The sequence below is a fragment of the Thunnus thynnus genome, chromosome 12 (genome assembly GCF_963924715.1).
Source record: "Thunnus thynnus chromosome 12, fThuThy2.1, whole genome shotgun sequence".
Classification (NCBI taxonomy): Eukaryota; Metazoa; Chordata; class Actinopteri; order Scombriformes; family Scombridae; genus Thunnus; species Thunnus thynnus.
Window position 1 is genome coordinate 17,019,134 of NC_089528.1, and position 57,370 is coordinate 17,076,503.

General features: G+C 40.9%; 2 protein-coding genes across 7 annotated transcripts; one reads left to right on the plus strand and one right to left on the minus strand.

Annotated features, from left to right (window-relative positions):
• Window positions 1-13,038: 13,038 nt before the first annotated feature.
• On the minus strand, window positions 13,039-24,112 carry ss18 (SS18 subunit of BAF chromatin remodeling complex). Of its 6 annotated transcripts, XM_067605955.1 has the most exons (11): window positions 23,926-24,111; window positions 23,388-23,464; window positions 23,207-23,291; window positions 21,932-22,088; window positions 20,732-20,962; window positions 19,514-19,684; window positions 19,113-19,190; window positions 17,657-17,779; window positions 15,895-16,025; window positions 15,411-15,473; window positions 13,039-14,650 (listed from the first exon to the last, which is right to left on the minus strand). In XM_067605955.1, exons 1-10 carry the CDS (start codon window positions 23,992-23,994, stop codon window positions 15,456-15,458), a joined length of 1,140 nt encoding a protein of 379 aa, XP_067462056.1. In that variant the 5' UTR covers window positions 23,995-24,111; the 3' UTR covers window positions 13,039-14,650; window positions 15,411-15,455. The 6 variants fall into 6 exon arrangements, 3 of the variants coding, with proteins under 3 accessions (XP_067462056.1, XP_067462055.1, XP_067462057.1); XR_010930941.1 differs by having other exon boundaries at window positions 15,411-16,025; window positions 23,926-24,112; XR_010930944.1 differs by lacking the exon at window positions 23,926-24,111 and adding an exon at window positions 23,788-23,888 and having other exon boundaries at window positions 15,411-16,025.
• A 611-nt stretch (window positions 24,113-24,723) lies between these two features.
• psma8 (proteasome 20S subunit alpha 8) lies at window positions 24,724-30,340 on the plus strand. Its single transcript, XM_067605957.1, has 7 exons — window positions 24,724-24,952; window positions 26,212-26,338; window positions 26,598-26,722; window positions 26,956-27,078; window positions 27,193-27,312; window positions 29,683-29,745; window positions 29,838-30,340. Exons 1-7 carry the CDS (start codon window positions 24,851-24,853, stop codon window positions 29,931-29,933), a joined length of 756 nt encoding a protein of 251 aa, XP_067462058.1. The 5' UTR covers window positions 24,724-24,850; the 3' UTR covers window positions 29,934-30,340.
• Window positions 30,341-57,370: the final 27,030 nt, after the last annotated feature.

Below are 57,370 nucleotides of genomic sequence, written 5' to 3' on the forward strand. Positions count from 1 at the left end.
AGCCAGTCAGCGCAGCATAGTAAGGGAGAATCCCAGGGGGAAGATGTGGCCCAGCGGGTTTGGTTTGTACACCCGTCACACACTTCTGAGGGGTGACGTGCATCACTGCTCCACTGAGGGAGAGCCTCTGCCATGTTTACTGTCATGTTCCAAGGTATGCTACGTGGCTTCAAACACATCAAACACATCTACAGGAATACTGATATTGGGAATGCCATGGGGAGCCACACAAAAGGTACAGACATACACCTGAAAATGCACATGCCCACGATTGTGCCATGAGCCTTCAGGAACCACAGAAAAATTAATCCATATTTTTTAAAATGCTGCTTTTTTGTGTTATCAAATTGTCAATAATTGTAATACATGCATTTAAAAAGACACATGGATGTAAAGTCAAGTCAAAATACTACACCTCTAAAATACAACAGAATATTGGATAGTGTCTCATTCATACTACTGTATCTAAATTTGCCAATATGCCATTTTCTCTGTACAGCTGTTTCCATAGTAACAATGCCAACAGTAAAAACTATGATGCAAAAGGAGACAGTATAGCCAGGGGATGCTTCGTTCAGATTGAGAGAGCTGATTGGAAGCAAAAATGATTAAATCATCGGCAGCTTCTTAATTGTTGTGCTACAAAAACACACATTTATGCCCACATTCCTGACAATAATTTCTTGTCAAATCAGCTCTAAAGCTGATATGTCATATGTGATGCAATAGATTCAAACACAACGTCAACATAATATCAATAACCTGTTGTCTTTCATACACAATCACCATGCTTTTGGGGTGTGCCGTCACATGGCTGTGCTTGATTTATGAAGAATGGTCAAGACTGATTTGACTAGCGAAGTGCTCCCCTCCCGGCCTGCTGTGTGTAGTGTTGACAAGAGCTGAGTTGTTTGCTGTGCCTCTAGGCGTGAGGATGAGGGGGAGCAGCCTGGAGTTCCTGCCTGGCTCAGGGGGAGGTTGGACTGGATTAGACGGCTGACAGCTGGGCCACATCTCTGGAGGCGCAGGGTGGAGAGGCCCCCTGTCTGCCTGCCTCTGCACCAAGTGTCAATTTGAGCATGAAGGAAGGATGGAGTGAGCCAAAGAGTAAGTAAGTGAGCGAAGTGGGGCCACTGGTAGTCCTGGGTGGATTGACATCAGCGGTGCATGGGCTGTGCACACCGTTAGGCATCAGGAAACACACTGTTTATTTAGCGGGTTTTGACTTGGAGGCACAAATGTGTGCACACTTGGACAGACTCACCGACACAAGACAAAGCACTCTTACAAGGTTGTAGCTCTTGACCTCTCTAGTTTGGGTTGTGGTGTTAATAGTCAGCACAACATGGTATCAGGGAAGCATATTAAACAGGCTTAGCGATTTGACTTCAAAATGTAAGCGTTCCTATTAATTGCATTTGTTTCATAATCAAAGCGCAATCTTTTCTTCACAAAATCAAAGCTTTTCAATAATGCAAAAATGGCAGTGAAACTAGCTCGCCTCAGGTGGTATCCTGTACAATTATGTGCAATCAAGATAACAAACTACTTCAAAATCAAACACACTCCTATTTTACTTCTATTTTCAGTGATAGGATATGTAATTAAATCTGACTTCTCTAAATGGTTGCATTATTTGATAGGCTGACTTTCAACATTTGCTCCAACTTCCAGATGAGATTCCTTGATAGATTATTTGATTGTGGCATGCACAACAACTGGCATAATTTACTTCAGCAGCACAGTGTTATGAAGAATGTTCCGCTGCCATATGAGAATTTTCTATAATAGGTTTTCTCTAATCCTGTGAGACTGCTTTGTGTATTTCCTGCACTGAGACTTGGCTATCACTGGGACGTGGGATGTGGGCCGGAGTCGACTTTATTAGCTAGTGATGTTCTAATGTGATTTATTTTTATAAATGAGAGTGGGGTGGGAATGCAAGTGGGGGTGGAGGCCAGTATGCAAATGCGGACCCTCATTAAACACCACCACCACACGACATTATCTGCTGCTCCTCGGATTGTTTGTGTGCATTAACGAGATGCAACCATGTCTGCTAACTAATGACAATGTAATGATCAGAGCATTCATGATAAAGTCATCAGAAGGCATGACATTTACACGCTCCATGTATTAGGTGCATCGCTACCACCCATACACTCAGGTGAACCCCAGGTTTGTTTTCATGAATTTATCAGTTTGAGACTCTCAGTAGTGATTAAAAAATGTGAATTTAGAGTTTATAATAGTGACCCCCAGTGACAACAAACAACTTACCATATCTTCACTTCTTAGGCAGAAACTTTGTGTCTTCAGTTTTTTTGTGATTTTTAAGTTTTCACTTCATTTGAAGTATTACAAGCTCCGCTAAAAATGATAAAAATTATCTGAATTCTTGCACTGAAGAAACCCCTTGAAAATGTACTAGAAAAACTAAAATATACATTAAATTTTATTAAAAATACAAAAGACTCTTCTCATAGCTCTACAGAGATATAATGTAAATTCTACTATGCAAACATCTAAAACACTTCAAGTGTTTTTTGTGGTTATTCTTTAATCTTTTTTAATAATACAAATATTATAACCACCACATATTTTTTTTACTGTGGTCAATAAATTTGATTTGTGGTTGCATACTATAAATATTTATCAATTCACATTTGTATTTTTTTGTGATTTACATATGTTATTTGGAATATTTATATGTATGATGGATGCTGTATCGCACGATTCAAAGCAAAGTATTTTTTTTTCTCACTAGCAATACTTAAACTGTTAGGCTTTGTTTCAAAAATGACCATGCAACTTTGCACGCCAGATTTATTTTTGGTCCTTCAAACTTTTCTTATGAAGTTGGGATGCTGTTCTCCAGGGATTTTCATGAGCCCATTTCTGTGTAAAGATGTTTATCTTCATGGCTTTTGCAAGAATGAGGAGATTAACCCCATAACTAGCAGACATCTTATAGTTGATCTGAGCATCATTAGTCCACATTAATAACCCATGGAAGTGCAAATGGGCTTTTTTTTATCATCTTAATTACATGACATCTGAGCTCTCTATCTAAAGATGACTCTCTTTATAGATGAGACAGGCTCTGTGACTTAGAGGTACTTGTTTTTGTGTGCACATCTGACAAAAAATCCTCGTGCTAAAGAATGTGCACACGTACTCGTACATAAAACACGCGCACACACACACACACACACACACACACACACACACACACACACACACACATGCACACACACATCAGCCATCTAAACTAAAAAGGATGCCATTGCCCATTAGAGAGATGGATTGACAGGAGTGCAGAATAAATCTTTGTGGCAGTGAGTCAGAAATATAAATAGAGCACCTAAGATAGATTTGTCTCTGGTGTTGATGAAGTTACCTTTGGGGGTAGAGCTCTACCTTTTTAGTAATGAGGACAACCACAAACAGTTTGGTCTCCTAATGAGAAATGATAGTTTTGGAGGTGCCATACAAAATACCATAGAATAACACCTCACTTAGGCATTTTCTACAGTGATTTTTTAACAAAAATGCCAAAAGTGGGATTCATTTGTGAAAGAATCAGCCCCACCTGGTGGCTTTGATGCATACTATAGGCGTCTATACAAGAGGAGGAAATATTGATCTACATCACTATCAGTTATCCATAAAACTTCTATATTATTGCAATTCCTTCAATGACAGATTTTTTTCAGCTTGACCTGGATGGTTAGAACATTTTAATTAAGCTCAGAAGGACCTTCATAAGATGCTTATTTTCAGCATAACATCTACACATTTAAGCACATTAATACAACAGATACAAGATCTACTTCAAATTAAGGTAGATTCCTGCTGTTAAAATCAGTAGACATGCTCATTCACAATCTCTTTAAGTATCTTTAATCAAAACTTCTTTTCCATAACAAAAACCACACCATTAACAGCTGAATTATTGTAATTAGATCAATAAACGCTGGTAAAATCAGGTAGGCAGGGGAGGGAAGGAATGCTCTATTACCCGTTTTATCATCAAAGTGAGTGCTGTGATAATTATGCTAGCAGCACCCAGTCAGAGCAGCCCACCAGAGACTGATAACAGAGGACTGCCCAGGGTTACAGTGATTGCACACACAGACTCCCTCTATGCCATCTCATTGGACAGGTTGAGTTGCTGATATTCATGCAAAAATAGGATGCAGAATGATATAGAACAGCACTAAGAGGGTGTAATACAATGTTTTTTATTTTTTTGCTTTTCAACCTGGGTTTGAGAGCTGGCATCCCATTAGAGCTCTATTGCTAATCAATGTGAGGCATTATAGGTTGTATAAATCACACTCTGACACCTGCTGTATGGGTCGTTAACAGAGAAACCACTAGGGAGGAATAGACAGAGCAAACATGCAGACTCACAGAACATAAATGTCTGAAGCTCAGGTTGAGGCACCAAAACACTATTATGGTGATCAAGGAGCTGATCAATTGAAAGATTTGGTACAACTTAGTGAGGTCATACACTAAACGACTATAGGCATTTCTCATTTAGTAAAACACATATTGGTTTGGCTTTTCTACAAAGATACACTCACAGTCTCACTGCTTTCTAATAATGCTATGTAATCTAGGCTCAAATGATTATTTGCAATTTGCGGTTACCAAACAACCACAGACCACCGGAGGTGTTTCTCAAATATTAGGAGGCAAGAAGAAAGAGGTTCCTGTGAAAATTTTTAATTGAGGATGTAGTTATTCTGCCCGAAAAGGCATGCTGGAAAGTGCACACGCAGGCATTTGTAACCTGAGTGTGGTACAGAGGGGGACCATCTGAAGACTCGCAGGCCCTTTGATGTCTTCTGAATACGGGCATAATGCATGTGTAATTAATAAGCCATTTGCATATGATGAACTAGGGCACTTAGTCAATGTTCTCGGGATACAAATACCTGAGGAAAACAATAACAACGGAGAACATTAAAAAAGGGAGTCTACGCAAAAAAGACAAATCTATGGCCCGCTTCGGATTAGAAATACATTAGCAGCTAATTATGTCCTAATTGCCAATATTTTAGCAGGTGTTTGTACTTAACCAGTGGTAATGCCCTCCTGGAACAAGCTCATCAGGGTTATTCTCAGGTGAATCTCTCCAGTCCTTGGTGATTATGATGCGACAAGATGGACTTATGGTCAAAAACATGGATAATAATGAGGCTGCTGAATAGGATAACAATAACAACAAAACAGAACAGCAAAAATGTATAATAATAACCAAAATAAGACCAATAATAATGGTAATCTAAGATGAAGAGAAAAAAACCCAGAAGACATAAAACAGGGAGAAGAATTCAGTGTCATCTATAACAGAATATGTAACCATGACAATTATAAACTGTTACTGGTGTTGAGATATTAGTGCTGAGAGCTCACAGTTCAAAGAGGAGTATTAATTTTTTGGCCAAATGTTTTCAAAGCAATCAAAGACTCTGGGAGGTGGAATTCTCTTACCTAATCAAACAGCGAATGTAACCCAGAGCCTGATTAAATATTGAGCTTAGGACTTTCAGATATCTTTTTTCATTGGCCTGCTGGCATTTTGGCAGCAAGGGAGCATCAAACTCCTATAAGTCCCTGGAGTTGGTCCACTCTGGAAAAGTGCTGAGCCAGCAGATCAAACTGCAAAAATGTCATGGAGAGAAAGGAAGTGAACCACAAGCATGCATCATTAGAGAATCTTCTGCACATCTGACATTAAAGTTGTTAATAACATCCAGATAGATAACACTGTGGAAAGTAAACTTGGATCATGCCTGTTGTATCACAGAATTATGATGTGTTTAGTGTTGCATAAGCGACACTGGTGAAGGACACGTGGGATTTGTTGTAACAGGATCTTTGTCACTGAAGACATTTTTGACATGTCACAGTAAGAAAACCACAGGTGTAAATAATAAAATTAATGATGGCTGAATTCCATTTAGCTGCTTCAGTTTCGGGGCCCTGGTGTTGTGCATGCTGGCTCATTGTCACACTTGAATAGAACAAAGTTATAATCCTAAATTGCTTGAAATCAAACCTTGTTTTGGTATTATGTACATTTGACATTTTTCTGCAATAGCCATCAATGTATTTATATTCTACAATTGCTTCTCCATACAGTACTTAGTGGTGGAGTCCACCATTCCCATGATGGATTCAAATTACTACATGAGGGATTCAAAGGAAACAATGCAGTGTTACTGCTTGTAATTTTATTTCATTAATATTAGCCTCACTGTTTACTGTTCATTCTCCTACAGCCATAATAGGACTGTCTTTAGGTCCTGCTAATGCAAACCGAACATTGCCTACTACCACTGCTTCACATTCAACTGACAAAACGTGGGATGGCTTTTGTTGTGAAACAGTCAGAGGAAACATAATGTATTAGTTACTGAGATTAGCACTAACCGCAATTGTTCATGAAAAATGTGCCTACAAAATAAGACCTGATCATTTTCGTCATTTTTTTTTGACAGCAGATCAGTTTTGAATATTGCAGGGAGTGATGGGACAAGAGGGAGCAGCCATAGTGAGCTGTTAGATGAAGAGGTGCCCACCTCCGACTCCTCAGAAAGGTAACCAACTCCTGTTACTGTGTGGAAAACTACTTGCGCTGTTATGCAGCATGAAATTAGATTATGTTTGCTCATGGCATGATGGAAAAAGGCCAATTATTGACTAACTTCTTTATTAAAGCAATGTGAGTTTGTTTGGTTGCACTGTAAACTGATGCACCAGTTGCTCCTCTGTTATATTTCTCAAAAAGTAACTTCTCAAGGAGTGTTTACTGTAGCACTTGTTGTTACCACCCATAACCACAGGTGTCGCCAAATCAACCAAGCCTGAAGTCTCAAGGATTAATACTTTAATGTTATTAATAACTAGGGATGTGCAGAGATCCCAGTATTTGTATTTGTATCTGTATTTGTTGAGGCAGCAAAATTATTTGTATCTGTATTTGTATTCGAATAAAAGTGGAAAGAGGCTTTAAAATCCTGTTTTTGTTTTTAAAGAGACACATTTTAGAACATTAAAGTGTTACAATAAGTGTTCATGAATAAACTACCTTACAAAGGAGGTCCCCACATTGGGTCTTGAGCTGGAGTCTCCTAGATCATAGACAACTGCGCTGATTACTGAGGTAAAACTTAACTCATCACCTCATGCAGACAGACCTCTTCCTATTTAAACACCCATAACACAGAGACAGCACACCGTTTAACGTGTAGGGAGGAACTTCAAAGGCAATTATTGCTTTGCACTTTTCATTTATGGCCTATTTTTTACAACCTAACTTTGTGGAAAGGAGAAGGGGAACAACAGGTTATGGAGAGTCCCTTGGGAGCATTTTGCTTGTGTCAGTAGCTCAGCTTTATCTCTGGGGAACACCCCCAACAAATAATTTTTAAAATATTTGTATGAAACAAATATTTGTATAAAAAACAACTATTTGTGCTTTGCCGAATAATGTATTTGTATTCGGGCACACACCTATTAGTAACACTTGTACATTCCCTACTATGACAAATCAAAATGTGAAAATGGCCTATGTTGTGTTTGATTGTACAGATTCTCCCTGTATATCACTAGTTCAGCTTGTTGTTCATAAAAATGCAGATTTGTGCGAGGTATTCTGAGAGTTGTAATTCCACGTATCCTTGTGTGTTATTGAAACTAACCCAAACAATCATACAGGTCCTTTGATATTTACCTCTTGGTTTCATGAATCTGAAACACCATTTTCCCAGTTCCTGACTCAATACCCAGTGTTACATCAAATATCTGTTCAACTTTTTCCTCAATCTTTTTTTGTTCTTCTCTGTACACATACCATTGTATTGTTCGACCTTGAGTGAGATGCTGTCAGGCGCTTTTTAGAACATAAGCGTTGCAGTTTCCCATAATCCACTGGGAGTGTTGAGGTGAGAGCTGTGGCCCAGTAGCACTCTGAGTGGCTGGCAGCGGATCAAAAGCAAACGAGGTTCCTGAGCTCATTCCAATTATAACAGCACACACTATCAACTACAAATACAAACAGCACGTAAGTGATAGCGCTGGTGGCCTGGAGGACTGCTGCCAGAGAGCAGGCAGCATGCTAATCAGGATACCTCTTGCCATGGGCTATTTAGGGAATAGCCTCTCATCCCACCAATTCCCCGTGCCTTAGCCAGGGAAACGAAAGAGAAAAAGGGGAGTGAATTCCCTGAGTGCACAATCCAAGGACAAAATATTAGAAAATGGGTCTTTATCTTTGCTCTCGGCCAGTATCCATATTAATTACAAAAAAAGGGGGAAAAACAATACATATGTACTGAATAAAATATAAAGAGATTTGTCAAACACATACAGCTACAAATTACTGTATGACCACCAACTTCTAATTGCCTTTTCTTCTGATGTTAATCTAATCACCAAAAAAGTACAATAACACTGAAAAAAGGAAGAATTTCTTCATAAAGAATTTAACTTTCTTCATATTTGATGCAAATCACACATAGGCCTTTGTTGACTTCACTAAGCTGGCATCACACACTATGGTTTAACCTTTGCAAAAGCAGAATGTGGGAAAACAAGATCCTCAGTCATTTGCACATCACTTCACACTGCTTATTGCAATTAGTCTGATTATTCATAACAACATCTTCCCAAGCATCCCATTGTAGTTGGCCAATCCAGGAAAGTGATTTATATCCGGTCGACTGTCTTGGGGGAAGGAAGTGAGATGTTTGGAGCAGTTCTGTGGTAACATGCACGCTCCCCCACTCGCATGGACAACCCCTCAGAGCTTGGCAACTCTCCAGAGCCATGCAGGGGCTGCGGAGTACAGCGGGAGCCTGAGTGAGAAGCACACATTGTGCACCGCGGGACCCCACCAGCCCCGGCCCGAAGGCACAACTCTCAAGGACATGGAGAACTGGGGCAGAGAACTTCCAAGCTTCCCACTGTTAGGGCAGGCTGAGAAAAAAGAGGGAAAGTTTCCAAAGTGTCTCTGTCTGTGTGAATGTGGCTGGTAAAATGTGTTGCAAAGACGGATACATGGATTCTCTTTATCAGTTAACATGAATCATGTGAATGTTTCTTAAGCATGGAACAGCTCTCAGGCATCCAGTGAGTGTATGACATTTAAATGTTGTCTACAGGTACCATAAAACTGGGAAATTCACACTTAATCACAATTTGTGTCAAGAAAAAAAAGGTGAAGGGGTCAGGAAGAGGGCTACTCTTTATCATACAGGTGGGCTGCAGACAGAGAGTTATGGTTAGTATAAAGGAGTAACAGTAGAAGGAGTCTTTCCTATGTTTGTGCACGCACGTAGGTGCACATAACTGTGTTTGTGTTTCTATCTCTGTGTATCCAGACTCTGATCTCCTAGTCAAATATAATTACTGACTTGTATGACAACCCAGCAAGTGATACATTTGAATCGATGGCTCACATAGCACCATGGTGTCCATGGAGGGAAGTGAAATTCTAGGTCTTGCAGACAAATAGAAATGTAATCTGAAAATGGAAATTGCAGCTTATGGCAATACAAAAACCCCCAGATTTGTGCTATATAATATTTCCAATAAGGTGATAAATCAATGAATACGTATTTGTTTGCAGTGTTCTTTGAATCTGCATCAAAATCAAAAATGGATTGTTCATCTGAATATTTCATTGAAATATAACAGAAAATGAAGTGTATGCTGACTTTTGATATAAAATTGCACAAAAGAGGCAAAGCCTTTGACACTGCTGGAACAAGCCCTGGCAGCAGCCCTTTTCCTCATTGTCCTTCCAGTCAGGAGCTCAGGTTTACTGTGGGTCAGCCCCCTCTCTCTCTACATCAGGGGGAAGGAACCACACTGATCTGAGATGGAGTACCCCCAACCAAACCTTACCACATCGACCCATGCCACCATCCTGGGCCTCTAATGGAAGTCCTGGGCATCCAGACGCCTCCCCCGCTCCGACACAGGCGTCAAGTAGCGCTCTACTCATCATTGGAAGCAGCAGGCCTCACAGCCCTCCTTTTCTCTCCCTGGGACTGGCTTTTTGGGAACATTGCAGGCAGATGTGTCCAGATGAGCACGTTCTAATTTGTAGGCCCAGGTTAATGCTCCGCCAGAGGCCCCGGAGGATCAATAGCTTTATTTCCCTAAAACGCTGGCGTGGTGAGAACCAACTCACGGGGTGCTTTTAATACCGCCACAGTTCCAGTGACGACTGGGCTGTATTGATTGTGCCCATGTGGAACTACGTGCGCCTTCTGGGGAAGGATCTATTTGTGTCACCCTGGGCTGGGATGGGGGCTCCACTGGAGGAGTAGAGAGCTCAGCCAATGGAGGATGCCAAAAACATCAAAACAGCCATGTTTACAGATTACCCAAAGGGAAAGCAAATTACAGCAATTATGCAGGCTGTGGGAATACTGATATCAGCATACCTGCTATTTCACCCAGAGACTACTTTTATGAGGCTAGAACACATACAAAACAGCACACTCAATTTGATTTGATGGCTAAACCCTCAACAAACGATGGGATTTAAACAAAGCACTGCACATCAGATGCATGCAAAACAATGTCTTTCTAGGGGATCGCCCTGTTTGTGTATGTCAGGTCCAAAAAATCTTTTCAGTTGTTTTGAAACTAGATATAATAGCTTACACAAATATCTGTGAGGCAAGTATGTATCTGGCAGGCATAATGATAAAAATGCAATATCGTACATTGTCTCTACCATATTTTTTTTTTTTCAAACAATGGCAATTAATCATTCTTTGTAAACACTGCAAATTGCTTTACAGAAAACTAATTTACCCTTGCAGCATTTATCTCATATATCAGCGCAGAGACAACATACAGAAGAGTCTTATCCAAATCACGGGCCTTTGTTTGCAGCTGTCATGACATATTCATAACTGGGGCCATAATAGTCAGATTCCTGTTATATCCCCCAGGGAGAGCAGAGAGAATGGTGTCACATCCAATTACTGCGGCACACTGTAGAGGTAAATCAAAACTCATGCCATGAACTCTGGAATCTAAGGTGCACACACACACACACACACACACACACACACACACACCACTGCATGAGCAAAGCGAGACAGCAGTCATATCAGCATTGATAGAATATTGGAAAACACATTCTCCTGGTAACTTGGAGGTCATGTATGGATTACACAGGGAAATGGGATTGGCTGGAGGCAGTTGTCTTCAGTCTTCTCAAAACATAAATTGACATACATAAGCTCTAGGAGCAAGTGAGGCTGACAGCGCTTGCTATACATTGAACAATTATGGATTTGTTTGCCAGCATGCAGGAATTGAAATTGCAGATGAGGGTGACGATATGCTCCTCATTGGACAAGGAACAAATGGGTCACCAAGTTCAACCATACCTTCTCCTCAGCACCAGTAAGATGCCTTTCTGCGCAGTGAAATGAATGCCTTTGTCTTTTCCTCCACAGAAGTCAGTAGGGAGGCCTGGTGGTTTGGTGGTTGGAGGGTATCTCAGCAGTGCATAGCCCCGTTTCACCCTGGAGCGGTGCAAAGCTCCTGCTCAATAAAACAGGCTGCATCCCCAGGGCCCCTCCCTCAAGCCTCCAGTCAGCGCTTGTTTTTGCACCATTTATTTAGTGTGACACATCTCCAATTAAACTGTGGAGGCTGCTGCATTCCCCCCATAACTACCTCTTATACCTCCCCATAGACTTTCTGTCACACTGAGAGTGTGGGTATGAGAGAGTGAAAAGGGGAGTTAGTGGGAGAGAGAGAAAGAGGGACAGAAAGAGAGAGAGAGAGATCACATCTTGCCTGCCAGCTATGATCACAATGTCATTTTCCCCTCAGTGGTTAGGAGCCTCCTCTGAAAGGTGCCCTGAATTATAATTATCAAAATATTGAACAAGATAATCATCCTCTTAAATGATGCTGCCACTTCACTATTTGCCATACTTTAACATAACACGCGTGGAGTAATACTGTCCTGTTAGCTTTCTTGAATTCATAACTGCACAGCCAATGTACGTTGGGCTACAAAGACATATTTTTACAAGATTACACACTTGAATTTAGTCATTAATAAACTACTACAGAAATACTCATGCTTAACCAGAATTCCTCCACTGCCTCACGTTAAGTTATGTACCCATCAATTTAAATTCATGAGCGTTTAAAGGAGATCTTTCATAGATGGTAAGAGTCTCCTTGCCACCTCTTCATCCTCCCCCAATGGCCCCAGACACAGTCACAGGAGGAGTGACTTTGTCCGACCCCAATACCGTCTGCGAGAGCGCAGCTGAGGGCAGCAGCTGCCAGGGAGGACTGGTGGGGGAGCGCCCAAAACGCCAGCTCTGCCAAGCAGAGGGGCCGGGGGGAGCCCCAGTGGCAGCTGGGAAGGGTGGGGCGGCCAGCTGTGGAGCAGCAGGATGGTGGGGTGACTAGGAGATGCCACTAAACCTGAGCAGGGAACATAGATACACACATACATACAAAAAAAGTTAACAAACCACTTTCTTTTCTTAAGGCAATTCTGCTGCACTCGCCCACATTTACACACACCAACACTCATCATCGGCAACAAGGCAACCCAAGCAGTCCGTGGCCCTCTTAACACCAACACCGCTCTCCCATCACGTGCTTCGGCCACACATCTGGTGTACCATCTGTATCACTCCCCCCAATGTGACAGGTAGTCCCTCTCCTTCTCTGGAGGGAGCAGAAGGGGAAAGAGGGACACGGAAGGTAATTTTGGGTGTAAATGTGCTCTGGACCTCTCTAAATGCATCTGGACAAAGCAGACATGCTGCTGAGCCAGGCAGGGTCATTATCAGTTGGAAACTGACTACCAGATAGCAGATGAAGACAAAACAATTATATCATACTGTCAGATTATGACGGCACCAATAGTGCACATCTTGTTTATGTTGTCTTGGGGATGAATGATCTCGCACTCCTATGTTACCACAAAAAGGTCAAATGCTGTAAATAACACAAGTCAAAAGTGTATTAAAGATTCTTCCAATTTATTATAATGTACAGTTATACATTGCCATGACACAAATGTGACCACCATGTGGATGGGGTGCAGAATGCAAAATATTAAAACAGCCATATAAACAATATCAGAGGATAATGAATTCCTCTTCTCTATGCCGCTGTACATATGGGATCAATAAAGTATGCACCATAAAACAGATACCAAGCCAGTGATATAAAACTGCACAACCAGTCTTTACTGTGAAATTAAGGAATCCATTTCAGAACATTATTTTCACATCTTATGTTACATATTTGACAGTAACAAACTTTATTATTCACACACAACACTATTTGAATGACATCAACTTAGACGTTTATTCAAAGGGAAAAAGGGATTCCAGCATCGTCAAGACTAACAAAACTAAGTACTTGTCAGAAATATTTGATACCACGTTAGATCTTTCCCATTCACCAGTTTGCAGTCAATGGACAAGACTGAGGTGCTTGTATAGAAGAAAAAAAAAACAACAAAAACAAAACACTCTAGAGAGCATCAACTTAGGAATACAATTTGCAGAGGTGTCTGCTACATATCATCCCTCTGGGCACATTTGTCAAATAAAGAACCAGGCCATTATTTCATCAGGTATTGTAAAAAAAAAAATTCTATTCATGATCCAAATTTGATATTTTTTCACTGACTTAAACCCCCCCCCCAAAAAACAGCCCAAAACAGAATACAGCAATTGTTACATGTGTTTTACAGCTTTGAACATTTTTTGCTGCTTGTTGTTCATATTTGTCCTTCAGGGAATCTCAATTAGATTTCCATTTTTACACAAAGAATTCATGCACTGTCCGTGTCATTGAAGTAGCAGATCTAATCGAATAGTTATACAATTCAATGTAACAGTAAAATAAAAAAAACAAAATGTGCTGGATGGGATCATCATTAATAAAAAAAAATAAAACAAAAAAACATTGACACATACACTTCATGAAATAAACAACACAGCTTCAGTACTACTTTCCAATGTCTTATACAAAGTTAGCTTGATCTAAAAAGCATAAAATATATTTTTACATCATCACATACATTAAGACATGTACCATGGCCTAGCGGGAAGTTCGTCTGGTGCATTATCTCTAAGCCCCCACACATTTCCCTACTGCTGGCATTATTGCTTCTTATGAACAGGGAGCTGAAGGATAGAGAAACAATGCACCACAGTAGAATGAAACTCTGTACATTTGAATCATCTCTGATATCCAAAATTTTTGTTAGCCTGTTTCACAATCTGCAATGCTAAAGGATAAGGCAGTTCCATTTTTTTTTTTAAGGCATTGCTGCTTTGAGACATACTGGACCAGATGGTGAGTTGTGGACTTTAACATTATCAAGTCAATGGACATGATAAACAGAATATATTTTATAGGCAATGATAAAATCCCAAAGAGAGGGGGAAACGAATCTTGTGTTTTTGAGTGTTGTATGTTCGTGTCTGAGAGAATCTCAGTGAGCTGCAACCATCATTTAAGTCTGCTTAGCAGTTGACCAGAGGTCAAAGCTCAGACAGAGATCAGAGCTGTGTGGGTTTGCTGTGACCATCTCTCATTGCTGGTAATTTCCATACTGGCCCTGTGGGGAGAAATGTGACAGACTCATGTTACTTGACCTTTTCAAAAACACACAGGGAAAAAAGCTTATATTCACAAATCTTAAAAGAGGGTGCAAACAAACATCTGTGGTTTCAACCATATACTGCAAACCATGATTTATAGCTGCATTTGCTGGTATTGACCAGCAGGTGGCAGCATGGCCTCACAACTTGTGAGCTCTAGATTCTAACTTGACACCTCAGGTTTGGGCAGCAGCATGGCTGAGGATGACATTCCTTATTGACTAGTGGATAGTACTTAAAGTGAGATAAATTCAGTGCAAGGACAGTAGTATTTGATGCATTTCTAAACAGGGGTCGAAGTATGTGTTTGGTATTAATGGAAAATACAATGGGAACAAATTTGGAAAATTTAACAGTTCAATATAAATAACATTTCATTTCAAATATGAGTTCAATAAGTTAAGCACAATACCAGTGTTATTTGCATGGATTAAAGACACACCAAAGCATGTAAGCTTTTGGCTGTTTCACTGTAGACTAAGCATGCTGTGTTTCTGGACCTCATGACTTACAATTCGACCCCTGGTTACCAACAAAATTAAAATATTAAAAAAAAAGAGAAAATTATCAATATTTTAACATAACAAAAGAAAGAAAAGAAGAAAAATGGGAGAGAGATAAAGAAAAAAAGAGACAGAAGAAACATAACAAATGCAAATTAAGGCTAGGTTGTCAAACGTCTAGATTGGACGTTGAGGTCTTCACAGCAACCATTACCTTTGCTTCTTACAGAGCTAGTCAGGGGTTCAAATCCCCGGGTCTTTATTTCCTCATGTGCCCCTGAATATTCAAAGATAAAGATATCAAAGTGTAGCTGTGGTCCTCACATAAGACCATAGGAAATACAGGGCAACAAATAGATCTTCCTTTAAACACTACAGCAGTCTGCATCAAGTTTAAGGAAGAATCCTATTAAAGCCCTCATATTTCCCTCAACTGGCATGCCATATTAGCCAGGATATATAACTAAGACTCAAGTTAACAAGTTAAAAACAATAGTAACACATACAATGTTTTGGGAAGAATAAATTTAACCCCGAATATGATGATAGCATGCATAAAATAATACCTTTCATGTCTACCTTCTAACTTCACTCACATTGATTCTAGTCTGACAGAATAACAGAAAATATACATCTAACTCTGACAATCAACATTATAACTTGAGTCCTCTGCTGTCCAGCATTGGGAGTATACTCACCTGGTCATAGCCATAAGGGCGTTGCTGCTGGCCCTGTGGGGGTCCAGGTTGAGGGGGGCGATAGGCTCCATACTGCTGTCCCTGGCCCTGAGGATAGTTGGGGTACTGTCCTGGGGCACTTTGGGAGGGGCCTATGACAAATATTGATATCTCACTTTAAAATTATGCATGCATGACACACTTGAGTAAACCTAAAAGTGTTTGAAAATGCCATTGAGTACAGTCAGAACAAACTTTGGGAGTTTTTTTTTTTGGCTAAAAAGATCAGTTCCAGTTTAACTGTGGAAGTGTTCGCTTGTAGTCACAATGCAATTCAATTCAATAATTGTAATCAATAATCAGTGTGGACAAAAAAACAACAACAAAAAAACCACTCACAACCTTATTGTTTAGGTGCTGAGTCCAAAACTGTACAGTGATTTCTGCCCAAATTTATGCTTGAAATATTGTACTTAGTAAAACATTTTAAAGTGAACACTCTTTAGTGTTGCAAGTCTTTGAGATGCTGTAATCTTTTGACTTGTTGCAAGTTTCAGTCTGAACACCTGCTTAGAAAGAGGTGGGACAATCTGGACTCAAACAAATGAACCCAGTGTGAAAACAGCCCAAGTTTTTCTCATTAATCGTTTCCATCTCCCACTTGTTACTTTGAGAACTCTAGGGAATCCCTGTTAGTTTACTATCGCTAATGGGCTGCAATAAAAAAAAAAAAAAAAAAAGAAAAGCTGATGGATGACAAAGAGAGGATGGTGGATATGTCAGACCAATTTGTTTGGGCTGCCTCCACAACACCTGACTCAGTAATGAATGAGAATGAGTGAGTCAGGTTGGAGCCAGGCAGTGGTTCCCTAATGCAAGGAGACATCAAGGAGATTCTGTTGGTCTTCATTAGAGGAGCAGGCTTCATTAAAAAAAAAAAAAAAAAAAAATTCCACTTTATCAACCCCCATATACTGCAGCTATCCATGCAGGCGCTGTGAAGGACCGAGCAAAGCTTGACTGGGGCTGAAGTCAAATGAGGCCCACGCAGCATCGTTAGGCGCTCATAATGTCTTATGCTGTTGAGCATAACCTTGTGGGGGCCTGCGAGAGAAAGCGTGTGTGTGCCAGATGGATCTCACCTCACAGCCTCTGCCTCTCCGCTAGCTCATTACTAACATGAGCTTTGGCTCAGACAGAGGGTGAGTGATGGAAAGTTCCAGTGAAAAATGGCAAGAGGAGGAAAAAGACGAAAGAGCTGCAGGACCTCCAATATTAAATACTGTATGACAAACATTGTTTAGACATCCCGTGGAACTTGGTTACACCCTATAGCCATGAGCACATTAAACATACCCACAAATTAGAAAATATAGGTAAGGAATAGGCACAAGTCAAATAACAAAAGGTTTGTCTCCCTGACTTTTTTGTACCATAGACCGCATATAAAGAGCCAAAGCTCCTCTTCCACTCCCACAGAACAGTGTGTCATTTCAAACTGAAGCACCAGGAGAAATGCTAATGTGGTGCCAGCCACCACTAGTGATTAAATTTCTCTTCCACCAAGCTTCAATCCCCTAACCATTCATTAAGGTGGTCCTTTAATTCCTTGCTCTTGATGATGTCTTGACACGTGTCTGGCACCGTTACATTTCCAAGGGGCAGTAACCACCAGCTCGCTCAGGAAGAATTATTATTCAACAGTTTAAAAAGGCAGCCAAAAAGGGCTGATAGCGTCTCCTAGAGGATGAAATGCGTCCCTTTCCCAGAGAAGGAAACTCACCGTAACCCTGCTGCTGTGGTGGGTAGCCCTGCTGACCTGGGTACTGCTGTTGAGGAGGGTAGCCCTGCTGCTGGGGAGGGCCTTGCTGATATGCTTCCTGCTGTTGGCCATACTGAGCATTACCTTCAGGGGGCAATAGCAGACAATGTGAGCAGCATGTTGACAAGTACAGCAAAGCAGATAGGTAGACACTGAATAAAGACTCCATATAACTGCAACTCAAGAGATCAGTTAGGATGTACCTGTATTTGCAACACAACATTATCTGACATATACAACCATAAAAAATAAACAAACAGCAGTATGTAATAAGATGCTATTAACAAAAAGGCAGAAATGACACACACTATAGTAGTGCAGAAAATTCAAGTAGGAAAAGGATTCTTGGCGTGCACAGCTCAACAAGCATTGACTGCTTTAACACTTCAGTGAGTATCCAGCAACACCTCATCTAATATACAAAGAGATGCATTTAACAGTGTTTTGAAAGGTGCAGTTTTGAGACAGCCATGTTACTGTATTGAATGTTTTCAGAACTCTTTATTCGTTGAAATTCTTTATACCAATAAAGGAATAACATTTGTGTTTGAAAGGTCAAAGGAAAACAGTGTAGGCAGCAGAGGAAAAAAAACAAAACAAACAACAAAAAAGTAAATGTTAATTGGACAAAGAAAGAGAAGGAGTCGTTTCTCATGAAACTGTAATCTATCACCGTGGCTGCTACTGTAATTTTACTACCCCTAAGCAAACCAGCATGGAGAAAAGTGGCAGTTTGTTTATTTACAACAAATTTTTATTGTGGACTTTAGCACTTTTCTCAAATATAGTTGGTGGCTCATTACTCTCGATATCACTGCTCCTTTGCAAATCACAAGCATTATTTTCTGCATGTGCAGAAAACATGCATATTTATCAAGAATGGCAGTCCCCTTGAAACTGGTACATTATGAAGCACTTACTGAATATGAATACACTAAATGGCTTCTACTCCAAAAATGCAAAAAAAAGTAGTATGCCAAGTCATAATAAAAGTATCAATTGTGGCATTTTTTTCTTGATAATTTGAAGAATTAACATTTACTAGAATAAACTTTGGTACAGCTTCGTCTTTCCAAGACATTGACTACCGAGTTTCCCACAAGACTCTGTCCCTGACTTGGCACCTGGCACGACTGGGGGTGGGGTGGGGGTGGCATTACAAGATTAGGTAAGTGCTAACTTATCCATGGACCGCAGCAGCTTTGGGAAGAGGGTACACTCTGGTGTGTGAATGATCGCTCCAAATCAGATATTTTTTCCTTTGTTAGAGCCCAAAGTCACTTTGGTTTCCCAGAAAATAATGAAGAAACTGAAATTTTGGTTTCGTCACAGTCTCTTTGCATCATTTGTGTTTTAACACAAGTCCTGGGTTGATTTTTTTGTTGATTTTCTACAAGTGACTGGAGGGTACTCCTACCTTCTGAGGCTCCCTGTCCTGCGTGACTGTACTGGTCCCCATAGTAGTCTTCCTGCCCTGGGTACTGCTGAGGGGGTCCTACATACACATACACACAACATACACACAAGTAGATTCAAGGTGTTGTCGGATCGGTTGTTTGAGGGGAAGAGTAAAGAGGATGGATTCCTGGCCGCTACTCCTCGTTAGAAAGCTTTCGTTTTGCTCCTTGACTAATTTTTAAGCTATTGGAGGCTTTAATTTACATCTTGAGTCAACAAGATGTCTGTGAGCAGCAGATGTGGAAATAGAGGAAATTGAGAGGAACAAGAGTAAGAAATGCAGGAAGGTGGGTTAGGGAGAAGAAACACTGACACTCACAACTTGCACACCTAACAGACACACACTCTGGGGTAGTATACCTTGCTGTGGGGGTCTGTAGGGGGGCATTGGCCTCTGCCCCATGACATGATTCCCTTGGTTGACCTGGCCCATCATGCCCATTGGGTTTTGTTGCCCTTGGTAGTGCTGGCCCCCACCACCAGGTGGCATGTTATACTGCTGGGAGGGAGGCTGCTGGTGCATCATGGGGCCTGAGGTACACCGACAGATTTCACTCTCAAATTATACTCAATGGAAAACCCAAACTATAACAGCACATGGTTTATCAAATTCAGGTGAAAAGTGTGCGGCAAGTAGGGCTGGGCGATAAAATGATCTCGATATGGGATTGAAATAAAATTCATGTCGATAACGATTAACATTGGACATTTTTTACTCGATATGAATAGATCTAACAGCCTATCACATAGCAGAAATAAACGCGACAACAGCCAGTCAGTCTGCAGTTTTTGGCTTCTACGTCAAAGTACATTTCCATTTCCTACTGCGAAGCAAAGCCAATGAGGCTACACTAGTGCTATCATTAGCAGGGCTATGATTATCTGGAGTGCCCGTCACATCTAAAGTAACGTTAGCTGAAAAAAGCTGCTCTAACTAACGGACACGTCTCTCTAGTAGAGACCTCTTGTCTGCAACTGTGGAACAGTCATCACGCACCATCGTTTTAACGAGGCTGCTTTGACTTCGAATGCACGAAGCTAACTGCTAAGCTAGGCTAAGCTCGGCGCTAAGTAAACAGGGTAGTAACGAAAGGCTAGCTACCCAAAAACACTAGTGTCTTTTCAGAAAGAAAACTAGCGAATCAAGTGATGTGTGAACTAAACACAAAATAACAGTCAGTAAGATAAATGAAGAGCTTAGAGCAGAAAATATACTGTCTTGATCGTACCTCTTAAAACATTTGAGATGTTTGCCGCCCTGCCAGAGGAATTTGATGTGATAGTAGTCACAGCTTGGCAGGTTATGTTAATAAACTATATTCTAAAGTTACTACGATACTAATGAATGCTCTGGTTTCTTCAAGCTTCAGTGATTATCAGGATACTCTTCAAACTGGCAGCATTATCAAATGATATATCTTGATAAATATCGATGTTGATCAATATAGAAAAAATTATCGTGATCATTTTCTTTTTGCTATATCGCCCAGCTCTAACAGCAAGCACCAGTAAGACAGATGATTAAGGTCCCAGAAATCCAGACAACAAAGCAGAAACTCACAAATGCTGTTGTTTTACCTTGATTGGGCTGCATGTTCATGTTTGGCCGTGGCCCATAGTTTCCCATGGGCTGGCCCTGGGTCATGTTCATTTGGCTCTGTGCTGGCATGCCCTGGGAGGAAGGGACAGCGTGATTGTAACCACCCATTGAGCCATGGCTGCTGGGGGGCATATTCATAGAGCCACTGGGCATGTTTGGGGGCTGGTTGGGGCCTGGACCGGGACCTTGCATGGGCATGTGATTAGGTCCTGGAAAACAACAGAGATTATTCATGATTCCTGTTGAAAAACCACATAAATATTTATATACATACATTGATACATTGAATTTCTGTCCCGCTGTGTTATGTGCTGCTGTGCTGTAGTCTGAGGCTGTGATGTGGGTACACAATATGTTTCCATACAAATGGAGTTGCATGTTAAGAGGACATCGCTTACATTGATGACATGTTAGAGATCTGAGGTTTACCCAAACTGTAATTAACATCTGTCACCTTCACCTGTCTATGTTAATTTGTGTTTTTCATCTTTTTTTCAGTCATTCCACCCTTGCAATATTTCAAACAGATCCATCCACAAAAATCTGCGACTAAACCTCTCAAATTTAAATGTAGACAGATTTTTATTAAACCTGAATTTAGAAGGTGTTTAAGGTTTTATCACTCAGCACTTGTGAGACAAGTTGAGTCATTCAGTTCTGAGCAGGGAACGTCATGGTGAGGCCCAGCTCCCAAGCAGTACCATAATACTGCAGATCACAGCGTAAGTATACACTACCATGCCAGTGGAAAAATTACACTTCAGTGGCTACATGTTTTGGTTTCTGATATGACGCTCTGGTCTTTTACTGTTTTAGAATTTACAGTCATTGTGTGTTACAGCAACCAATCCTTTTGTAAAACATCAAACAGCTATATCAATGCTTAACTGGAACATAATACAAGGATTTCTAAATAAAAAAACAAATAAAACAACAAATAATTTTCAACACTTAACGAGGACAGGATAGCTATAATGAAAAGGAGTAGAAGTCCAAGACCACCAGAGCTGGCAACTAGGTGACATCATCTTTCAGCACAGCGACCTCCCTCACAGTTCTGTGGTGTTGCTAGGCAACCCAAGTGAGACAGGGACTGAAGGAGAAGAAGGGTAAAGAAAAAAGAGAGAAAGATGAGGAGGGGATGTTAGAGGGGGGGTGGGGGGGGGAGGGTCAATTACCAGGCATCTGTCCATTCATCTGGTTCTGCATGTGTGGGGCTGGAGGGCCACCGCTGACCATACCCTCAGAGGGCATGTTGTGACCGTGAGGAGGCTGAGGGGGGGGTCCACTTTGGTTCATCCCACCAGGGCCCATGGGCATGTTTTGAGTGGGTGGCTGCAGGCGCACAATACAGATATAAAAACACACATCAGCAGCAGTGCTAGAAACACATCTGAGCCTGGGCCTCAAAAGAGAAAACTTGAGAATAAAAAGAGACAGACAAAAGCAGAGACCTTTGTACAAAAAATAATATAATATAGTATAGCTGTTATATAGCAAATTTTAAAAGATACTGCATGTTTGAAAGTGAAGATAAGTAATCATAAATAGTCATATAATCACTGCTCTAAATAAAGTCACAGCCAGCAACGATAAAGGACCTCATAAGGTGTAGGCCCACCAAAAGAGAACGCACTGAGAGCCCATAAACACAAAGATCTATATATTATTATACATATTATTACTGAATTAATAGTAACTCCAATCTGAGCGACTGCAACTTTACACATTATATGATATGATGAGGTGACACTTCTATAAGCAATAATTCCACAAACAATATCTACTGTAAATAAGACTTAATCTTTAAGGAGTTTAGTTTTGAATTTCCATTAAGTTAGTGGACTTTCAAGAGACAGACTTTTAATGGTCAAATTAGTGCAGCAAAACCCAAGATATTGGAATTTTTAACCACTGATGTAGCAGGTCAAGCTCCAAAAAAAAAAAAAGAAAAGCTGGCTCCTAGGCTATCCATAATGCTGATGATGACTTCAAATGGATAACTTTTTCAGACTACATGATATGGCAGAATAGTAGCCCTCCTGCCAAAAAAACTAAAAAAAACCTCAATGTGATCTTCATGTGTAAAACCAATAGGAGTCTCCCTTTAATGTAAGAGTGAACATAGAAGGGATTGGCACCAGAAATATACAATTTGACAATGGCAATGAACCCTTTCAGGCTGTATACACTGTTACGTGTTGGAAATTATACATTTGAATGAAACATGTCAGACTGTCTGACTGAAAATAACGTTTCTAAGCTAATGTACTGATTTATTTGTTCAGCAATTTCAGGAGGATTTCATCTACCTAAAAGTGACATGTGTTGACATGCAGTGGCTCAACACTGACTGGGAGCAACATCAACATCATCTCACCAGGTAGAGAAGCCACACTGTCAAATACAATTCACTCATTTGCTCAAAACAATGAACATGGACAAATACTTACAGCCGGGAGGAGAGACTGCATATTCTGATTGGAGTCTGCTATTGTGGCCAGGTACACTAAATTTCTGTGCAGCATCTGTTGATATCTGTGAAAGTAAAGGGGTCATCAATAAAACGTTAGGGCCCACATAAACTTAATATTGCAGAAATGTCTGGAGAAAAAAAGGATTTTAATAACTTACTGTGAACACTCTGCTGTTTTGCCTTTGCTCTGGAAGTCCATTATACACTGAATCAGCTGGTTGTTTTCGTCAAGTAACTGCAAAGGAAAAGCAGATTAATATCACATTGTTATCCGTGAAACCAATTTGAATAAAGCGACACTGAATAACTTGGTATGGTTCTTCTTTGCATGATGATGGTTATTCCGCCGTGATTTGAACATAATGGGGGGAGGGGGGGCGTTTTTGTGAAATCTCAGTGTGCGTTTCTAGCTAACAAAAGACGCTAGCTAGCTATCTTAAGCTAACAAAACCGCAGGCCTTCATTCATTTGGAATACAATTATACGTTAATCCTTTAAATCGACCCGAGACCCATCGTCTACACATGCCGTCCTCACTCCAGAGAGGTTCATATTCACCGCGCTTTGACCCTGCAACGTTGCTCCCGAGCTGTAGACCTGGATGGGCACTGCTACATTGATTAGCTCAACGGCTAGCAGCGTCTCATACCACAGCCTCCATTCTGCGACGCGCAAAAAAAAAAAAAGATGAATTACCTTTTGTATTCCAGCGGGTGTTATATCACCCTTCCCACGCTGCCTGTGAGGTGCAAATGCCACCGACATGGTGATACTCTATGAAATGAAAGTGAACAAGTGCATAAACGTCAAAATTAGCTCACACACTTAACAAATTGGTAGAACTCAGATCAACAGTTCAGAATAGGGTTCAATTTCGAAATGCAGTGGTCCGTTTTTTTGGGGGGGATACAACACATTTTAAAACATAGTTGATTATTATTGGTTATTATTGATACCCAGGGATACGTTGTGATTTAATTTATCTGTTATAGATTATAATGTTTCAATCTAACTATTAATAGAGTTGGAAACACATACATTTCAGTTTAATTGAATTACCCTTTCTACCTATTTTTCATATAGTGGAACAGTCTAGATCTAGTCCTAAAGGCCACGGGAAATGGACGACTCCACAAATAGGGGAAACACGGTCAGAGCTTTCACATATTTCTATTAAATATTGATAATATTACCGGCAGTTTTGGAGCAATAATGCCTGGTAACAACGTTTATTGGTCCTCGTTTTATGTGTTTAAATTCACCATCCACATCGTCAAACCATTACTAAATGTACAGAGTGAATGAAACGTAGTATTCAAATATTGAAAAGGAAAAGTTTTTGAATTATAACGTTCAGATTAAAAAGATTTGTTTCGCAGAGCATTTACGGTGATCAATTTATGAGCATTCTACTGTAGTTTTTATGTAATTTATGACAAATTTCCAGTGGCGGGCCCTAAACTTGGTATAACCCAAGTTCAGAGGTCATACGCATGCGCTGTTCTCAACACGGCAGATCCATGAGATCCACAGATTGAGCGTCTTGCTTGTTGCTAACTAGCTGAATCATTTGGTTGAAGTCTCCCCCTTATACTTGTGATTGTACGTGTCTTGCAGTGCAATGGCGGCAAGATATGACAGAGCTATTACTGTGTTTTCTCCCGATGGTCATCTCTTTCAAGTGGAGTATGCACAAGAAGCTGTAAAGAAAGGCTCCACTGCGGTAAGTCCTAAAATGAAACTAATGCTAAAGCTAACGTTAGCAAACGTTAGTTAGCCGACGAGCTAGCGGCTATCAGACACTGTTATTAGTCAAGTATTCCGATAGTTCTCTTGTTTAACCCAATTCGTTGTGATATTACGACCTTGATGGACTGCTAGCTAATGCGTACTCTCTACATGTAACGTTAGTTCAGAAAATAGAAGAAGTTAATGAAGATGGGAAAGAGAGTATCATTAGCAAGCATTTTGTCGCTGTGTCACTCTCACAATAGTTTCAGTTTCAGTGTGATAACGTTCACAAACGCAAGTTCATAGGAACAATATGTAGTGTTAACGCAGCTAGTATAGTTGAATTTTGCTCCCATTATTGCATAAACAATAAAATCACATTGACATATTGACGTATCTCCAAATATTTAGTTTGTGTGTATGATTATCGCAAGTACATTAAGTCCAGCGATAGGTCTGTTAACATAGCTAAAGCTAGTGATGGAGTCATTGTAGTTGCAGCTAACCTCCGCAGTATTAAATGTAATTTGTAGTTTGTTTAGAAAACTTTGGAAGATTTAAATCTGATTGTAGAAAGTCCAGCGAAACCTGCGTTATTAACTTTTACACTCTTCAAAATATATTGTTGAAATTTGAGAGTAATAATTAGGGAGTGATACTGGTAAGGAGCTCACTTGGCTGTAACAAGTGTGTTGGATTTGTGTCTAAACCATCAAAAATGCATTGTTTACAACCTTCTACGGAATTGCTGAATAATACATATATTACAAAACAAGGTTATATTTACCACATACGTCCTAAATTTCCTTTGAGGTTAATAAATGATCTATTTCCATCTAAAGACAGAATATTTCAAAAGGAATAGGAAAAGGAAAGGAAGCACTATATTTATTGTAGAGGGCATTGTTTAGGCGGGAAGGGCTCCTGAAACCTGTTGAAGAAAAAAATATTCAGTTATGTGTGTAATTTTGTTCACTAAACGCCCTCAAATATCAAACATGACTTGAAATAAAAAGAACTGTACTGGGCTTTAGGCCTACATGGCAAGGTTATCTTGACCTATAAGACCGTGAACTGTCAACTCAATTGATTTTAAAGTTTCTTTTTTTGCTTTTTACTACTCATACAGTCATACCCACACTTATGTAAATATTTTACTTGTATAAATTTCTCCCCCCTGAATAGCCAAACTCTGGGAGTGACATCTGTATACTAATGTTTTAAATTTGTTTTGTTTTTTTTCCTGTGCAGGTGGGAATCAGAGGTAAAGACATTGTTGTACTTGGTGTTGAGAAGAAATCGGTAGCAAAGTTGCAGGAGGAAAGGACTGTCCGCAAAATATGCGCCCTGGATGAGCATGTCTGCATGGCATTTGCAGGTAAGACAAACAACAAAGCAATTTTAAATCTTTGATTAATGGATACCCTATGTACTGTAACATGGCACAATGGGCTACACCCAGTTATATGTTGCCACAGCTCACTTTATTACAGTACATTCTGAATATTAGTTGTAACAAACACTACATCATTGCAGATATCTATATACCACACATTAGGATTTTGTCGCTTAAGTTTCCTGTTGTATTTTCCTTGTATGTTGTAGTAACCATTGAACCTCTTTCAATGTTTTTTAAGGTCTGACAGCAGATGCCCGTATTGTGATAAACAGAGCTCGGGTTGAGTGCCAGAGCCACAGGCTTACTGTTGAGGACCCTGTTACAGTGGAATACATCACACGCTACATAGCTACACTGAAACAGGTACTCACTATGTTACCATTAATTTCTGATTTACTCTTAAGTAATTTCTCTGATTTCATATTCAGTATATTGGTTTCAGTTTGTATGCTCTATTCCCTGATTAACGGTTTCATTTTTAAGAAACATCACATTTGTAAGAACGAAAAATTACAGCCATCTCTGCACACACACACATATATGTGTATATGTATATATTTTAATTTTAATATATATATATTTTAATATATTTGTAGCGCTACACTCAAAGCAATGGGCGCAGGCCGTTTGGCATCTCTGCGTTGATCGTTGGCTTTGACTACGATGGGACTCCCAGGCTGTATCAGACAGACCCATCAGGAACCTACCATGCTTGGAAGGTCAGTGATTTTGTTCGTTGTGCATTACTTTATGTTACGCTTATACAATAAGCACCCAGGTACCCTAAAATGATTAATAATCGATTTTTCTGTGTTACTGTTGAAAAATTTTAGGCAAACGCAATTGGTCGTAGTGCCAAAACCGTGAGGGAGTTTCTGGAGAAGAATTACACAGACGAAGCCATTGCTGGTGACAATGAGGCAATCAAGTTGGCTATCAAAGCTTTGCTTGAGGTAAGGTCAAATTTAGTCCTTGCCTGGATGTATTTGAACTTGCACACTTTATCAGCTACATATATTGAAACTGGGTAATTACTTAACTGCTTTACAAGATAGTTAACCAAAGATGCTATCATAGAAGAATTCTATTGTGAGCTTTAGATGTTTTATAATACAGAAAGTGTAATAGGCATCAGATTTGAAATGCCAACCCCACAGAACCAACACAGATTTGTCCTGTTGTGTTTCGTATTAACTGCTGCATTAGTTGGATGTAATGAATGAATGAAAAGGAGAAATGCAGAGTAGGAAAATAAAACTAAGAGCGTCTGTTTCCATAGTAAATCATCTGAGTGTTTGATGGTTATTTATTTGTGCTTTAGAACGTAACCACCATGAAACAATCAGAAACTGCTTTATTTCTTTAATTCACTCTACCGCTGCTCCCACTCCTTGCTTGATCACTATTGCGGGCGCGCTCTCTCTCTCTTTCTCTTTCTCTTTCTCTCTCTCTCTCTCTCTCTCTCTCTCTCTCACTCTCTCACTCTCTCTCTCAGTCCTCATTTAACTCTCCGAAATTGAAACAAGATTTGTTTGGCCATTTAAAACGAGAGATATACTTCAAAATGGGCACATCCTTTCAGCGCATTTGGGCCTGAAGAGTTCCAAAGTCTCAGATTCTTTTTACAAGGTCTCAGACCTTAATCAGCTTGTTAGGCCTGAGGCATGTTAACAATTGTCATTAGGAAATGTCAACTGTTTCCAATTTCAAAGCTTAACAAATACTCTGACTCTTCAAACCTCGTGTGAACACTCAGCAACCATGGGGTCTTCTAAGCAGTTGTGTAAGACTCTGAAAATGAATGTTATTGATGCCCACAATGCAGAGGAAGGCTACAAGAAGATAGCAAAGTGTTGTCAGCTTGCAGTTTCCACAGTGTAAAAGTTTAGAGGAACTGTGGAGGTCAAGATGAGATCTGGAAGAAAACTCTCAGAGAGAACTGCACATATGCTGGTCAGAAAGGCAAATCAAAATCCCCATTTGACTGGAAAAAAACTGCAGTAAGATTTAGCAGACTCAGGAGTGGTTGAGCACCGTTCCACTGTGCAGTGATGCTACAAACAAGACCTTCATAGAAGAGTCAGTAGAAGAAAACGTTACCTGCATCATCATCATAAAATCCGTCAAGTTTGCATCGGAACATCTACAGAAACCTGGTGCATTTTGGAAACAAGTGCTGCAGACTGATGAAGTTAAAATAGAACTCTTTGGCCACAATCAGCAAAGGTTTGGAGAATAAAGGAGCAGCATTTCATGAAAAGAACATTTTGCCAACTTTTAAGCATGGAGGTGGATCCATCATGCTTTGGGGTGGTGTTGCAGCCAGAGGCACAGGAAACATTGCACAGGTGGAGGGACAAATGGATTCCATTAAATACCAGCAGATTCTGGAATTTAACATCACACCATCTGTAAAAAAGCTGAAGCTGAAAAGACGATGGCTTCCACAACAGGATAATGATCCTAAACATACCTTGAAATCCACCAAATACTACCTCAAGAGATGCAAGCTGCAGGTTTTAGAATGGCCCTCACAGTCCCCTGACTTAAACATAATTGAAAATCTGTAGGTAGATCTTAAAAGAGCTGTGCATGTAAGATTGCTGAAGAATATTGCAGAGCTAGAAGCCTTTTGCAGGGAAGAATGGGAGAAAATCCCAAATACAAGAATTGAAAGATTCTTAGCTGACTACAAAAAGTGTTTGCTTTTCAATTAAAAAATCACCAAAATATGCCAACACTTTTGCATATAAATGTATATGCTAAAAATTAGCTGGTAAAATTGTCACATCAAAGTATTTCCATCTACCACAATGTGATTTCAAGACAGTGCTGCATTTTGACAGTCCTGACCTTATCAAACAGTGCTGGCTGCTGCCAGACAAACCATGAGGTTATCTGCCGTTATTATTACATTTCCATGTGTGACTTTGCTTGTTATGATTGGCTAAACCTGTCTTAGCATTGGCAAATATGGGAGAAAATGAATCTTGAAGCAAACAAAATAAATCCCTTATTTCGGCAGTGAAATTTTGCTGTATGTATTGTGAGATGTTTTTAAATGAGATGCAAGTTAATCATCCTAAAAATTGCACGCAATTTAAGTCTTTGTACTGTCAATCAACTGTAGCAAATTGTTTCTGAATTAATAAAACCCAACAGTTACATTAGCCAAGGACTTTTTTTGGTCTATTAAATTGTATTTAAATAACCTCAAAACATTCTCTCAGCCTCTCAACATGAACCTGAGTAGGAAGCTACAAGGGTCAAAAAGTGCTGAATTATTTGAATTTGTCACATGAAGTATTTCTTTTTTGTTGCAGGTCGTCCAGTCGGGAGGGAAAAATATTGAGCTTGCTGTTATCAGACGGAATCAGCCACTGAAGGTGATCTTGCTACTTTGCTCTGCAAAACGTTTGTGTTGTTTTCTACCTGTTTTATGTGTAGGCTAACAGATGTCTATCTTGGGTGTTTGCAGATATTGGAATCCAAGGAAATCGAGACCCTGGTGGCTGAGATTGAGAAGGAAAAAGAGGAAGAGGCAGAGAAGAAGAAGCAGAAAAAATCCACTTGAACAGTTGATAGTTTTTCTTTATTGCACTTGGAAGACAATAGCATATTTGGGTTGCAAATATTAGTACGTTTCAGAGGGTTTACAACTCGTCATTTATTTCATTGTAAAGAGCTGAATCATAACTTGAGATCTGTTGATGATCAAATGATTTGCACACATTAGTGAGTGATACTGCAGCAGTTGCAGAGAATATCTTATTCTTCCAGCTATTGAATAGACTGATGTGTAAATGCACATACATAGGTCTCAAGTTATGGTTTGGATCTTGAAATACACCTACAGGACGCTTTTATATGATTCACCAAACAGCTTTGATGGTGATGAATCTCAAATGTTAAAAACAACCATTTGTAACGTTCAGAATCATAATGAAACTTAATGCTCAATAAAAGCAGACTTGTTTGTAACATCTGTTCACGTTGAATGCAAAACTAGTTTGGAATGAATTAGTGTGATTGCTTCAAAAGAACTAGCTTGCTTCAAAGCAGAATGCCAAATAGTTTGGTTAGTGTCTACCTAGTATATAACCATGAGTAATATTGTCATTACTAGTATTGCACTGACCAGTATCTGCAAGATGAGAGTGGAGGGACTTAAAAAAAAAAACAGAAGAATTGGTTCCTACTTTTTTTTTTTCCTTTATTGATTATCCTCCTGCAAAGCAAGTACTACCATAAAGATAACTACAGTTCAAAACACCACTCGTGGCAGTATAGTGTGTGTGTGTGTGTGTGTGTGTGTGTGTGTGTGTGTGTGTGTGGCTATAAAGTGCAATGTTTTCCATTTATTAGCATTCTGTCAAACAAATCAAAGGAAAAACCAACATCAAGTGTCTTAGTAAGGTGTTAGGCCACCACATACTGCCAGAACAGCTTCAGTGCACCTTTGCATTGTCTGTGAACTCTACTGGAGGGATGAACACCATTCTCCCTAAAGATATTTCCTCATTTGGTGTTTTGATGATGGTGGTGGAGAGCGCTGTCTAACACGTTGGTCCAAAATCTCTCATAGGTGTTCAATTGGTTTGAGATCTGGTGACTGTGAAGGCCATAGCATATGATTCACATCATTTTCATACTTAACAAACCATTCAGTGACCCCTTGTGCCCTATGGATAGAGGCATTGTCATCCTGGAAGAGATCGCTCCCATCAGGATAGAAAAGTTTCATCATAGGATAAAGGTGATCACTCACAACAACTTTGTATTTAGTGAACCCAAACCATGCCAGCAAAAAGTCCCCAACAGCATAACAGATCCACCAGATCCCCTCACTGAAGGGGTCAAGCATTCAGGCCTGTACAGCTCTCTTGGTGTACGCCACACATGCGCTCGGCCACTTGTTGAGAATATGGTGGTGATGACTCATCTCACCATATCATATTTTTTCCACATCTCTGTAGACCAGTGTCTATGGTTTTTGCACCACTGAACTCTCAAATGTGCATTCATCTTTGTAATGAGGGGTTTATGCAGTGCAACCCTACTATAATATCCCTCTCTATGTAATTGTCAATGGACTGTTCTTGCTGACACAGTCTGATCACATCCTGCATTGACATTCTCAGTCACCTGAAGAAGAGTTACTCCTCTGTTTTTCCTTACATATCACACTAATGCACGAGCATCACGGTCATCAACAACCACAATTTCCGACCCTATATACTGATGTCTTTCCCATAGATCTAAATGCAGATGTCACTTGTGACTGAAGCTCCTGCCATCCGTGCCCCAAAAATGAACCCTCATCGTTTAGATCTTTTCCTCTTGCCATCTTGATACAAAATCAGAATCAACTGGGCCTGCTCGGCATTTTCATACATGCCACAGAGCATGATTGGATGTTAATTGCTTAATTGTACTATGCAGTGCACCTGTGTAGAAACATCTGCATTCGTCATGTTTCTCCACTCATTTATTCAGAATTTTCCTTTAATTTGTCACCCGTCTGTACCTAGAAACGGAGGAGAAAAAGTAGCTCCCATAGCTTTATAAAGTGCTCACCTCTCCCTCAGTCATTTAAAACAAATTAGTGATGAGCGAATGAAGTGTCTAATGGTGGCCCAACGAGACCCCTTTTTGCCTCTCCTTTTTTATTTCACCCTAAATTCGCTTATCAAGCAACCGCTGCTCTGAATTCTCAACGACACAATTATGGCCGGCGGTGTGGTAGGGCTGCTTAATGGGATCCTGGCCTCAGACCCCAGTGGGAACTTTCAGTGACTTTAATCTGGAGCCCTTTGAAAAGTTGTGCCGTGCTGTGCTGAAGAGCCCCGGGGGTTCCCTCTGACTCTCACCAAAGACATAATGGTGAATGGTAAAGTCCTTCATTTAGAGTCATCTCCCCAAGCCAGGATTTCCTGAGTGGGTGCCCTGGCTGCCTTGACTAGAGCAATTGCACTTTGTCTGCAATTTGTCTTGTTTGTGAGTCTTATAGGTTGGTGTTTGGGTTGATGTCAGAGGATCGATTAAGCTCTGATATTACTTCCCATACAGATGTCATTAAATCCTAGGAGGGCAATAAAAATGGCAAAAGTAATTTCAATAGGGTTTTTATGACTCACTCTTTACTGTTTTAACACACACTAATTGCCGAACATTAATGGATTTCAAGTAAGAATTTGATAAGAGTACTATGCTGTCACTGCCACTGGTTTGTTGATTCTTGGGTTGCAAACAAGGAGGTGCTGAATTCACTGGATGACAAAACAAGCTATAGGTAAACTTTAATAAAGTTTATTCTGAGTAATCCTCTAGCTGCAGAGGTTATCTGATCCATCTTGTCAATAGAGCAAGAGCAGCTTATTCTGTGCTGCCGTTAAGACTCCTAGTCTTCTGAACTGCTTGTGGGAAGAGTTTTCTCTTTCTTTCTTTTATTTCTTTTTTTTTATTTGCCGGCATTGTTGTTGCCCATAATCAGCGCTACTGTGCCTCAGGACAAAGTCCATCTCTCTCATCGCTGGCTGCTGCTCATCATTAATGCAGAAAATAATGGCTTCACCAGAGGTCATTGACGGAGGAACGAGGCCTGAGGACATGTACTCTCCAAGCAAGAATGCGCACTGCTGCGGGCTGTCGACTGAGTGCATTGTTTGTATGCAAACACGCACAGCTTACAGGCCAATTGCACATACACACAGCAAATACTGGATGTGAACACACAACAGATTTTTTTTTAAAAACAGTGCCCACATCTCTTGATCTGTCATGCACATACACTTTAGGCGAAGTGTGTTCTCATGTTGTAGTTGATAAAGAACAAATACTAGGAAAAACACTGCACATGTTCACATCTGATTTAAGTATTTGGTTCAATCCAACACCAACAGTCTGACCTTTTTTCTAATGACATCCATTACTCTCCTCTCTAGCTGATTTCCAAGTCACAGGCAGATTTCACTTTGAAGATCTACATTTTTGTCATTCTAATGTGCCACCCTGTGGCCATATTTCAAAGTATGCCCCTCCTGGGATGTTTAAATTTTGTCAGTGCACAATGTCCTTAGGTCCAAATAAGGCAACTGCTTCAAGGGTAGAAGCACACAGACACTTGCATCTCTCGGGAACTAAGGTAACATTAGTCTTCTGTTAAGAAAATCTCACTACTGCTGCTGTATAACTCAAGGTGTTATCACCTTCTACCAGCAGAGTGCAGTGTTGCATAAAAGCAGCATTCTCATCATATTGGTTACACTTTCATCTCACTTTTTGTCCTACAGATTGACAGTATGACTCCTCTAGCTAACAGCAAACACAATGTACTGGCTACTGACATGTTTTTGTCTCTGTGCTTTAACACACAGCCACAAAGGCTCTCTGAACAATCAAATCCATCGAGGGAGAGTTTTTTGCTTAAAATTGTCAGATGAAAAAGCAACATTGCTTGTGTCCTCAAGCGATGGCCAAGCTGTCAAAGTGTGTTGGGTCATAAAAGGCTATGCTCTCAACACTGTCCCTTTTCTGCTTGTCACATGTCGACAGTTACACACATACACTATTTGTGTATAGCGGATTTGCCCGCCTCCACACATGCCCTTAAGGGCTCTGCAGTATGAAGTAAAGTTTGGGAATATTGGTGTGCTGGCTTACATATCCATAAGCGATCAAAATATGTTCTCTTTTAATGTTCTCTTTTAACTTCTAGCTCCAGGGATATATTTTGAATATCATTCTATTATCTCATATCACACATCTCATCTTCTCTGTCCTTAAATCTCTTTCCTCTCTCTCCCATTCTCTCTCTCTCTTCCACACATGCTCAACACACAGCGCATCTTGCTTTTCAACTGTTTCCTTCTTGAACACACCCTCCACCCTTCATCATCATCACACAGAGCAACATATACAGTTGAGTAACAGATACCGCCGGCAGCTCTGGTTGTCGTTTACCTTTGTGTCCTCTGAAAGGTGCTGGAAAACCAACAGTTTGTGTGAAGAGACTAAAGGCATGGTTTTGAGTTACCCCTCAAGAGTCACCTGTCAGGGGTTTTTGTCTCACAGAAGAATACAAGAGCATCCTCCTCTAATTGAAAGTAGACACCACTGGGCCAGATAGAGAGAAAGAGAAACGGACAGAGCAGGAGAGACAAGGAGGGAAAGAGCAAAATGAGAAGGAGAGGCAAAAACAAGGAGACAGAGCTAAAATAAACAATTCCCAGGATGCTGCAGGCCAAAAGCAAATGGCCCTGGGGCTTCATGGCCTCTCAGGGCCGTGGCAGAAGCCAGTCACACACATCACATAGCATTACTCGGGATGGGGTTACAGGAAAATGTCAGCCGACGCATAAGGAGGAACCATCGGCCCATAGGATAATTCGATTGCCTGAGGGAGGTGCAATCTTGCATTCCCACGATTCCTCTCTTTCCACCCACACCCTCTTTTCATTGTATTTTTGAATCCATATTTCTTTCTCAGTTATTTAATGTTTTCAATTCTGTTGTTTGCTCTGGTAGCCACGTATGTTTACGAATATGCTGTATTATTGTAAATGGAGCCTACTGTGTTCCTGCCATTGGTTGCTACAGTACATTTTGTGTGCTGCCTCCTCTTCTATCCCCATGGGAGTTTTATGGGCCATTGGTTTGTGGCGTGGCCTCTGATATCTTGATTTACAACCTGATCTTTGTCAAAATGTTCTCCCCTATCGTCCTTATGTTGTATCACCGGCTATGGAACAAATCATTCCCCTTCCAGTCTTGCTCCTGTGGCAAGATCCAACAATTCAGAAATATGAAATGACTCACTGCATGTCATAAATCTAAATCAGATGTTTGTGGTTTAAAATGTTCTGTTTTACATGATCTCTATTGTACAAATGTTGTTGCTACCTTGTTGCCGTATGCTACTTAAAGCACAGAATTGTTGTGTGTGTGTGTGTGTGTGTGTTATAGCGCATGAACATGCAGCTGCATTTATGCGTGTGCATTAGATAAAGACAGAGCGAAGGATGGAGAGAGAAAGAAAGAAAAAGAGACAGCGAGAGAGTTCATTGCAGATATCTGAGTGCGTCTGACAGAGAGGACAGCCCTGAAGGCAGGTCCCAGCCCTTCAGCACCGAAAATGACACATGACTGCTTTGACTTTTGTCATCCCCTGTCTCCCTCCGCCCCCAAACCCAAGCCTCCAACAAACACTGAGGCTAGCGTAGACACACACACACACACTCAAAGACACACAGTCACACACTGTATACTGCTTAGATTACATTATCTTTATCCCCAGGACATGAGCCCTCCTTGTTGGATGACATTTGGGCTTGTGCAGCACTAAGGTTACCTTTCTTTGCCCCTGAGTTAAAGATGCCTGTCTGCAGCATGCATTTGAAATGAAGGACGGGAAAAAAATCAGATGAGAAAGATTTCTAAAAGCACTTTGATCAGAGGCATCAACAGTCACGCACAAACTTGTTAAGCAGTATGTAAATTTGGGCTGATACTGAATAAAGTTGCCAGAATGGCATGAATCCATTGTGCTGCGATGATCAAAATAAAAGAGGGCTTCATACGCTGGAGGGCAAGAAAGTCACAGACATGAAGGTTTTTTTCCTTCCTCTTTTTTTTCTACAAAGGGGCTGATGGGATGCAGAGAGGAGAGAAGGAGGGGAGGGAAATGAAAGATAGGGGAAAGCCTGGAAGGATCTCAATCTAAATTAGCCGAGTAGAAGGAAGACTGTGCTGAGTGAGACATATAATTAAAACCAAAGTGATGAAAACATCAGCACTCATTCAGTCACTCGCCAGATGAATTTCTGAAATTGCTACAACGATGATCTGAAGATGTTTCAAAGCTAAAAGTAAATCTATCCTATTGTTAAAGTACACCAATCTCCCATTTACTGGGCTTTCTCTCACCATCTCTCTTCATCCGCCCCCTCTCCCTCTCTGTGTTTCTTTATCTCTCCCTCGTTCCCTCTTTCTCTCTGTCTGACACCCTGAGATGAATAGATGTTGTCACTGAGACTCTTGTAGCCTGTCAGCTTTTAAACAAACAGTTAGCAAAAGGATCACTTTCACAGGAAACCTCCCAGTCTGAGGTGAGGTTATGAGGTTTAGCTCGCTTTGCGCTATCCGTATGGGAAGACCCACCCTGTGAATGTTGTGAGGAATATGACCTCGCACAAGGATCAGACTCACACCTCATTGTGCAATGAATCCAAACAAAATGCCACTTTAAATCATTTAAATCAAACGATTGTAGCTTAGCAGTAATAGCGCTGTCCTGCATTTTGTCCCCAATGCTGAAAATTGTATTTATTCTGGCAGCCTGCGTCTATAACCAAATGTCTCTGGCTGTTAGAGAGGAAGCTGAGGGCCCTTTCCCTCCCTCCAGTATAGTGTACCTCCAGTAAATCTGTCCTCCCGACAACAAATGTCCCTGCACTAAAAAGGCCCCTCAAAAAACAAGCCTGACTTTTGTGAGGAAAAAAAAAAAAAGCCCCCCCAGGTGTGTTCCCTCTCACTCTTCCTCTCTGCACCTGCACTGAGTCTCTCAAGTCCTCCGTGTGTCTCTCCACACAATGGAGACAGTGCATAGCCTCTGGCGCCTCTCTCCAGCTGAGAGCCACCTCTCTCCAGAGGACAGGAGAGGAAAACTGCCAGCACTAACAACTGATCCTGGCAGATAAAGGAGCAGATAGGCGAAGAGAGAGTGCTTTGGCCAATACCTGCCTTGCCCTGGTCTTCAGTGCTGCTTCCTTTAGCTCTGGGATAATGATGATGACAGCTGCAAAGACAAAATGCTGCTGATGAGAAAGAAGTTGAGCATAAGAAAGCTGTGACAATCAGTCATTCTGTATTTGCACTTGTTTTTGACTTGGATTATTTCATAAAAGCCACACATTTAATAAGATTTTTCCACAATATGCTTTCACTTTACATGGAATGACAGGTCACAGTGATGTTTTACATGGTAAAGTATTCAGAAACCTCCTAATATTGATTCAGTTTCTGACTGTATCAGTCACCATCAATCGTGTCAGTTCGACCACAAACACAGGGCTGTTTAGGCCTTTTTTTTTTAATGTGCTGTAATGTAGTAATGCCAGGCCAGATGACCCAGCACCAGATCAGTGTACCACTCACACTCCTGAGGGCAGCTGACTAGAACAGCAGTTAGGCGAGACGGCCGTCGTAGGTCGCCCAGGCCACAGCTGGGAACCCCTAAGCCAAAATGTTGACCTGATGTGAGTAAGTGTAAGCCCAGCTGCACGGAGGGATGATACGTTGAAGAAGTAGTTTTTCCACCTGGAGAATGATTTTACAAATGTAAACCACGTTTTGTGTCAGAATTCACAAAGAAAACAGGCTATTTTACTGTTTTATGAGAGCTGGCTAGAATTGATTTGCATACCTTTTTCCTCTCCTAATTTCTCTTACTGATCCAGTCCAGTGTGTGTGGTCTATAAGAGCCAAGCTCCTGGTATTTGTCCTGAGAAAGACCTTGATAGGAATGGGGTCTGAGTGAGAGTGCTTATTTTATTCTCTTCCATGCTGCTTCAGGCTATGGCTGTATTAATGCAATGGCAGGGATCTTTGAAGTTGTGACTTTATGAGACAAAAGCTAATTTCCTTTCCTTTGTTCATTATCGAGAGAGACTTCCAGCCGGGCGGAAAGCATGCTGTGCTAATTATTCCATTCATGAGTCGTCTCTAAAGTATGTAATGGATTTCACTGAGCTTTTCACAGGTGAGCAGGGTGATATGGTGTATATACTTCTGGGGCTATGTACTGTCAACACGCTGGTTTACACCGATTATACCTTTTAAATTTATTTAATCCTCACTGGATAGAGATGAACAAATTGTCATATTGAATACAACACCTATGTAGAATCAAAGACGTAGGATAGATTAAAATAGAATAGCAATTTAAGAGTGCCAGATTGAAAGTCGGTTTTTAAAGTGAAGTTAAAATCAGGAGCGACACACAACCGCACTTTCACTGATGTCTCAACAAATATATCTTCTGCAGACTTACAAGACCCAAACCACTTTGCAACTCATTAAGATCTGAACCAAATTTCACAAATGAGTTTCAGAGTTTGTGGGGCCAAGTTAGGCATGTCACATAATGGGATTTCCATCTATCCCTGAAACACAACTTGGCAGAGCATGAAGGGAAATGCAACACATTTCACATTCCATCTTTTCGCTAGCGTACCAGGATGCCACCCACAACACCTGAGCACTCCCAATCAGCAAGATGTGTGTGCCGCCACGGATGTATGATGTGTATCCTGCCACTCAGAGTCAGATCAGACAACAACAAAGGGATGGAGCGGTGATACGAGTGAAGCCATATACCTCCTCCACTGCTGCCTGACAGCCCTCTGCCTCCTCCTCTTCCTCCTCCTCCTCCTCCTCCTCCTCCTCCTCCTCCTCCTCCTCTCTCCCCCGCTTTGTTTGTGCTCATTTCATTCCGTGCGCAGCCTCCTGGCAGGCAGGTCAAGGTTTACCCTCACACCACACACCATTTCCCTCACACGCCGCCTGGGGGAGGAACACTAGAGGCCCGAGGCAAGGGCAAGCCCAAACAGCTCACACAACATTGCCGCCATCACCACCTCTAACCATACAGATAAGAGGACAGAAATACTGAGCTCAGAATCACACAGTGGGATCTTTGTCTTTTCTTTTTTCTGTCCTTCACCAATTATACCTTTCTTCCTTTCCTTCTTTTTTTTTCTTTCTTTCCTGCCCTTTATCTTATTGTACATTATTGATTTCTGTCAGTAGTAAGGTATATGTCTATTAACCGACAGATTTAATAGAGCGACAATAGAAAGCTACTCATTTGTTCCCCCCGTAGTGTAAGTGTTCATTTTGAGAGTCTGATACTAACCCTGGCTAGAAGCTAGTGCTGGATTTTTAGCTGTAAATGGAAAACGCCTGTGGGCTTTTCATTTTCTGGGCCCAGACGTTCCCTTCATGGTGTCGGAGCCCTTGTGTTCACAGAGTTCATGTTTTGCTCTAGGGCCTTTTTTTATTTTGTTTTATCTCATAGCTTAGACTAGCAGGGCTTTAACTCCCAGAGGACTCCTGCGTAGCAACAGCAGAGATCAACAAAGTGAGTTTGTTTATGTTGGCTGTGTCCGCATGTTGTCGACTTATACATTTCTCAGTCTCCATTTCCTGCCTCTCCTTGCCCCAGGGGAAAGGAGCCCTCTAATTGGATCTTGTTCTAATTGAGCCTAATACTGGAGCTAACCGGAGTTGGGCCCTGTGGCTAATGAAGAGCTGAATCAAAACTAAGCACTAAAACTTTGACTGTGCATGTGCGTGTGTGTATGTGTGTGTGTGTGTGTGTGTATGTGTGTGTGTATGACTGCGTTTTTTGCTCTACATTCATCATAGATGCACCATTTCTCGTTTCTGTTTAGTCTTTTTTTTTTTTTTTACCTTATATGTTATAGAACAGATCTGGATTTTTAGACAGGGGATACTTGTTCTCGAGTACCACAGTCAGAGCAAAAATAGTTTGTCAGATCATCATTTGTCCCTTTGTTTGAAAATGTTTTGCTAAGCATGTGATGGAATTTTTTTTCCCCACTCACTCACAAACTCACATTCACGTTTAGCGGGCGTATATTCCCCTCAAGAGGGAGCTGTTTGGTTATTGTCAGATCTGTTTTAAACATGCCAAGCTGCACAGACAGGTGAAAGTACCGTAATACAATTTTAACTTTTGCTCCACCCTCAGGCAATGACTGTTACGGCTTTTTCCTTTTCTTTTTTATAGCTGCTGTTTTCTTTGTTTTTCAGGTTTTACTTTTAACAAAATTTGCAAAAATTTCCAGAATAAATCTTTCAATGGTACCTTTCTAATCCCTTAAAAGTGCTCTCCTTGAGATGTGATACAGTTATCCCAGCGCTTCTTCCATTCCCTCAAACATTTCCCATAGTTTCACCAATTGGAAGGCATACGCTACCTGGTGAAAAACGAAAAGTAAATGTTGTAGCACTCATGGCCTGTTCATGGCATTCATATAGCAGTCATTACATTACTTGCCTGTAAATGGGCCTTTTTCATTGAACATATTTTGGTAAACCACTGTCGAAAAAGCACAGGTGTAAATAAAGAATTTATGCTGGCTGAATTCCATTTTGCTGTTTTAGTTTCAGGGTCCTGTATTGAGCATGCTGGCTCACTATTGTAGCTTATGGAGACAGTTGTGCATAGAATAGAGCCATTGTTAATGTTATTAGTAAAACCTGTGCTTTTCCTACAATGTGTGCTACGATAAAAGGCCTATTGTGCACATCATCTGCATCTGCTGCACAGGTTGGACTGAAACTGGAAGTCTGAAAACTGTTGTCACTGCAGCTCTGTAGTGTAATGATATTGTCTGGTCGTTGTTACTGGTGCTTTGCATCAATGCCACTGTGTGTCCTTTTTCTTTAACTTACCACAACGCCAGACACTGGAGCCCTGATGAAAACCCATTTTCAAAGGATTGATTTTTTTCACTTATTCTCTTTTCCTCTGTCACACTAAATACCAATCCATTGGGCATAAAATGAAACAAGCCAAGCACGTGCTGCAGTTTCAACAGGCGTGTAGGCAACAGAGAAATGGAAATGAATGACGCCAGGTTTGCTGCTAGAGGGCGAGAAAAAGAAATGACTACTATTTGCCCCCAGCTAAGAGACTGTGTTTTCTATGTTCTTACCTATCTGCAAATAATTTTCCCTCTTTAAACGAGAACAGATACATTTATACACACTGTGTGTAAATATACTGAATAGACATACATCTGTGTCCACAACGTGTTTAATTTAATCACATTCTCCTACATAAGAACAGTCATATCTATTTTACCAGAGGTTTTGATTTATTTTGCATCCATATGTTACAATTCAAGTCTTACCCTTAGGACAAAACGGTTGATCTGCCCTTTCTAGAAGTTGACTGCTTTAAAAGCACCACAGATTCTAAACCACACAACAGACTCCATATGGGTAGTTTCGTTTTATCAGGGTTACAAACAAAATAAATCACACACACACTAAAGCACCAGGCACTGAGCGGTATATCACCCAAATTTTAAATCAGTGAAAAATATATGTTTTAGTAGAAGTGAAACTAAAAATAATTTAAATTGTACTGTTTTTTGGATGCAGAATTTTTAGTACTGGTGGACTTGGGGGAGGGGGAGTGCCCCCAAGGACAAAAAAATATAGTGAAAGTGCCCTCTAAGGTGCCACCCACAGTATGATAAAATGCCCTCTAAAGTTCCCCCACAGTATGATGAAATGCCCTCTAAGGGGCCCCCACAGTATGATGAAATACCCTCTAAGGTTCCCCCACAGTATGATGAAGTGCCCTCTAAGGTTCCCCCACAGTATGATAAAACTCCCTCTAAGATGCCCCCACAGTATGATGTAGTGCCCTCTAAGGTGTCCCGACAGTACGATAAAGTGCCCTCTAAGGTACCAAAGTTCTGTAATGACTGTCTTAGTTATGGGTAAATCCAGATGAAATGCCCTAAATACCAAAAATGAGAACATGTGCCCTTTGAATGAAGAGGATGTCATGTACTGCCCTATGAGTTGCCGTTGTAATGGGTTGAGCTGGAGGTTCTGTATGGGTGCCCTTCTAGTGAGCAAAAAACCCCAAAACAAAACAGAAAAAAAGAAAAAAAGGAAATTTAGGGTTCCCCTGAGTCCAACATACTGAAGTGCAGAATAGGGTGCCCTTTCAATGAAAAAAGTGTCCTATAGGGTACAATGTATGAGAGAAAAACATGGTGTAGTGCCCTTCCAGTGAAGAACATGAGATACTTTGTCCTATAAGAAGTCTTTAAGGAAATCATTAGAGCATTAGAGTATTCTTTATTCAAAATGTGTTTACAACCCTTTAGCTTGGATTAACGTGCACTTGTAGAGAGAGAGACTAGCATTGGGTTTACCCTATGATTACAGAATGCTAAGAAGATATAGAAAATTGAAGACAATACAAGGGGATCTGCAAAATGCAGCTACATGCAGCAAGGGAGGAGAAGAGAGAGAGAGAAAGGTATGTTTGCATTAGCCATTAAAAATTAGATAGGATGTCCAGTAGAAGTTAAACCTGTGCCTGGGCATGTTAAAAAGTTTAAGAAATTTATCCTGTCATGAAACTGTTATGCAATCTGGAAGATAACCTTTTGAGTTGTCCTGCTAACAGAGAAACAAACGTCGAGGACTGAAAACATCTTTCTTGGTAGGGGTAAAAACATACATGACAAAGGCAAGACAGCTAGTGCAGTTGTAGTGCTCTATTTCAGTGCCTTACCACCCCGAATAACTGGAAAGGCATGACAAATGACATAGCTGCCTAGGCTGTCAATTTTATGACATGAAGGAAGACAGTATTGTCACTGAACTTAGGGTGTCCCACACTTCCTATGCTCTCCCTATCAGCAATGTCCAAGCTCAAAGCTGACAAAATTCCTCAAAATAAATGCTACATTGCCAGTAACAACTGCATCAGTCGAATGATTCTCCAAACTGAAGCTGATCGAGACCAAGCTTAGAAACAGATGTGGAGAAGGAAGGCTCTCAGATCCTCTGCTGCTGTCCATTAAGAGGGACATCCCAATTGGCCATATCGAGGTAATAAACATTTACAAACTTATGACCAAAAGAATCTTCCTTTGATTTCACCGATCTTGCTTCTCGCTTCCCTGACTAGACTGCTAAAAACAGTTATTTGTCAGAATGTTAATAGTTCTATGTTTTTACTATGGATGTGCTTGAGAAATAAACTTTTAAGACATTACCCACTCCTTGTATTTTATTACAGAGATGTTTGCAAAATAAATGTTTAAAAAGTAAATCATTTTAATACAGAGGTGTTTTCTTTATATTCTGAATCACCCCATGAAATGTTAATCTTAATTGGGGATGTAGCCTTTTTACAAAATATGCATTGTTGTTCTCTGCTGACGGGGGCCCATTGAATGTATCAGCCCCTGCCGCTCAGACAGCCTGAGTCCACCACTGGTTTTTAGCCTGTGCACGTTTCAGAATTTGCCACCTGACTTGTAGGCAGCCTAACCACATATGACTTAACTGAAGTCTTACTTTTTAATTAGGAATCTACTTAGCTGTCTTACTTATAATGATTACAAGTCCATTTTACGCCTTCTTTGCATGGATCTGGTAGGTTATTTTAAGGAATATTAGCTGGCAAGAAGTGTTAGCTCCAGGTGTTGCTGCAGTGAAGCTAACTGTTAGCCAGTTGATACCAGAAATAAACATGGGAATAGAAATAACTTGGAGCATATTGTTGAACTTTCTTTTTACCCAGCATCTCATTTCTGCTTTTAAAATTCAAGCTTGTGAGTGGTGATGGGTGCTGCCATAACATATGTGGTTAAGCTTTAAATTGGCCACATACTGTATGCTTCGAATCCATTCTCTCAGCTTTGTACGGTACAAAATTGTGTTGTGCGGCTGGCATTATTCAATCTTGATCTCCAGATTGTGATGTTTTTCCAAGCAGTTGCTGTAGTTGGAGGCCTTTGAGGCACAAACCAATGTTGCACAGTGTTACCACCAGAGGGGGGTTGGGTGGAGACGCCGCACTCCAGGTGGGCTGAGTTGCACCCCCTTCGGCGCTCTGCCATGTCTCAAGAAGGACGAGGGCACAATAAATGGTTCCAGACCAAATATAGCCTCCCAAACCTCCTGCCTCAAGGATGTAGCCCAAAGGCCAATAGAAGATTGGAAACAGATGAAAGAAAGGAACTTAGGTGGGGCTCTTGGTTGCTGTTATGAAACCCAGCTGGTTGAAAGCAGTTTCTTTAGAATCTAAGAAATATTTTTTGTTAAAAGACCCAATAGACTAAAGCTTCCTTTTTTTTTGGATATAAACACTTGGACATGTATAGACCTGAAACTGTACATGTGTGTGCTTTTCATGTGTTCACACTCATTCAAGAGTGGGTTTCCATTGCCTGAGTAGCCCTCCAGCTCTTGACTTGTTTGTTGACAGTATTAAACAAATGGTCAGAAAGCCCATTACTCAGGGGGGAATGAAGTGAAACTGTGTGTGCAAGTGCGCACTGTATATATGTGTGCGTGTTCTTATGTGCATGGCCCCACCCTAGCCCTGCAGGTTTCTCTGGGGTTTCTTGTCACCCTATGTCTTGGAGGTGAGAGGGCGGGTGATAATTGAACACTCCCTGGCACTTTTAACAAATGTATTGAAAGGAGGAATCGAAAAACCTGTTAATGAGATTTCCCTCCCCGGGCAGTGCTCAGGGTTATTATTCTTATAATTTTCTTAATCTAATGAATTACTCAAAGTTTATTTTCAAATGTATTTCTCCCACTCGCCCTATAGGGCTCCTGTTTTATTAGCCTCTGTTCCTCAGCAGCACACAAACTAATAAATCAATTTACAATGCTTTGGAGGAGGCCCCTATTGAGACTATTGAGCATTCAAGATATCTCAAACCAAACGAATGGTAAGACAAGGATTCATGGAGTACAGCGTGAACGATGGAACAGCACTGGCCCAGTACCAAGGAGCACATCTTTGTACTTGGGTTTGTTTACCTCACAAGATGGCTCCTGGCTTAGGGAATGGACCATGAAAATGGCTGCTCTCTTGTGCCTGCAGCACTCTATATAGATTGGAGTTTTTCATGTGACTGTTAGGCTGCTGGGATATACACCCCAGGGGATGTGCTCTCATTAAGAACAGTAGCTCTGGGCACTTTTGCACTGCTTCCTGTGGCCACTGACCTCCTTTTCACCCGAGGGCTTGCAGCTACACCACAGCTCTGCTTTTTGGTCTCCTTGTCACTCCCAACACCCTAGGGTTGTCACATGACTCAAGTGACTCCTGACCTGCCTGGCCTCCTGCAACTCCTCCCCTCCTATTGGCGGGGCGAGTCGGTTAAAATGATCACAGACAGCGTAAGGGTCACATGTGTCCCCCCCTCCCCAAAATGGCGGCTATGTCCTTGGGCTTTTGAAGGAAGAATTTTCCGAGCTGACAGTGTTAAAACATTGTGTCAGAAACGGCCAACCTTATGTGTCTTCTTAAAGCAGTACAGCTGCAATATTATTCATGTGGAAAAAGTTTGAGCACTACTGCATAACTGAGCTAAACGTCCATCATTCCTACAATAGTCACTGAGAGCAAATTAGTGATAGAAGACACCTGTCTTGTTGGAGTTTTACCTTGAGTTCAAGCAAACACTGAGTCGTGCTGCTTGGATGGACACAAGCAAGATAATAACATTGCTTCGTCACCGTCCTCCCTGAGCCATTTCTGCAGCCTTTTCCTCCATGTTATGGTTCATTTTAGCCACAAGACACAACCAGGTTGTGAGGAGCACCTAAAGGTGATCTAAGATCCCGACTAGGTTGTTAATCATTGATCAAAAAAGCATTACTGTGGACTTCGGGCATTGTGTGCCTGAAGTGTGCAGAGAAATATCAATAAAAACCCCCTTGATCTTTTTTTAATTAAAGGCTACAAGCCTGATGCTCTCTGTTGCTGTTGTACTTCAAACTTTAATCCTAATTTTCATTGTCCATTTTATGAACAAATTAAGAAGAAATAAGCAAAATTTATAAGCAAATGCTCACATACACAGTATGTGAAGGGGTGTGATTTTAAGTGATATGCTGTGGGGTGGCCCTGCATAACTGATTGGTGGATTGAGATATCAGACCCGTTCTCATCAGCACCACCCATACTTAGACCTGCAGGCGAAACAATTTTGTCCTCCACTAGTAAGCAATTAGATTATATTCAAACACACATACACACACAGAGCCTCCACAAACTGTATTCCCCCTATAAAGCGTTCTCCCTTCCTCAGTATGACACTTGCTTCCTACATATGTGTGAGTTTATGTTAACCCAAGGATGCGAGCAGACACACACACACACACACACACACGCACACACACACACACACACACACACACTCTCTCTCTCTCTCTCTCTCTCTCTCTCACACACACACCCTGTAGGTATAAGGTTCCAGTTGGTATATCTCTGTCTCTAAGCCCCAGTTTGATGCCCTAGTCTCATGGTATCCAACCCCCACTCTTTCTGCATCCCCTCAGGCTTCTCTCTCTGTGTGTATGTGTGTGTAAGATGGCTACTGAACCAAGAGGGCATTGTTTCTCTCCAGCAGGGTTTCATAATTGAACGTTCACATTTATGCACTCATTCAAATGGATACTAAAAGTAGAAGTACAGCACATAACCATGCTCAACACTTGAATTATCCATGGCTAAATTAAAACTCAAGATTAAACTCAAGATTATTGTTGTGAGGTATCATGCGCCAAATCACAAAGACATTTTTGTTGATGCACATGCAGGAGATAATTACACATGCACTGATTGGAGGCTTTCCACGGGAGGTGCAAACTCCAGTCAGACTGCATCAGGTTGTGTGTTTCTTAGGCACATGTGTGAGAGAAGCAGGGGAAAGAAAAGACAGCGGGCAGCAGGGACAAACCCGTCAGCCACTCAGATCACATCAGGTCTGTCGGGACACATTGGAGCACAGCGAGCCTGATGGGATATGCCCCCCAGGGGTGCGAAGCAGGCCAGATGACATACAGACACAGGGGCAGGCAAAGAAGGAAGGAAGAATAGAGGATGGCACCTCCTGCCTTTAATGCACAATATGCTCCAACAACATGTATGCAATTATGAATGGTAACCCTGACTACATTATGTACTAATTAAACAGTAACACCATGCCATCACAGGCGTACGCTTACATACAGTCACATACACTGAGGCATGCAAGTAAGCATGCACTCTTACTCCTAACACACACTCACAAACACACGTACATGCATGCATGCTTAGTGATATCGCCATAAACATGTAGCCTGGATCTCACACCAGATAACCTACATCTTGAACAACATGGCACATATGCTAATGTGAAACGTGAAGGCATGATGTTTATGAGCTGCACACGATGCATATGCTTCTGCGTGTGGGTAAATGCACAGACACGCTTGGGTACATATGTCCGCAGGGGCAAAATGGGAAATAGACACTTCTCTCCATGCCTGTTCTTTAATTGGGGCATTTATTGTTTTGTGGTGGTGTTTACTTCATTAAATTAAGGCACATTTCGGAAATGCAGCATGTTTCAAGGTTTATATAAGCAAAATTATGCTTTCAGCCATTAAGTTGCAAATTAACATATCTTTATGACTGTGGGATATGCCAGTTGAAGATGCTTTTACATTTTCACACTAATCAACTTGACTTTAACATGTTGGATTTCAGTTTGATTTGCTTTCATCGCAAATATTGTTTCCCCCCCTGGCTGTGTGTGTCTGCACGTGTATTTGAGTGGAGCTGTGTTAGTCTATGTGTGCATGTGAGTGTGTGTGTATGTACGCTTGTATGCTTCTGTTAGTTGTCCATGGCACCTTCATGTCAGCCCAACTGTTCTCTTTCTTAGTAAATCTGAAGATGTGTGAGGAGGGGGGTGTTACAAGGACAAAATGAACTAATGTTGAATATTCCGTATTGGTTTTACTGTAATTCTTTTCTAATTCTTAGTTTATTCAATTTCATCTCCTTGAGGCTGGTAGGTATGGAAATGAGGTCTGTTCTTTTTTTTCTTTTTTTTTTGCCTGTGTAAATTGCAGCTATCACCTCAAGCCTTTTGAACAAGATTACCCAGATGGCCTTGCGTGGTGTGCCTGAAGTTTTATTTTCCTCCTTTGCCTGCTTTTCCTTCTTGGCTGCAGGGGAAAGGAGAGGGAGCTGGGAAGCCTCCTGAAGGCTCTGGGCAAGGCCAGGAGGCAGCAGCTGTGGCAAAGAGAGATCTGGGGGAAGAAGAAGAAGAAGAAGAAGAAGAAGAAGGAGAAGAAGAAGAAGAGTGAGTTAGGGAGGGAGTGCTGGGGGGTGGATGAGACTGGTGCAGGGGGCGTTGTTGTATGCATGTGTGTGAAAAGGAGGGGTGGTGGTGGGGGGGACGACACTAAAATCTAAAGCTGAGAACACCAGCCATTATGAACACTACCCCCTACCTGGCTTGGCTGTCAAGGGGACCGGAATAACCCTTGGAGTACTCAAAGAGGGGGCTGGTGGAGTGGGTACACTCTGTATGGGAACAGGAAGAACTTGGGGGGTGCGCACATGAACATGTGTTTTGAGTAAGGTGTTGTTTGCAGATACAGCAGAGTGTGTCCCAGTGTAAACATGGCATTACCACATCACCAGTCACATTAGCAATGCTTACAATTCAAAAAGCTCAAATCACACCCTTAAATGCCAGGATTTGGTGAAAAAGCATGATAAATAGCAACCTCCTGCCCAGGTGATCATTGTTGTGCGAGTGGTGGGATTTATCATTGGGTTTCCACTCACCGTGCCCTGGACATAATCTGCTGCTGGTTTTCTGCCCCGAGGAAGAATATGATTTTAATACATTAAGGTGGTGCAGAGATAGAGAATTATGCAGAGTTAAAGTGTTCACCTGTTTATTATTCTAACATGCAACAGCCTCCATCCACACTAATCTCCAAAAGAACACACCCAACTCCCAGATTGCTGATCTTGGCTTGGAGGCAACAGTGAAAGGAGATTCTCACCTGAGATAAGGTGAGGAGAGGAGCAGGAGGAGAAGGAGGATGAGGTGGAGCTGCATATATCACTTAAAATATACTCACAAAAAGACAACATTAGGGGAGCAAAGCTGACAGGAGACAGTGATGTTCCATGTCTTCCTCCTACCTGACACCCATTCACTAGACATTTCTCTTATTTAGTGCACACACGTGCAGGTACTGTGCTGTTTGTCAGAATATTGAATATAGTTGTTCATACCAGCGATATGAAAAATAAATGTCTCAACATGCAACCTGTATGGTCAGGCTTTTCCTCATATTTAACTGTGTTGTTGAATCAAAACCACCCACCACCCCCCGTTATTTCAGCAACAGCTTCTCAGATGCTGCTGCCAAAGAGTCAATAGTAGGCTATCACTGTTTGTTTTCACTCCCTCCATTTGTTTGTTTTTTTAAGGTTTTGCTCTCCATCATAATGAATCACTTTTTTCATCTTGTTCTTATTTATTCTCATGGCTGGAGGTAGAATGTGGTGGTTGATGAGGGGCTGAAATGAACTGAGCCTTAGCCTTAGCCTGGGGGCTAGCGCATATCTTAGCATAAGTGATGGCCAACCGGAGGGCTAGAGCCGAGCTGAGAGCGCCCCCAGGACAGCAACTCTGACAGATCATGTATTTATAGGTCTGTTGAAAGACCTCTATTGTGTCCCACATAGCCTCAGAGCACGTCTGTCCTCTGTATTATAATAAAGCCGCTGGCCTTACCACTATGATGGATGGGTGGCCCTCGAATGGCAAGCTCCAGAATCATTAGAGCACTCCTAACATGCAGGTCTACCCATGTGAAAGGCTGGTGCAGGAGGGGTGTGTGTGGGGGGGAGGGGGGGTTGCTACCGGTGAGCAGTACAGTACAGTTGAGACCTTTTAATCAAGGCTAGGTAGCCCTTATTAATTCTTAGCCAAGAGAGGGAGGGAGTGAGGGAGGGGGCAAGTTTGCTGATGCTTTTGCCAAAGGATACATTTGCAATTATCTCAGTGGCTTAAAACGCCCTCCAGGCTTTTTCAATACAGGTTAGAGTGTGGCATCTATAGCATTTACAGGCAGCTTCACTGGTCAGATTTCATTGCTGCTGAAAATTTCACCAAAGCCAGCATTCCATCACACCTCCACTGAGCCATATACCTTCAGTGTATAACCGAGCACAGCATATACTGTATAAATTAGGAGATTTTGGAGAAACTATTTGAAAAAATAGAAAAGAAAAACAGAACTTGCTTAAATATGCTTTGCAGCTAAAAAAAAAAAAAAAAACTTGACTTTTCTGCGCCTTAAGCCTCACAAGCAGAGTGGTGTTTGAGCTGTTTCCCAATCTCATGTTCTCCTGTTACCTCTGGAGTAGAATATAAATGATACCCTCTCAGTGTACAGTGTATGCCAAGGGGCCTGCAGCGACCATAGTCCGGTCTAAAATTCTTCACTGCAAGCGCACCATAACTCAAGGCCTGACTGATAAATAAACAATGGAAAGCACAGCATCCTGAGGAGCATTACCTCAAATCCTCCACTTGGAGCACTGTCATACATTACAGACCAATCTCCATCAGGTGAGTAGTGGGTCTGATGAAGCATGGTGTATAAAATCTTGACAAAGATGGCAAGCCAAGAGTAGCCCTCTGGGGTGGAAATACACACTCGGGATCTTCATTAATTTCTCATAATTAAGAGATCTGACATGTTTTAATGGTGGTAAAGATTGACATTTTGTCACTTTATTAGTCATGGAGAGTACTACATAAGACAGTATACAACACTCGTTGTATACTGTGGATCTGAAGAAGTCAAGTCTGACGATTGAAGACGTCTGAATGTCTGACGTCTGAAGATTGCATGAGTGACATCAACCCTGGCGTGAAAATCTTGGAGTGGAGTTTGAAAGACTTCATCATCAACCATTAAGGAGCCATTAGGGAAGTGTAAGAGTTGGTGTTTTTGGGACTAAAAGTTGTGATATTTCTGGTTCTATGGCATCACTTTGATCATTTGTTTGAAATGTGTTTCTTGCAATACTTAATCCCTGGAGCATTCTTTTAAAAATTAAAAACAATTTGAGGACTCACAAAGACTAAAAGGCACGCTCCGATGAATCAAAAGACCACTGTTGGCTTATTTGTCAATAGCCATCCACCTCTGTTGTTGCTTTACTATCCAAGAAACTGTGCTGCTGCCAAATATCTTGTATGGCTGAGTTGGCAAAACCACAATGGAGGTTTCCAAAGTTTACTGTGTTGAAATAATCTGTTAAACATTAAATGTGGATTATTGCAAATTGCCTTGGGCTTGTACGAAATAGAAAACATGAAGAACATTAAAGATTATGTGTTAATATGGTACTGCAAAGACAAAAGTACAGCATATTTCACAAGGACTGAGTGCAACCTTCTATTCAAACACATCCAAGCCTGAGGACCCACACATTACAGGTGTTGAGCTCCACTTTTTCTATTTGGGCTTGTTCAATTTTACACTCGGATTTTCTATAACTCAAGCAAAGTCACTGTGACATATTATTCTACTAGCGAGTGTCCATTGAGATATATCCTACCAGTGATTGTCATCTAAGAACATTTAAAGCCCCTAAGACTGTGCAGACATTCTCATACAGAGGAACTAATTCTTCCACTAGAAATAATGGCTAGAAATACAGTATATGGCCATTATATTATAATAAAGGTATTTATGAGCCTTCAATCTCACAGCCTCACTATGAGATATCTTTGAAAATTTGAAATCAGCTCCTGAGGCTGAGGAAGGGGGAGGGAGGGTGAGAAAGAGAGAGAGGAGAGAGAGAGAGAGAGAGAGAGAGAGAGAGAGAGAGAGAGAGAGAGAGAGAGAGAGAGAAATGGCAAGGGAGAGATGTGGGAGTTGTGTTTTGCTTTTTCGCCATGGGTTACATTTATAATTATCTTGCTGGCATAAAATGGCCAAGAGGCTTTTTCAATAAAGGTAGGAGGCACCTACAGTACAGAATATTACCTACAGATCAACACAGAACAAGAGAGAAGGCTGCAGACAGAAAAAAGGTAAAAAGACTTAATACAGAGTGCAAAGTATATCATCTAATAAGTGTGTTTAGTTAGGACATTCATTAGGAATAGTAGCCAGTGCTTGCACTGTGCTATGCAACTGAGCATTGTGAGGGCTGATGATTTGAAGACGAGGTAAATGAGTCCATCCACTGACCTTCACTTGTGGTGAGTAAGCAGAGCTGGGGAATGAGGGAAAGATGGCCACAGCCACTTTCTCCAGGCCCTACTCTGCCTTTTGATGACTGGAAATAATCACTATAAGAGAAAGCGAGTGAGAGAGACATGATCACAGACACACCACAGAAAAGAGGAGGATCTCAAATTACTTTATTCTCCTCGAAACCCCTGTCCTCTAAAGGACTGAAGTCAGTTTCTTAATACCATTCATCTTTTCTCCAACAGGCTGTGTCCTGAGAGGAGGATATCTCTAATTCCTTTTCAAGTTAGTGTGAATCCAGGAAGTGAGAAGAGATAGGGGTTGACGGGGTCTCATTATACTCAGGCTGCCCCACAGGTAACAAACTTAAAATCACATAGGGTGCACAAAAAGTACTGAATTTTAAACTAAACACATGTTCATTGTCTCTCTTCCACCACCACCAAATATATTTTATTTTATTTTATTTTATTTTATTTTAAGAAAACATTGTCACCCATCTTGATTCATTGTAGCAAACTAAACTTGCCTCCCAAAAATCTCTGCTAATATGTGTTAAACACTGGGCCTTTTTTGCAAAACTTTGATCAGAAAATTGATACCACTCTGATGCCTGTATGATAAATATGAAGCTACAGCAAGCAGCTAGTTAGCTTAGCTTAGCACAAAGACTGGACACATGGGGAAACAGCTAGTCTGGCTCTGTCCAAAGCTAACACAATTGGCAAACCAGCAGCTGTAAAGCTTGCTAATGAACACAATACATCTTGTCTTGTTTCTGTACAAAAACTGAAATGTAAAAACTACAAGTTTTTACGATGGGTTACATGCTTGATTTTAACCAGCAGAGACTCCAAGAAAGAAAGAGAGAGTCCGGCATGTAACCCCACGTAAAACACAACCTGTTGTTTTTACGGAGCCAGGCTAGCTGTTTCCCCGTTTCCAGTCTTTGTGCTAAGCTAAGCTTACTAGCTGGTGTCTGTAGCTTCATGTTTATTGCACAGACATGAGAGTGATATTGATCTTCTTATTTAATGCAAGAAAGTGGAATTAGCATGTTTTCCAAAATATTGAGCCATTACTGTAAAGGTATGGAAACTATATGTTTTAAATACTTATCAGGTAGTATGTTGCTCTTTTGAAATGGTCAATAATGTGAATTTGTGTAAAATTTGAAAGAAATTATGGCATGTGTTGTAAGTTGAATGTTGGAGTCATTATATTTCAATCTGTTAAGAATATGATAAATAGTATTTAGCGCCTTTCTAGTCTTCCGACCACTCAAAGCACTTTTACAATACATGTCAACATTCACCCATTCACACACACATTCATACGCTGATGGCAGAGGCTGCCATGCAAGGTGCCAACCTGCTCATCAGGATCTAATTTAATGCACATTCACACACACACTAACACACCGCTGGCACAGCCATCAGGAGCAATTTGGGGTTCAGTATTTTGCCCAAGGACACTTCACATGCAGACTGGAGGAGCTGGGAATCAAACTGCCGATCTTCCGATCTTCCGATTAGTGGACGATCCACTCTACCTCTTGTACCACAGCCACCCCATTGGGCAGTATATCACTACTAAAGTTATGCTTCATTAGTGATATATAGCCTTAAACATGTGAGTGCTGAGCTTAATTTAATTCTGTTAACTCTGATGCTTTTAGTATTGGAGTGTCTGATACCTGCTCCATGAACACTGCTTAATGACTCCAGCACTGAAATTTTGATTGCATGATTGAGGCAAAGCGTGTAGCTGTGGACCACTCACAGTTGCACCTCTAGCCTATGAGAATAGCAGTCAGTCAAAAGGGAATCTAGGGCAAAGAGGCCTGAAAGGGAGACATATAGCATAAACCGCAGATAGCCAAAGAAAGTGGAGATTCTGCCAAAAGGGATGAAGACAAGACGACAGGGCTCCGTGTGGGATTTCACTTTGGATTTTGGCCCTGCAGGGATATGTGGAAGCACAACTGACAGGACTTGCGTGGAGAAGTCGGCTCTATTCAGTATAACTAAGTAAAGAATGCCCCATGTAGTCACTGATGCACCAGCATAAATCCTCCAAGGTACAATATTGCCTTGGTAAAGTTAGCTTTACCTTTCTGGTTGTAGAGAGCTAAAAAAAACAGAACTACATAATAAAAAAGAACATTCAGGATACTAGAAATAATCTTAGGGTGTAGGATAGATGCTGTAAATTCACATTACTAGCTAATTGCTGTCCTTGGAATGCAACACTGTGTAGGCAAAGCAAATGTGTAAGCAGCCCCTACAGCGATGTAAAAACAGTGAACAGACACCATAACAACTTTAGTTGAGATTTATTTCACATTTTTTGCTACATTCCTCTTTACTCAAATCTAGGGAGCATAGGTGGGTCAGTCATCTTAGAAATACTTTATATCCAACTTCATATCAATGTGCTACAAGTAAAAGTGATCTTGGATTGGGTAGTACAATAAACTGTAATCTGTTCAGTCATGTCTGAGGCAACAAATTTGCTTTAAAAAGATTCAATGTAAAAAACACAAACACATATACAATGAAAAAATTTACAGGTCATGACTCAGAGGAATATAATGATCCAATTATATAATTCCCAAGGTAGCACATGGGGGTTAGTAGTTCATACTCCCCAATGAGGCAAAGGGTGTGACATAATAATTTACTAAATTATTTTCTTTACTGCGTATAGAATTGTCTTTGATGTTAAATTTTGATGAACTATATTTTATGGCATAATCCAATAAAATAACTTCCATTAAAGTAAAAAAAAAAAAAACACTTCATTGGTATCACAATATTCAACATCATGTTAATTGTGAAAAAAGATGCTTTTTTGAAACTAACTGTGTATGACAACTGAGACATTCTGTACTGTAAGCAACACATTAGTGACCTTTATACAACGAGGGATTAAAACAGATTTAACCAATTTGCCAGTGAGACAGAAAAATCAAGTCACTGGTGACAAGCTACCGTATGCAACATACTATATCAGCAATAAAAGCCTTTTTTAAAATTTAGATGGGGGAAATCATATTCAACCTAATGTAGGCTCCAAGTTTTAAAACAAACTTCATTTGGGGATCCAGCATATAAATCCTTTTTAAATTGGTTTATGGGGGCTAGACAATCACAAATGTCCTTGCAATCTCAAACTTATCAAATGTCTTGTATCTTCTTATGGCAAAAATCTCCTGTTGCACCTCATTTTTTTATTCTCTAGATGGTTCTCAAGTTTAAGAAAACAAAAACATCAACAAGGAAACAAAGAAAAACAGAGTCCACAGAGCTCTGCAGCGTTGAGCATTTGGCTGCCACAGAAAAGTCTAGCACCTCCTACTGCTCGGGAGGTTTCTAGTCCAGCTGCTCTTGCTTTATCCTATTTGAATTGGGTCCTCGCTGACTTGTCCTCCTCAGTTCCCTTCTCAGGACGTACTCGCTGAATTGGGATGAGTCCACGCCTCCGCCACAGGAACCAGCAATCTCAAAGCCACGTTGTTGCAGACGCTCTAGAACCTGGAAAAAGATGACAATAACAATACATGGCATCAATCATAGAAGGAAAAGCATCATTAGTACTTTTATTTTAGCATTCTGGGGACAGGCAGTGTCCTTAACTAAGACAAGTAATTCATGGAGGTCTTCCAGTCATGATAAACTGTGTATGTATGCTAAAACGTTAATACAACCTCTAACCTTTTGTTTAGTACCGCAATGCTGGAAAGCATATAATTTGAGAATTCTCCACAACTCTTCTGTGCTGCCGAGTTAGTGCTAAGTCTAGCATTGGAAACAGCTTTGGGAGTAAGCTGTAGCAACATACGGCCTGTGACGGGAATTTGGATGAGACTTTTGCAAAACCAAGAGCCTCTCATTTTGCCTCATGCTTCATTTTCATTGTTTTCTGGTGTGTATGTGTGTTTGTTTGCGTGCAGTGTGTGTGTGTGTGTGTGTGTGTCATGTGTTCGTGATCTCGCTCTGAACCACCCAGACATTTCCTGAAGAAAGGCTTTCCGTTTGTTGAGCTGTCGTTATCACGTTTAACTGTGATTGGCACAACTGTCTTAGAGCTATGAGGGCAGTGATGTGATTGTCTGGGAGAGTATTTAATAATCACCACACCCGGTTATCTATATTCACCTTCCCTCAGAACTTTTGCATGTTGCGCTGCTGCATATACATAAACCAAAATAGCAGGCGCGCATGTAGACGCCCACACAATCCATGCACTTAAGACCTACCACCTTCTGCTTGTCGTTGCACTTGCACGGTTAAAATAGGGCCCTAAGAGTTATTTTGAGTCTGGCTCAAGATGGGTTTTTTTTATCTCTATAATGCTAAAGATTGAAACCTTTACAGCAGCTACATTTTTAGATTGAAAGTAGAGTCAAACTGTGGAGGGCGACGTAACTGCTGAGGTTCTTTGTAGGCTGCACTGCAGGTTTCAGTTGAATTTTCATGGAAATACATTACATTTGCTAAATTGTTCATCAAGCTTTTATCAAAACAGTTAAACCTAAGTCCTGCATTAGCAGACTTAAAATACACATATCTGCGTTTACGTTTAATAAGTGAAAATATTGGGCTTTCACTAAGTTTACCCACGTGTCAAAACCACTGGAATGCTTTTCTCACTTTTCTCCTTACCTTACCAGGTGTTTTCTGTCTGTTTGCATCCTCGGCTGATATATAGGCTGTCATCAGCATGACAACAGCGATGATGAGTCAGTGATTTGGTGAGGGGTTGGGGGGAAGGGGGGTTGTAGTGCTACTTCTAGGCAATGTTGACAGACCTGTTGCACTTGAGGAACTTGAGAAACTTTCTCTGATGTTTCTCTCACTCTGCTTCATGCTTATACACATACATCACATCCACACAGTCACCTGACAATTATTTATATCAACTATTTAGTTGTGGCCCGGTATGAAGTTAAACTAGGATCTCAGTGACTGCATGCGGTCAAGAATGGTGCAATAGTTTAGCTGTCTTGTGCATATAAGGCATGAATGGATTTAACATGGCACGTCACCAGCTGTCACACCACAAGTATGCGCTATTTTGATTTGAGATTGCGTGTTTGCAATCCACCCAGATAGCAAAATTGCTGTGGCCCAAATCCAG

Bases quoted from the DNA above. Each gene is read 5' to 3' on its own strand.
- ss18 (XM_067605954.1), bottom strand. From the start codon at position 23,994: ATGTCGGTGGCATTTGCACCTCACAGGCAGCGTGGGAAGGGTGATATA. The intron at 23,292-23,387 runs GTAAGTTATTAA...TTACTTTCACAG, and splicing joins AAAACAGCAGAGTGTTCACA to ATATCAACAGATGCTGCACA. The intron at 17,780-19,112 runs GTAGGAGTACCC...TGCCCCCTGAAG, and splicing joins AGGACAGGGAGCCTCAGAAG to GTAATGCTCAGTATGGCCAA.
- psma8 (XM_067605957.1), top strand. From the start codon at position 24,851: ATGGCGGCAAGATATGACAGAGCTATTACTGTGTTTTCTCCCGATGGT. The intron at 24,953-26,211 runs GTAAGTCCTAAA...TTTCCTGTGCAG, and splicing joins TAAAGAAAGGCTCCACTGCG to GTGGGAATCAGAGGTAAAGA. The intron at 27,079-27,192 runs GTCAGTGATTTT...GAAAAATTTTAG, and splicing joins GAACCTACCATGCTTGGAAG to GCAAACGCAATTGGTCGTAG.